General features: G+C 32.5%; 1 protein-coding gene and 1 long non-coding RNA gene across 2 annotated transcripts; both read right to left on the bottom strand.

The window, feature by feature from the left end:
* Positions 1 to 33172: 33172 nt before the first annotated feature.
* On the bottom strand, positions 33173 to 36092 carry LOC126781453 (uncharacterized). Its single transcript, XM_050506442.1, has 3 exons — positions 35933 to 36092; positions 35819 to 35863; positions 33173 to 35280 (listed from the first exon to the last, which is right to left on the bottom strand). Exons 1-3 carry the CDS (start codon positions 36012 to 36014, stop codon positions 34718 to 34720), a joined length of 690 nt encoding a protein of 229 aa, XP_050362399.1. The 5' UTR covers positions 36015 to 36092; the 3' UTR covers positions 33173 to 34717.
* Positions 36093 to 37645: 1553 nt separating this feature from the next.
* LOC126781462 (uncharacterized) lies at positions 37646 to 38850 on the bottom strand. Its single transcript, XR_007670630.1, has 2 exons — positions 38748 to 38850; positions 37646 to 38184 (listed from the first exon to the last, which is right to left on the bottom strand). It is a non-coding gene; the product is annotated as an uncharacterized LOC126781462 (long non-coding RNA).
* Between the last annotated feature and the right edge of the window lie 33239 nt (positions 38851 to 72089).

Genomic DNA, 72089 nt, shown 5'->3' with positions numbered 1-72089 from the left:
TTACTTTCAAAGCAATTTATATAGTTTTTAATTAGATTTTTTGTTTACTGATAACTCCATAGTAAGACTGTAAGAGATTTATCATACTTAAAAGATTTATTTTGAAACGTACCTATACGTATATGTCGTTTGTATGAGTACATATGTACAAGATCTATATAACAAAAACTATTATTCCTAAGTATTCTCAGAGCATAAGCCATTTTTTCAACATGTTAAAACAACAACAGTTAAAGTTGCATGTACATCTTACTTCTATGTAATATTCTGTTAAAGTCGGCCTTAAAAACGTTAATAATAAAAAATCATAGTAGTTAGTCTTAATAGCTATTCAAACTTTTTGGTAATCTTAAATTAAATCTTTTTTTAATAAAAGATTAAATATTATGTTATCATAAATACTAATCTATGCACGTCGTCGTTCGGAAAGCAAAATATGACGGAATATTTTGGCGAAACGCGCATAATCTGGCCATATATAATATTAAAAATAAAGAAATGTGCCGAGCGAATGCCCCGGTGGCAGCCCTTTGCAATCACAGAAAGAGAAGCCGCTTGCCCTTCCATTGAATCAAATTCATATATTTTGAGATTCAGTCGCCAATTTTATCTGTACAGTCAGCAGAAACATGTCTTGTCTAGATATCCGACTCTCTATTTCACCCAACACTGTATATATCTTAAATAATTCATTTTAATTAATGTTATGTATGTCGTATTAAAAAACGAAAAATTTATCATCTGCCCGTAAATTAAATTACATGTAAAAAGTTAAGATATTAACATAGTTAGCTAGCTTAATTGCACTCGTTTGTAATTTATTGTTTCTCGTTTGTAATATAATTTTTATACATAAACACTATGTAGTACGTATGTTTTCGTTAACAGATCTAAACCGACAATGCGTACAGAATATTAAATAGAATTTTAATTACTATACGTAATATAAATATTTATACATACTTTTAAGTGGCTCTTTTTGTGTCACATTATTTACAAAATCAAATAAATGTCTGAAAAAAAACGGTTTTAACGATGTAATTAAATTTAATTATACCTTTATTTGTATTAATATGCTTAATTATGTCGTTTTATCCTGTTGCTATTACAAAAGTTAAAAGCAACAGGTTAAAATGAATAAACTAGATCCACTAAAGAAATATGCAAAGGTTTGGTCATTCTTTTATAAAAACTATTTCTAACGTAGCCAGTAGCCGTATTTACAATTAGTAAAATATTATTCAATTAATTTATTCAAATTATTTTATTCAAATAATATCAGATTTCAATTAAATGCGATCGTAATATAGACTCTACCGACAAGAAACTTAGTAGTAACTCTTTTCTACAAATTAAAGTACATAGAGAAATATTTAAATAATTATGTATCCTGTATGAAAATCAAACAATACCAACTCCTCGCTTTTTAATAAGACTTATTTATTAATGTTTTTTAATATAAGGTTTAAATTTATTGACAAGCAAAGTTAAATAAAATAGTTTTTGTGTTCTCGTGTAACGGTAGTGTAAGCAGCGAACATTACAGCTCTCAGATATCAGACAACATTGTTTAATGTAAAACTGGAACTGATAAAAATATTAAGTATTCTGACGGTACCTACATTCCGAGAATTGTTTTATTGGATTATGCGGCGAGGACGCGAAGCAGCTATAACTATTCAGTGTCGTCTTTTGTGTTATGGAAAAACTTGTTCTTGAACCCATGTAGTGTGAAAGTGTTGTTTATTTTTGCAGTTTAATGTTACATATGTACACATATTATCGCCTGCGCAGCGCGACTGTCATCTCAACGCACGCCGCGCTTGCGCAGAGCTCTTGTTAGCGGACAATGCAACGCCCGCTTAATATTTGCTATGTTATTAACCTCCTGTTATTTTTTTGCTACTTTATCATTTTGTAATAATGACCAATGAGTTAACAGCGTTATTACAATTTCAATTTTAATATTGTTCAATTTCGAAATATATTTGAATCATCACGAATTGTTAGCTTGTTGGTATAACCAACAATGGTTAATTAAGGTAATAGTTTTTATAGATATGAAATAAATACATATAAAAGCTATAGTCCTTAGACGCGGCAAAACCCTACCAAGCTTACACTGCCCGTTGAGACTAATGTTTATTTGGACATATTTATGGCTATAGTTCCGCTTTTTGTGCAGATGGAAATATGTGTGGCGGATCGCACGTCTGCGTGAGATTTCGGACACCTCTCCGCTTACTAAATTTAATATCGTCGGCCTTTACGGCGAGGACGAAACAAAAAAAAACGAAGAAATCGCCATTGTGTCGGCGACGCGAACGGCAGTTCGCGCCTACCGCCACTCATGAAAATAATTTTGTTTTTATTTCAAAATGTATGTTTATGATAACACCTGTTTCGTTGATGCCTCCACGATCAGTGTCACTCGAAACTTGTCGCGCTTTTTGCCAATTTGAGGACTATAAAGACGCCCGCATCGCGAGCTAATTTAACCACTGTTCGCTGAATTACGCATTCAATCGCGCTCGCTCCGACAAAAGTATGCGTTTTCTATCTTTTTCTACAGAAATATAAAATCGAATGCTTGAAAACAGCAAAAAATAACACCAACGATTTATAATATATAATTTCAAGTCATCCATACCTTGTTTTTATATCATTCATTATAATTTTTATATTGACCGAAGTTCAGTGGACTAATCAGTGTTGTTCCCATGAGTAGTTCATGTGACTAATGTCAGTGCATATTACACACATATTGATTTCTTGAAATTTTGGATGTTTTTCTATGTCTTTTCGAAAATATTTTCAAGATTATTACTACAAAATTGATACTTTATTAGTACACTGATACTGGTGGTAGGGCTTTGTGCAAGCTCGTCTGGGTAGGTATCACCCACTCATCACATATCCTACCGCAAAACAGCAGTACTTGGTATTGTTGTGTTCCGGTTTGAAGGGTGAGTGAGCCAGTGTAATTACAGGCACAAGGGACATAAAATCTTAGGTCCTAAGTTTGGTGGTGCATTGGCTATGTAAGCGATGGTTGACATTTCTTACTATGCCAATGTCTAAGGGCGTTGGTGACCACTTACCATCAGGTGGCCCATATGCTCGTCCGCCTTCCTATTCTATAATAAAAAAACAAGTTCATCGTGAAAACGTTACTGTGAATGTAGCTCAATGGTTAAAGCCTACTATTTCCTTTATGGTTAGGGCTTTGTGCAAGTCCATCTAGGTAGTTTTCACGCACTCAACAATTATGCAACCTCTATACAGCAATATTTTCTAATTCTGTGTTCTGGTTTCAAAAATCAGTGAGTCAGTGTATTTCCAGCTACAAGGGATAATACAACTTAATTCTCATGGTTGGCGGCGCTTTGGCAGTGAATGCAAAGATTAATATTTCTTACACTATCAATATCTATTGGGATCCTTACTTACCATCGGTTGGAACATTTACCCGTTTGAGAATTACGTTAAATAAAAAAATTAAAAAAAAATTAATGTCAAAATAAAGAATACGTTAGGAAGGAGATTGTAGTTATATTAAATTTAATTTTACATCAATATTCAAGAAATTAATGCAAAATATATACGCATTATTTATATCGTAATGACATTTACGTTGCACGCGAGATTGCTCCAACTTACATTCAAACTGATATTACTATTAATTTATTGATTTAATATTTCCAATGACTGCGTAATATCAAGGTGAACATGAATATCGTGGTATTTCACATTTCATATTTACCTTCTAATAAATCAATCGTACGAATCTAAGTTTATGTCAACTATAATGATGTGGTCGTCAAAGGACGGCCGCCGCGACCACGGTCCAGCTTTTTGCATAATTACGTCGATGGAATGTCGTCCCTTCAATATGATAACAAAGAAAGATGACCGACTATATGATTGCAAAAATTTATGGCCGTCTGATCCCGAACATTTGGTTCGAAGCCGTTGAAAACAGTCGAAGATTAAAAAAATATTTTCGACTCAATTATTGCTATTAACTCTTATAAAAAAGTATTCGATACGAATATATGAAATAATGCTTGTATCGAATAGAATTTCAATACACCTGTAATTTAACAAAGGCAGAAATCACAATTTATCTCGTAAAACAGCGCAAACATTGTCTGCGAGTAAACAAATATGTCTATGGAGTCGTTCAAATTGATAAACCACATGAAATCGCAGATAGTGAAGCCCTCCTTAGCGTATCCACGAGTTATATATTATCGTAACACAATCCATAAGAAAGCGCTACAATAATCGTACGTTTCTCTTGACAATGTTCCTTTGAATATAGAGAGTTAAGGCGAACAGATACAATGTCGAAGATTTGTTTACTCAGCACTATGAGTCCAGTATTCCGTGATTACTTCGCCGCTTCGACCGCTTGAAAAATGAACTTTCCAGCTAAGACGAATAAGAAGAAATTCCCCTTCTCGTTAATGCGGTGCCATATCTATGCGTAGATAGCGCAATGACTCGCAGACGCTCTGGGAAGGCTAAATTAGTATGTACTCAAATGTCATCGCTCACTATAATACCGCAATCAAAATTGACGTGGGAAATATACTTGTTTGTTGCTGAAGCCGTGCAAGCTGTGCCTATAAATTTCACAATGAAATATAGAACTGGTAAGCTAAGCTTAGAGTTGCATAATTCAATCATATTATTCAGATACACCGCAATAAACGCAGCGATCTCATTTGGTCCGTTTGTAAGTACTAACGATGCAATAATCGAATCGATATTGATATTATATTATATCGTTATTAAAAAAGAAACGACTTCAATAATTGCCGAACATATTATAAAAAGAAAAGTGTGCGCGATAAGAGTAAACGTAAAAAAGATGTGAACATATAACCCGAGTAACTGCACGTCGCGGGCTGCGGGGAACGAACAAGATGCAGTGTCCGGGTTCGCATACAAACATACGGGATGTGAACGGTATGGCAAACACTGGCTTCCTGTTTTAATTCCCACTTTTTGCGAAGTGCGTGAGGTCGGATGTCTCACTGATACCTATTTATTGAAATAAACACACGCTTTTTACGCTTATAATTAAATATGGATATGATAAGTTCTTATATAGCGACAAGAGTTGAGAAGACCCAGTGGTTAAAGCACATGAATCTTACATGAAGATTGCGGGTTCAAACTCGAGATAAAATTATTATTAGCCAAATTTGTAGCCATCACTTGCTCGGTTAACAAGTAAAAAATCGCGAGGAAACCTCCTCAGACTGGATGAGAATCTGTCACAGTTGTATCTACCACCTCGTATAAGACCAGCATAATAGAATAAGCTGCAAAAACCTTTTTCTCAAAAGCAGAGGAAGCAGTAGCCAGCGGGATAGACTATATCTCAAAAGTAAAGTGTTAGTGCAGGCTGTTACTTTATAGAGTAACATTTCACTACTATTAGGATTTCTTTCTTATAGTAGTTCGTGTATTGCATTAGCTATAAATTAATTAAATAAATGATCATGACATGCGCTACTTTGTTTTTAATTCCGTTAACATGAGTAAAATGTCAGAGTCAATCGACAACCTGTTGAGGTGGGCTCGTTCGTCAGCTATAAAATGTAAATCCTGCTCTCGGAATAAAATGGAGTAACAAAAGTATCATTTTTAATAAGACAAAATGATGAACGTATAAATCTTCATTGCATCCTTAACGATTGTATCAGAAAGGCAAAAGGGAAATATATTTCGCGTCGCACTCTTGTCTAAGCAAATATACGCTTGAGTAGTATAATGTATTCGTTATTATGCGTCCACAACAGAATGTATAAAAGTCGAAGGGATCATGATTGTATTTTCTTATAAAGTGCCTGCACATTGCTTGCAAAATTGACATCCAAATCAGATTAATCCAATCAATGGAAATTTATGACGCACCCGAGAGCGGGCGCGCTCCGTGCCGTTGAGAGATCCGCTGCCTTCGCTAATCAGTTCCCATTCCGAACCTACAGACCACATCCTGCCTACCGCTCGTTGTTTTATTTTAGATTTCGAACAAACTTTTGGCAAAGTATAAATAAACATTGATATTAATAAGGCTTTAGAAAAATGATATACTGCGAGTATTACAAGCTTTGTGATACATCGTAGAAGCGTCGTGAATCGAGTACATTTATCGGTCGAAGTCGTTACTTATTGAACAATTCGTATTCAAAGAGCAAAACATTGTCACACTAGAGGTATGATTCACTGGAATTATTTCAAAATTTACCATCGAGTTTAAAAATCGCTCAAGTCAGGTTTTTGCGGCAATTACAGAGACGTGCCGCTCCGCAGCCTTCCGCTTAAACATTCTTTGATTTATATGTCTGCTTTCAACTCACGAGATGAGAGTAAAATATGAGACGACCCATCAAATATTCAGGCTTTTTAGGACACAGAAGCAACTCTTCGTGCTCATTATAATAAAAATACGTTCATGTTTAAGGCTCATCTACATAGCGAAGCGAAATCTCCAAGCGTCTTTCAATTATTATTCATAGCTTATTGTTTTGTGACTTTAAGTAAATTCGTATTTTATTTACATAAGGATTCTATATCAAAAATAATGAATACTAATTATTTGATGGGAATTTCCATTTAAAAAGATTAAGAACATTTTTAATTTTAATTATAAAGTATCATAGCTTAATAACTTCTTATTTTTATGGTCTAAAACTATGATATTTATAACAACATATTTAATTTATTTCCAGAATCAATTAACGTTAAATCAATGAAATTAACTTTACTTAAAGTGCATTTTTTATCGTAAGACGGAAGGTACAAAGACTAAAGTGTATTTTATTGTTTTCTCAACTCATTTAATGGAAATTTACTTTTAAATAAAATCCTCATTTACCATGATTGAACAATTACTTGAAATCCTATTTCAAGTAATTGTTCGATTATTTATTTAAATAAAACCAAGTTTAAAATCGTTTACTGTAATAAATTATGCACGAATTAAAATATACAAAACGAGTTTTAAGAAAATTATTAAACAATTAATTTGGTTAACATGAAACAAGTCATGTAATATTATAACGTATAACAGTTATAACTCGAATGTGGCCATATTTGTTATGGATTAAGGCCAATGGCCAGCGCTGATACGCGTCAATCCTCAGCCATTTACGCGACTGTCATTGCAGGCCGGGACGCGTAATTAAAATCAATATTTATGGTCTTATTAGAAGACATAAATAAGAAAAGTTGGACATTCCTCCGGCGATGTGTACTGACACTCCTTCACTGTCATGTGATCATAAACTTAAAATACTCACGGGACGTTTATTAACGGCCCGAGAGACCTTCTACATTGTAATGTATAACAAAATAAACTTGAATGTTTGATCTATATTTCATAGATTTCTTATGTAGATTATTTATTTAATTCTAATTACATAATTATTATACTTCTTAGACACAGTTTATAAATTAAAATAAACTTTACTCAAGTATACTAATAAAAGTTTAATTAAACAAAAGTTTTGAACTGACAAACCAGTTCTGACGAGCAAGATACTTATTTATTGTTTTATACAATGATTGTATATAACATCATTATTATTATAAAACATATAGTAATATATAATATTTAAAATAAGATTTTATATAAACAGCAGTCACTAATTATTCCACAACTGAACAAAGGGTTATAAACAGGGGGCGAAATTTCATCCAATGCAAGCAAGTAAGCTCACTATGTTTTCCTTCGCCACCAGAACGAGATGAATTATAAATACAAATAGTGCACGTGTAAACTTAGTTGTTTGCCTGGGTATGTGTGACCTTCGGTTAAAATACTCTAAACCATCGCGGCTCTGGAGTAAAGTTTGGTATATTTCGCATAAAATGAATGTAAACTGATAATACCTATGTATATATATATGTATATATATATATATTATATTATATGTATGTATATTATTGAATAATAATGATGTGCTATCTATTTAAGTTTTTTACATCACTTAAGCTTTAAGCTTATTAAGGAACAAAAATAAAAGTGTCAGTGGGACCTTATTATAGAGTCGAATACCTTGCCCCAGGAAGGATGCATTGACTTCGCAGAGTCGGAAACTCGATGTTATAACTTTATTTTTAAGTACATGTCGTGTTTTTGCAATATTTCTTTCTGTTTTTGTAAAAATAACAAATACTTTATACAAACATATTACTGCGTATTCTCACACTATTGCAGATATTCCTAATTTGTACAAAATACCCAAAAAATATTATAATGATCCAAAATTTTAAAATCCTGAACCGCATACTTAAATAATATTTTAAAGTGAATTAACATAATACCCCATATTTTTAATATTAAACATTAAGAACGTAAATAGACAATATATTTAAAATACAGATAAATTAAAGACGAATTAAATCTTACACATGGTTATTATAAACATAAACAAATAATATATTTTTTAAATAGCGTCTTTTGTTATTATGGTTTTTTCACATCTAAAGTAATAAAAGGTAAGGCATAATGTACGTTCACAGTACTAACCTATTTATTACTTTTTACAAGTTTAGTTGATAATATAATAATTGCGAAAGAACGCATATCGAAAAAACGACGATATTTGTCGTGAGATAAAAAATCGAATGGAATTAAATATCAAAAAGTTTTCATTCTAATGTGAACTCTAAGCTAAACTTATTTTAATTAGTTTAGCTTATATGCTTCTGTTTAATAATGTACAATTTGTTACCTGAGTTTCTAAATATTAATTATAACAGCAGATAACCAAACCGACACATATTATTGTGTAATGGTTGGCAAAATGGAAAACGTGAAAGGGCCACCGGAAAAAGTATGAATATCCTTCAATCAATAATTACTAATAAGGAGTATTTAATGTATTTGCGTGAGTCTTTTAAATATCAATTAAATTTATATCAGCAATATTTACGACAAGAGGACAGCATCGACGATAACTAGGACTTTTTAAACATATGACGGTTGTAAATTTCACATCGCTTACTCAATTAAGAAACTTCGATTGAATGACATAAAACTTGTGAGAGAATGCTATAAAGTACTTGTTAATTACAGGTCATGTGAAGGTTCAACATTTATTCTCTTATGACATTTATACGTTTAATTAATAAAAATAAAGCATCGGTTAAGTATATTCTCTTTAAGGCAATTATTTACCTATGATAAATTATTCTTTTTTAATACGTAGCTTGAGCCTAGATGCCATAGTGGCTAGAACACGTTAATATTAACCGAAGGTTATGGGTTCAGACCCTGGACAACAACGGAAAACACCGTTAGAAAACCCGCATGTTCTAGATGCGAACATTGTAGAAGTGTGATGGAATAAGCTCCAAACATTCACTCCAATAGATGAAGTTATGACCCAGCGGCGATACAATTACAAGTTACTTTAGTTTAAGTTTTTTTGTAAGGTTTTTTTTTTTTTTTATAGAATAGGAAGGCGGACGAGCATATGGGCCACCTGATGGTAAGTGGTCACCAACGCTCTTAGACATTGGCATTGTAAGAAATGTCAACCATCGCTTACATATCCAATGCGCCACCAACCTTGGGAACTAAGATTTTATGTCCCTTGTGCCTGTAATTACACTGGCTCACTCACCCTTCAAACCGGAACACAACAATATCAAGTATTGCTGTTTTGCGGTAGAATATCTGATGAGTGGGTGGTACCTACCCAGACGAGCTTGCACAAAGCCCTACCACCAGTAAAAGGTATTCCTAACATATGCTAAAGCATAGATGCAAAATGGCACTTCCTTAATAAAATCATAATATGGTATCTGGATACTGGGCGCAGAACACCGAGGACTGAAGTCCTACCGTACATAGAATGAACCCCGTGTCCAGCAGTGAGAAGATATAGATAATAAAGTAATATACTTATGTATTTAGCTTTAATTATTTCTTAATAGAAAATAATTAAGTAATTGTAAAAAAGTTGTGACGGGTATGTATTACAAGTATGAGTCTTTTAGTTATTCCATAGAATACATAGTCAAACACATCAAGTTATTTCATGTAAAGTATGTTAAGCAGCAATCATCAGACAGTTCGACATTAAGTTATGATGATTCTTAGTATCAATAAAAAGGATCGACCGATGCTCGTTATTAACTTTAATTATGACAGTTTACCATATATGAATGCTTTACTCGATTGCGACTGGCGACAGCGCAAAAACAGGCAAGTCCTGTAAAGGTTCTCCTATACAGAGCAACTTGATATTTGACAAAAAAAAAACATTTAAAAACATTAACTTAGATGCTTTTGTTAAGAACGCACCGTATACAATTAAATTCTTTTTCAAATAAAAAAAAAAAAAAAACAGAAATTTAAAATTTCAACTTCAAGCTCTATATATTATAAGATATTAAAAGAAAGAAAAAAGCTAAATGTGTACTGAAAAATAGTATTTCAAATTAAGCTAATTAATATATGGATTGTATCCTTTTTTTGATTCATTAATGTTTTGATTTTTTTTGTGCAACAAATATGTGTGTTCGGGTTTTATGTGAATTTGCTTTTTTATTTCAATCGTTTTTATTGATAAGCATACTTATTGTATTCATCGCACCATTATATGAGGTAAACTAGACAATTGTACCTTTGAATAATTTATGTAAATAAATTAATAGCGTAAGATATTTATAAAAAACGTAATATAGTTTGGCCTGTTCATTAAAAAAAATGATTGCTCAATTTGAAAGATATTTTACGTAACACATTTTTTTGTAATTTGCATAGATATTTTTATAGGCGTCCTCCGATTTCTGTAATTGGCTCTGGGATTCATCTCGCTGCACTTTCAGGCAACATATATCGTATCGATTCTTAAAGCCAAATGTTGGGCTAAGAGTACTTGGAGCAACGGACGGCCATGTTTAATTGTAGCTATTAGAACAGATGGCTTATTCATTTGTAGAGCAGTCGGTCGTTGTGCTCATGTCGTAAACTGGCGATTCGTTCCCGTACTGATGTTATTGTAGCATTTTGTCTATGCTCTGCAATTTTATTGAGCCGTTTCGTTGTCTATGTGACTTAGGATATTTATTTACGCTTATGTTTTTGATAAATACCAATAACAATCAATGTTTCTCTATTTTCTGCCTATTATATTATTTAAACAAATTCTAAATAAGATACATATAAACGCAAATGAAATAGGATATAAAAGAACGGTGGATATTTAAATAAGTATATAGGCTCTATGAGATAAAATATTTTGAAGCTATTCATACGTTATGTTGTAATTGTCAATGTCAGAATCATAAAAAATAAATTTTCGTTTTTTTCTATTAAATATTGTTTATAATTAGTTTAGTTTATTCAGATCTCTGACGCGGAACTAACTTTTAAGACTAAACATGACTTAAATAAATTGAATGTTATATTTAATTTAATGAAACTCAAAAAATACAATAAAATTTTTTCTCTATTTTCGACGTACTATCCAGAACACGTTTCTATCTGTTCCGGCGAACGCAGTTTTATCATTACGCGACCATTAGCATGTGGCTAACCGTACCTATTTGAATTCAATTTTGCTCACGTGAGTGGTAAAAATAAATAAAACAACGAAGCTATGATACGAGGCGGGTTGCGAGTTATAGGTCCCCGTGCGCCGCCGCGGCCACTCAATTTCTCTAATTAATTAACGATCCCATAGATAAGACTCGCTGACAACCTTATTTGTGGCGAACAAATCTTTGAAGCATAAATTTTAACGTACATGCTCCTAAGTTGTAAACACTATGCACGATTACCCGCGCACCAATAAATATGGCCCGATCGTCGCTTATATAGCTGATGCATTATATTGAACCATTTAGCGGAATAAATGCCTCGGCATTACTTATATAAATACTTATCACACAGTAAACTCAACTACAATCTATGATATATTTATTAGTGTCCGTGATTATATGAATAAATAAGAATGTTTACAAAAATTGAAAATTCATACGGCGTGTACCGGAGCGTTCTCGCACTAAATATTCGTGAAAGATTCACTCTATCCAGAGTCCCAACAATTTACATTTGTCACATAAATAAAAGAAGCTAGCGGCCTCATTAGGCACACCGCGACAGCACGCCGCGCCGCCGCCCTCCACCTCCGTTGCTACCGTGGCTCTTCCACCAATAACGTGTATTTGTCAGGAAATTTCCACATAATTGCTAAGGGCTCCAGCACTCGCCGATTATTTTATTCGGTCTCTTAGGGTTAAAAGGGTGAGCACGGCGTGAGATGCTTCCTAATACCTATTTAGTAATATGTTATACAAGATTTAAGGATTACTCGAGTTTGGAAGCCATTAATTTTTTTCTGCAGTGCGTTATCTTTAATGTGAAGCTTGGGTTAAGTTGAGGACGACGTTTTTAAAACGATATTAGTGTATAATTTATTAAAGGCTTCGCTATCACCAACAGCCAGCGAATGGGTCGGTGGCGTGTCGGTGCGGCCGCTATCGAACGTGTATAAGCATTTGGTCAATTTGTTGACCGCTGTCCCGCCTACTATCCTTTATTAACATTTTTGGTCTCCCTATTTTCCACTCTAGTAAAGTTATGAGGTTTTGAGCGGGTATGGTTTTATTGCAGTAATTAAGATATGGTCTTTGTCATGCTTTTAGAGTTAGGGTTGTGTTATGTAAATGAAGGAAAAATATCCTACACGTTACAAGTTTATATGATAACTAAGTTTTATGGCTCTAAGCAACGTGATATTGACTATTCTGGTATTAAAAAAGTAAAAATTATGCAATATCTAAACACGGTTCCATTAGTTTAGGTAAATTTCAAGCTAAGTCACTTGACAAAATATTAAAATCAAGAAATAATAATTATACTATAGAAACAACAAATTCAATTGATAAGAAATTTAATAATAGACAAGTTCAAATTAATCACTTTAAAAATACATTGCCTCATTCAAATGTAATTGGCATATAAATATATAGTAAGTTACAACACGAAATAACGTGTGATCCATATTTAAAAGCAAAGAATGAATTTGGGATGGTGGGAGTCTAAAAAACTCAGACACGAATACCATACCACCGCAATACATTACTCGTCCATAGCAACTGTTTCAAGAACAGCTATTTGACCGACCTCTTACCATTTAATGTATATAACAGGAATTCACTTGCCAAAATATTCAATAATTAATATTTATTACTATTAGATAGTTTTAACTTAATTGAACAAGCATTATCGATGATTATCACATATCATTTGCATAGTACATTACAATATAAGAATTGCAAAACAGCAATACATTCTAATATAAAGCACACAATGCCACGAATTCATATGATTTGTATAACAATTCAATGGAAGTACTTATTTTTGATACTCATGGTTCAGTTCCCATGGTTATTGTAGTCGTCGAATAAAAATAACGACGTGACAGCGCAATAGACATAGTGGACAGGTCATTGCTTAAATAAATCAAGAAGTAACAACTAATAAAATATTCTTCATACACGTTAACGGTCGTGCAATACAGACGCCGGCTACCGATTCTGTGAAGTCGTTTGGAAAGCAGGCTGTGATTTGCAAGGTCACGCGTATAACACGGATGTTCCCGATATTGAAATGTACAGACGTGCTTTATTCACCTACATATCAACATATGCCATTTGAAAAGATCGGAGCCAAGTTGTTGACACCTCATCAAACTCGACCTTATGCGTCGGTTCGAAGCCACCATTTCACTTGGAGAAAATCTCACGTCCGAACGTTGCCCAATGCTGTCGCAGTATGAGAAACAAACACTCATATTGAATACGAAACAGATGAACGGTACGACACATCGTATGGTAAATTCCGTATTGCGAATTATTAAATTATTTATGCCGCATATCGCGGTGTGCCGCCGATCGCTGAACCACAATATCGGGAATCCCTGTTCGCTACTAATGCAATAATTTGGCGTATTTTGCAATCGCGTATTGAATATTGAATAGTTGGTAAATAGTTTATGCTCTCATCGTGGATTTCAGAGTACGTGATCCGCCGTGCGCGGTGGGCTCGTTGTGAAATTGCGCGACTTACAGGTATATAACACGTTAACAAGTGGCCGTTTCGAATAAAATTTTATGTTCTAACTTATCTTAGATTAACATCAGATAACGTTGATAGCTTGATCCATATTTACGCATCATTCCAACTTATTTATAGCCAGTGACTTCCTTGAATCAAAGAAACAAGTCCAACTTTACGATTACAGAATTTTATATCTATATGATATCTATATAATGTGTAGAATTCATCGGAACCGTTTTCGAATCTTTTCTTTTTTAATGATATATGATTATATATGATATATGATTATATATGATATATGATATTATATATGATATATGATTTTGATATTGAAATTAAACAAAATATTTAATATAAAATAATTAATAACTTAAAATAAGTCTCTTTAATTATGAAAGAATATTTTATTGATTAAAGCTTAAATTACAAGCCTAATTTATTAATAATTATTGTATATTATTCAAGGGTTGTGCAGGAAAGAAATAAAAATGATAAAAAAGTATAAATACTTATTATTGAGAGGTTACCGAGAAGGTTATTGAAACAACTGAAATTATAACGAATTCATGTTGTACAGGGAAATGTTAATTCTCCCCCGAGAACTGTCAATCTTCTTTTGAATTCTTTTTAAACGTACATTACGCTTAAATTGAAATAATTCCATGTATTTACGATTCCGCAAAAGTGGATTCTTCATTTGTAACTGTCGTGATTTGTTTATTAATCACATTTATGTCGGCTAACAATTACAAGTATTACAACAAATAAAATTTTCCATGTGCGACACATGTTACATATGGACATCATCATATTAACTAAGAATAATAATGTTTTATGTTTGCCAACTTATCTTTAAGTCACCTTATTAGGAATACATTTACAAAACATATTACTTGGTTCGACGGGCCGGTTGGTGTGGTTGGTAGATAATTGCCTTTCACGCCGAAGGTTGTAGGTTCGATTCCCACCCAGGACAGACATTTGTGTGCATGAACATATCTGTTTGTCCTGAGTCTGGGTGTAATTATCTATATAAGAATGTATTTAAAAAAGAAAAATAGTGTATGTAGTATATCAGTTGTCTGGTTTCCATAGTACAAGCTCTGCTTAGTTTGGGATCAGATGGCCGTGTGTGAATAATGTCCCAGGATATTAATATTATTATGTACTTATGTAATATAAGTTACATAAGACAGTATAATATAAGCAGTCACACAACAAATCCTAATTAAAATTTTATTTTCTTTGCTATGCTGGAAGTTTGCTTGGAAGACAAAACAAGAAATGTTATAGGTTTATTACTTATAGGTTGCAGAATTAGTAACATAGTAATGAATAAATTATGAGTCGACTGGATGACGAAGGTTCTTTGGCTCACTTAATTATTATGATGATGATGATCATTATGTTTTCAGGCTACAATCATGATCATGCATTTTTTGTGTCAGTCAATCAGCCTAGGACTATGACACGTGCATCTCAGACGAAAATTCAGGTAAATTAATAAATAAATGAGCGCGATTTAAACCCGAATGTCATATATAAAAGTGGATAGTATAAATCGCGAAAGTTTGCAATAAAAATGTTCACGTCCCCAGTACGAGCAATAGTTTCTTCCACAGCAAACATTTAATACCTTATCTTCACGCAGTTACAAATACGAGGCGTACATATTCAACTTGTTCGTCCACGCTATTATTTTCTACCCTCCTATTAATTTTGTGACCGCATACATAAACAAATGAAGATTTGTTTTATCCGTCATACTATCCATGTTCTATAATGACAACGCGTGTGTTGCGTGTCTAGTCAATTGCAAGCGAAATAGAAATGATTTAATTTGGCCGCTGAGTGGCTCCGAGGGACGACTTACCTGTGGTTTACGTAGCATAAATAATTCAGCATCTCATCTACATTTTACTGTTATGTTTTAATGCATCGTTTAGTATTTTTGATTGCGTTAGATACAAATATAAAACTAACAAGACCATTATATAACGATTTTAATAAATACTCTGAAAACATTATTTTCTTCATATATTATCAAAGTCGGCTATGACTTAAGTTATTGATAGAACAAATTTTAAATACTACTTTTAAAACTATTACATATTTACATTTTGATATACCATTTTTTTTATAAATAAGCCAAAAACTTGACACAAGAAAGAAGTCTAAGGAAACTGTTTAATATACTCTGTGGCTTGGCACAGCGGCTCCGCAATCGTTCGTCATCGAAACGTCGCGTGACCAGCTAGTGTTGACTTTATGGAGTGCTCGCGAACAAATTTAAACACACCTCGTTATAACCGACAAGGGCCCGCTTTTATGAGTTATTGCACGAATAACTCAAAATAACGTATAAACACGCAAAAACCGATCACGGTTATCAGTATATTTCCTATAATTAAAAGTAACAGTTGAAATTGTTTAGGATAAACATACATATGAAATAAAATAAAAAACGAACATCGTAGGGTCTTGCAAAGTTAACCCCCAGGCGCTCGACGAGACCGGGGGATCGTAATTGAAAAATAAAAGGCCGTAATAATAGAATTTACATTACGTGCTTTTCAATGACAAATTTTGCTGTCTGTGTTTTTGTCAGGAGAGTTAAATTGACTAATATATGTACGTATAGCAATTACATATTGTACTTTAAAAATATTTTATTCCTTCATTTAGTTATAACATATTAAAATGACGAGAAATGGTTATTTCAAGATAGTTATATAAATTTTATAAAGTTTAATTTTTCTTGAAATCTGCAAAAAAAAAACAAGTAGTTCAGTAATAACCCGCTAAATGACCCACAGCTGGAGAAATTCTTGCTCTCCTGTTTAAGATAAAATTTGAAATTTAATTGCTGTATAATTGAATGCGACACATGTGTCCTTCATCCCCAAGCAAGAGATGATTTATAAACAAAGATTAAGCACATGAAATCTTAACAACTTGAAGCAAATTGGTTGCTCGGCTTAGAATCGGTGACCTTCGTTTTAGTTCCAGGTATTCTGACTAGGCCGTCTCGAGTCTTATGTATAATATTTATTACATTATTTTAATGGCGTTGATGAAGAAATAAAGAATCATACCAATCACGATAATCATAATGAAGCATCAGGTATTTTTCCACGTACTCGTTACAGTGACTAGTAAGTAACAGCCTATGAATGTCCCACGGCTGGGCTAAGGCCTCCTCTCTCTTTTTGAGGGAGAAGGTTTTGGAGCTTATTCCACCACGCTGCTCCAGTGCGGGTTGGTGGAATACATATTTGGCAGAATTTCAGTGAAATTAGACAGATGCAAGTTTCCTCACTATGTTTTCCTTCACCTTAAAGCACGAGATGAATTATAACCACAAATTAATCACATAAAAATTCAGTATTGCTTTCCCGGGTTTGAAACCACGATCATCAGTTAAGATTCACGCGTCCTTACCACTGGGCCATCTCGGCTATAACAGTGACTAACTTTTATCCAAATATGTTAACTTAATAAAGTGCTCAGTTGCAGATGTACAATTTCCTCTAAGGCAGTTACATATTAGGGAAGCTAAATAAAGCATAAACACATGCACCGGAATACCGAAGCGAAGCGAAGCACCGAAACATTTGTATGCAGATATTACGGTATACGGTAGAATTGTTTCGTGCTCCGTACCGACATTTCCGTACAATACATTGGTCGAGGCGTGGCTTAGCTAGTTAGCGAGATGTAAATATGCGCTGGCGCAGGACCAGGGGTCGCAGTATCTCTGCCGCATTGTAACATTACATACTCTACCGGATTTTGTACAATTTCACGGCATTGATCTACTATATTTCAATACTATCATTTAATTTTCATTATTAAGAAAAATGAATATAATTATTGTATGAGCCTTTATCTGTATTATTAATTATTATTACAAATAAGACCTTATATATTCGATGACAACATTAACTTGTATAAGCAATTACAAGTTGTAGACAATACTTAGCTCGTTTAAACATGGATTATAAATCTAACTAAAAGTCAACGTATCAATTAACAGTTCCATATGCCATTGAGTTATATACATGTTGGTTATATATTTGACTGCTGTAAATTTATCGAGTACAATAGCTCATAAACATATTGACATGTGGCTTTTAACCGACTGCAGCGTAGTCAAATGTTTTAAGACATTCGTCCTCTCTCTTTGTAAATAAACACCTATAACTCTCTCCCAATGATTATGTTTTAACAGTTTAATATATATTGGCGCCGAAGTTAAATGTGAAAAAATAGTATTAAAATAAAAATATTTATAAAATAGATAATAAATATCGAAAGTTACATGAAAAAATTGAGTGCAATGGCTTATCTTAAATAGTCTGTGACTCTGTCTATCTACGTAATGCTATTCGTTCAAAGCCGGTGCCGTACGTTAATATAAAAATAAGTTTTTTTTTCGTATTCCATGCGCTCACGCATATTTCATCCGATTGACTTAAAACTTACACAGATAATACTTTTGTGAAGGTTTCTCGTACAATATAATCAAAGTAAGGTGGAGCGAATTACGTTTACGATAACCGGAGGATTTGAGAAAAACCAAAGTTTCTATTAACACTTTAATTAATTACTAAATATTATATTAAACTTAATCCCAAGATACAAAACTGCTCGATGCTGGATGCAGATATTGAATTCTACCTTATATATAAACTTAATCCTATGAAACAATACTGATCGTTACTGGGTCACATATTGAATAATAAATATAATTATTCTATCCTAATATATAATTAGAAATATCGGATGATTGTTTACAAATAAATAAGCTTAATAGGGAATCAGCTAGAAGGTAATAAATCAATGGATCAGGCTTATTTTGTATATACTTTGACTGTGCTTATAGAGGCTTCATGTATTTTTTCTATTTCACTGACGAAGATATTTTTTTAACACTTTTATATTAGTTTACTAATCGTTGTAAAAAATGTTAAAAACATTTATAATCAATTTCGGTACCTATATTTTAGTCATAATAATGAATTTATAATTAATTACATTGATAATTAAACAAACTAAATAACTAATTTGTATTGTAATTTTAATTATTTTGAAAAACCGAAATCTACTTAATAACTGATCCAAACCTGTTGCATTTATTTATAAATAACATTAATAAATTTATTGACGTCAACAACAATTTCAACAAAAGAAATATCGAAAAATACTATTGTTAATAAAGAAAACATTATTGATCCCGCTCTGAGAAAAGCTCTGAGTTGGCCTGGTAAGGGTGAGAATGGTTAGAGCGAGATAATTAGTGAGTCATACAGTACGTTTAAACTGCATTTTTATAAATATTTAGGTATAGAGCTTACTCGTAACGTACACGGTTTCGAGATATATACGTATATATTTGTTTTTAATATCAAATATAATATTACAAATTGAAGAGTTACTGTAGACTCTTTCTTATTATATTCAAAATCATAATATATTTTTAATATTTAAATGATATAAAAACTGTTATATATATACATATATTTAGTGTAACTTATACGGTAAAGCCGAAGATGGTCCAGTGGTAAGAACGCTTGAATTTTAATCGATGATCGTGGGATCAAACCCGGGCAAGCACCACTGAATTTTCATATGCTTAATTTGTGACTATAATTCATCTCGTGCTTGACGGTGAAGGAAAACACCGCAAGGAAACCTGCATGTGTCTAATTTCACTGAAATTCTGCCACATGTATATTCCACCAACACGCATTGGAGCAGCGTGGTGAAATAAGCTCCAAACCTTCTCCTCAAAAAAGGAGAGGAGGCCTTGGCCCAGCAGTGGGATATTAACAGGCTGTTACTGTACTGTATACGATATTCCTATTAAAGCGACGTATTATTAATTGAATGGAAATTAATGATATCGCTCATAATAAATATAGTAACCTATTAATGTGATAGACACTTAATTGAAATAGGTACATATTTATGTATATTTGTATATCAATATAATCTTAGTACATATGTGATCGCAAAACGAGAGGTTTGATAAAGGTCATATTCACATATAATTATATTGTTTTGTCGAAACAATGCTATATAGCTATGGTAGGATCAGATAGGTGGCACTGTGGTCGAGATATTTATGTGTTAAGTGACTAATTATTTTGTTCATATAATTTTTGTTTTGTTTTGTAATGCATGATGCGTGTCGTTGCCTTTGCATTATCAAGGATAATATAAAAAATAATGATGTATATACAAAGTATATGCAAATACAAAGTGTTCAATCATTTTGCACAAGAAACAACCCATAAATGTCCCGCCGCTAAGCTTTGACCACCTCGAAAATCAAATTCAATTTAAAAATGTACACTAATATAGATCGAATAAAAGTAACCACTCAGTTCACAGTTAAAAAATACACTCGTGTATTTATAACATTGATATTGTTTAATCAAGAAAACATGTAGTAATTTATATGAGCCTACAATATATTATACAACGAAATGTCAATTGCGCGATCACTGACCCGCTTTACTTGAAGCTGCTTCTCGCGACATTTCAAAGTAATTAAATATTGCGAATAGCACCGATGTCATATTGAGATAAAATATATTGTTTTTCTGCGCTTTTACATTTCTTATGGCTGTAAAATGTTAACATACAAGTTCGCGGTTGTAACAATGTGCTGACAAATGAAGAAGAAACAGTTGACATTTTTTACCCAAATTTGTTTCACATCGTATAAAAACTAACATACTTACTAAACGAAATATTTCCTCTTTAGATAAGATTATTTCACAAAAAAATATTTTAAATTTTTTATATAAACATAGACATCGAACGAGGGAGAGTAAGAATATCCTATAAAAAGTTTATCGATGTTCGGATGCAATAAAATAGTTCCGCAAATTTAATATTATGGGCAATAATTGGTCATTAGCATATTTTCAGCTTGATAATGAAAACAGAGAAGCACGTAGATTACAAAGGTGGCGCGGGCGCATACCATTCTCGATGCGCAACGCCTCACCTAATTAAACGGAGACGTGACATAGCTTCGTTATAAATTTTTAATCTGTTGCTACTGCGCTAATAAAATAAGTTCAATTAAGCAGAAACAAAAGAGATTAACACAAACGATAGTTCGAAGTGGTACTTGATAAAATATTTTAACTAAATGAAGTTGAATTTATTTATAAAATTTGTAATATCTTAACCACTTCTGTGGATATATGGATATATTGTTATCTAAATTTAATATATTATTTGCTTAATGCGGATAAAATATATATTTTTTTATTTGCAATAAAATAAGCACAATTATCAAACAAATAATTTGTTCAATATGTGTAGCGCATAGCGAGTGTTTTCATTTTTGAATAAATACATTCAGGCTATAATTGTATGAGTCATAGGTAAGAAAATAAATTTGCGTTGTAGCCGCTCAACCTACTAACCCCGCGGTTCACGGTGAAGGGCGAAGCGGCTACCGATCAACCAGTAATATATAAATCGAAGCGTTATCATCTTCGCCGATCACCGTGGACTGCGGCGACGGTCGAGACGTCAAATAAATATCCATTTCCATAGTCAAATGTGAGGAGAAGCCTTGCTTCGGGACGTCAGCCGACATTGACAGCCCCCGCTGATCTATAACTCCTTATTATTATTTGAATGAGATCTATTGATTCGAGAGGTGTGGAACGCGCAATCCGATCGGACGAAGATCATTTTGTTCGCCTGGAACGACCGCTTTTGAACTAACTTGACGTTACAATGGCGGTCGGTGACGGCAATGATTTAAAATCTGTTAACAGGACGGTCCTCTTTTTAACGATTGGTATACAATTTCCATAAATGGTTTCCAGATGATCTTAGTGTTCGGAATGCATTACACATAATAAGGTGTAACAGGATCTCCGTCATATATAAAATAAATCTGGACGTGGTAAAGGCCCTCGATGTGGTCTGAACCTAACAATCGTGAGGGATTATACGTGATGAAACTGAAATCCCCGCCCTAATGAGGTTCCTGTTCATAGCTCCCCGTATTATCTCAAGTAATTATCTGTAACTCCCTACTATTGTGAATGGCGGATCATCAAGATGTCAATTAATGTCCAATTTAGATGTACAATAGTCTTGATACTTGCTGTTACGATTTATTTATTTTTAAAGCAAAATTAAATTAACTTTATAAAGAAGTATTTCTGAGTTAATTTAATAACTTGTTATAAAATGTCAATTTTTTTTATAAAAACTGAGAAGGTTAGGAGATATTAAATGAAAAATTTGTTTTGTACGTACTTTGTAACGATAAAAACAGAAACTGTGCCGAAAAGCTATTCCTATTCTTTAAGTTATTCATTCATGAACAATTTAGTTACCAGAAAAAATTACGATCAGGTGTTTTGTTGTTTACTTTTTAAGAAATACTGCGAATGTATTCACATTTCATCTTTCGACGAACTCTTATTATCAAAACAATAGTACATTAAAATTTGATAGTCACGTGATGCACCAAATCCACATACGCATTACTAAGCACTTTCCTATTTATATTAGTAGATTAGTAGTTGAATGCTTGCGTCATCTTGCCATCGCGAAGTGGGTCGCAGTAGCTCTCGAGGTGATTGGCGGCCGGTGTCAATCATCGGTGATAAAATAATGACTCCACTGCAGGAAGCGCAGTTATTCGCTACACCCGCTCCACCCGCCACCGCCGCCTGCGCATAGGGGCTTTTAATCAACACTTTATTGTTTAATGACCCCTCGTCCGACTCGTAAATTAAAAGGGTGACGGCTCAAACGCTATTGACGAATGCGTAATATGTGAACGGATTTAAGACTGAATATTTGATGATACATAATAGCATTGTAGCTCAATACTCGCTATTTGCATTCGCTTCCAACAAGGTTTTAATTGATTTCCTTTTCACATATTATAAGTAAACTTATAATGAAACCGAACCATCTAAAAAATCTCATTAATGGAATTTTAAAGAACTATTTAGTTACAATTAAAAGAAGAACATAAAATAAATGTATAAAATCAAATGTAAGAAGAAACGTGACTAAATTGTTTTAAAAGGTATTTAAATTAAATTGAAACCGAGCGCTTAAAATATATACTTCTATAAGTATTTAAAGTTATTACTTTATTTTATGGTACCTTTTAGGTACAGTATTCGGCCGTTTATATTTAATAGCAAATTACTAGAATCGAGCCGCGCCTTTTCGAGGTATTACAACAGAAAAAACTAAAGCCCACGCAAAAAATAACTTCATAAAACTCCAAAGAAATAAAACGATATCCCTTTATTAACACTGAAGTTCACATTGCATTTTATATCTAGAGAAATATTTATAAACGAAAAGCAAGCCATAAATATTACAATACTCACAATTTAACTATTTCACAGCATCTGTCGTCCAAATCGAATGTGCCAAGTCGTATTTATATAGGTAACTTTGGATGTATGAGCTTATAATATACCTATAATTACAGGCACAAGGGACATAAAATCTTAGTTCAAAGGTTGGTGGCGCATTGGCTATGTAAGCGATGGTTAACATTTCTTACAATGCCAATGTCTAAGGGCGTTTTTTTTTTTGCGTTTTTTGTTTTTTTTCGTTTTTTTTAGCGTATTCTAATCAGGACATTATACAAACTCTTTTGTCAGAAAATTAAGAAATATTTTTATGTGTACTGATGATAATTTAAGCTAATATTAAGTTAAGTATGTATTCATTATCAGTATTTGTAGGAGTAGGTTAAGACAAAATTGAAATTGAATTTATAGTATTAAAAATATATGATATATTTTTAGAATAAGGTATGGTACGCCTCTCTCGAATTAATAATGTTAATTTTTTTTTATAAAAAATGAATGAATATGAACTCATTGCATATTATTATATAGAGAATATATTATGAATCAATATTATTGTGTACATCTCGAAACTGAAGGTTCTATAGCATTTTAAAATCTCTATAAAATGAGGAACTAATATTTAAGCGCCGAGAATGACCATCAAATTGTAAAATCACATTGCTACACAATTGTTAATGTTCGCTAATGTTCACTATTTGTAATAATAATATTATTATTAAGGATTTATCACTATATCGCTCTTAAATTGCGTACAATTACGCAGTATGTCTACACAAATAATAATTACGTTATTAACATGTCCATCAAGACGGTCTAACTTTGGCGTATACAGCCAATGAGCTTATTAGTGTTGGAATATGAGTGTATCTATCAGAAAAGCCGAGATGGCCTAGTGGTTAGAACGCGTGAATCTTAACCGATGATCGTGGGTTCAAACCCGGGCAATCACCACTGAATTTTCATGTGCTTAATTTGTGATTAAAATTCATCTCGTGCTTGACGGTGAAGGAAAACATCGTGAGGAAACCTGCATGTGTCTAATTTCATTGAAATTATGTCACATGTGTATTCTACCAACCCGCATTGGAGCAGCGTGGTGGAATAAGCTCTACAACCTTCTCCTCAAAAAGGGAGAGGAGGCCTTAGACCAGCAGTGGGACATTAACAGGCTGTTACTGTTACTGTATTATCAAGATCGGTCTGCTATCTTTATATTATCATCAATAATAACTCATTTATCCTTGGTGTAAGTATATCGTGTGTTAGTTTTTGTCTACCTTACATGTTATTAAGTACATATCCCGGTGTATATGAAAAATAAATCATTAACTGGTAAATTAAAAGCTGGAATACAAACAAAGAGTTTCACTTTTTATAATTCATTTCGTGCTTATCAATCAATCAATCAATCAACAGCCAATCGTTGTCCACTGCTGAACATAGGCCTCTCCCAAGGTGCGCCAAAGCTCCCTGTCCTCCGCCTTCCGCATCCAGTTGGTGCCCGCCACCTTCTTAAGGTCGTCGGTCCACCTGGCTGGAGGGCGCCCTACGCTGCGCTTGCCGATTCGCGGTCTCCACTCTAGGACTCGTCTGCTCCAACGGCCATCGGTCCTACGACATACGTGACCAGCCCACTGCCACTTCAGCCTCCTAATTTTGCAAGCTATGTCGGTGACTCCGGTTCTTTTCCGGATAATCTCATTTCTGATCTTATCCTTCAAAGATACTCCGAGCATAGCTCGCTCTATAGCACGCTGAGCGACTTTGAATTTGTGGACTAGTCCCGCAGTTAGTGTCCACGTTTCGGCACCGTATGTCATGGCAGGTAAGACGCATTGGTTGAAGACTTTCGTCTTCAAACATTGCGGTATAGACGACTTGAGGACTTGACGAAGGTTGCCAAATGCTGCCCATCCCAAGCGAATTCTTCAATCGGCTTCCTTCTCGAAGTTGTTCCTACCGACTTGTATTATCTGTCCTAGGTAGGTATATTCACTAACAACTTCGAGAGGTTTCCCCTCGACGTATATCGGTCCCGGCACGACATGCCTATTGAACATGACCTTGGTCTTGTCCAAGTTCATACCGAGACCGACACACCGGGAAGACTCGCCTAGGCTACGCAGCATTTCGGTGAGTTGTTCCAGCGACTCTGCTATGATGACGATATCGTCGGCAAATCGAAGGTGTGAGATGTACTCGCCGTTTACATTGACTCCATACCTAGTCCAATCCAGCGTTTTGAAAACGTCTTCCAACGCGTTGGTGAACAGTTTCGGGGATATTACATCCCCCTGTCTCACCCCTCTGCGCAGTTGGATCGCCTTCGTCTTACAGTCCTGGATGTGGACAGTCATTGTAGCGGCGTTGTACAGACATCTCAGTACCTCGATATATCTCCAATCGATATGACATCTCTGCAATGAGTCGAGCACTGCCCAGGTTTCGATGGAGTCGAAGGCTTTCTCGTAGTCCACAAATGCCATACACAGCGGCTGATTGTACTCTTCGGTCTTCTGCACAATCTGCCGAACAGTATGGATGTGGTCCACGGTGCTGTAGCCTGATCGAAAGCCGGCTTGCTCTGGGGGCTGGAACTCGTCAAGTCGTCTGGCGAGACGGTTCGTGACGACTCTTGAGAACAGCTTATACACGTGACTCAGGAGGGAGATTGGTCTGTAGTTTTTCAAGAGGGTTTTATCACCTTTCTTGAAAAACAGTACCACCTCACTCCCGCTCCACGTTTCCGGGGTCTTGCCATGTTGGATGACGGAATTAAAGAGGCTTGCTAGCTCTTTCAGGACCGGAGTCCCGCCTGCATTAAGCAACTCTGTTGTGATTCCGTCATCTCCCGGAGCTTTGTTGTTTTTAAGCTGTTCTAGAGCCGCCCTAATCTCTCCTTGGTCAACGACCGGGAGCTCCTCGGAGTAATGGCGCATAAGAGGGGCGCGCTGGTCATCAATACTGATTCCCACGGGTTTATCCGATCTTGAAGAGAACAACTGCCCATAAAACCTCTTCGTGCTTATAATCGTGAGGAAACATGAATGAATCGGTTGAAATTCTGTCACATGTATATTCGTCAATATAATACGCCCAAAACCCTTTAATTGAGATTTTTCGTTTTAATTGGTATTGAATTTATCAAGAATAACATATGTAATATAAACAAAATTTCTTGCCCAATAGAACACTTGATAGCAAGTGTTATTAGTGAATATGATTGGAGATTAGTCTAAGTCAAGTGCGGATGGCGCAGGTAAGCCGTGTGCGTCGCGTGCGCCCCGCCTGTGTAAATGCCTTACACTTTGTTGTTTAAAAGCAATAGAGATGCCATGAGATGTTCATGCTATTACTTTGCAAATGAGATAATATGGAATTATCGCACTTTTTTTAAACGTTTACTTAAACATTACAACGAAAAATGCTTTGATGATTATTAAGATTTGCAAAAATTTATTTTGTGGCTTTAAAACTTAATTTATGCAGTTAGTGTTGCTAACAGAATAAAAAACTGGAACCAACTTAAAATTCAATTGCAAACATTTTATCCAATAATTCAGTTAAAAATCTAGTTATTGAAGTACATACCAAAAAGTTCACACTTTATTTTTAAACTAATCATACATATATGTGAAATAAAAAGATGAATTAAATTATATATTAATTAATAAAAACTTGTCTTTTTAAAAAGGATAACACTAAAAAACGTTAATTAAAAATTAATAAAGTTCAAAAACAAAATATAATAACGTCTACTCCATAGCTCCCCCATACAGTATTAAAGGCATTTGATCCCTGACTTTTAATGCTTCACCCCGGCATTAAAATTATGTGTATATTTGTATCACGCTAGCGATTGTAGGGCCTCAACAGCTACACAGTGAAACGAACACCGCCCGCCAAGGTCTTCACTTGTACTCATTACTTTATTATTTGTGTGTTCATCGCTTATTTACCTACTCCTTAAATTGTATTCTTAACAATGATTAATTAATTGATTATTTACATAGGTACATCTTATTTTTTGTTTCATTTCAATTGTTCGGTAAATATTTTTACAAAAACAACCCTTTAAAATAAATAAGAATACTCCACCACCCACTTCTGGGTAAATACCTCGTCTCCCATTGGCTTGAAAGTCATTCCTCCACGCTGCTCCAGTGAGGATTAGCGGATACACATGCAGAATATAAACAACAACTGTTCATAAAATTTAAATGTTGTTTGGCGGGATTTGAAGACACGATCGTTGTTTAAGATGAACATGTTCTTACTACTGGACTGGCACTCCCTCTTCTACAATAAAAAAGAACATAGTTCTATTTCAATTTCCATTTTGCATTTTAGACTTTTAAACCAATAATTTTAATTCATAATAAAAAAGCTAAGAGTAACCTAGTAGCCGTAACCGCTTAGTAAACTACCTCTCATTGTACCTACTGCTCGACTTACCGTTGAACAATCGCTTTCATATTAAAAAAAATGTTATAGAGAAAAATCAAGTAAAAATAATTATAAAACATTGAAATTCCAAAATAACCTTTATGCTTTAAGTACAGTAAATTAAAGGATTGCAAAATCTCATATTTATATTTGATAACAAAAATAACAATAAGCCTCTGGCGTTAATTACACGGAACCCGATATCATTCATTAGAAGATCCCTAAATTATTGCGCCAGCAAAATTCTTAATTATATATCTTAAATTTCTAAGTAAAGTGTAGCCCTAAGCGCCGACGAAACAACAAAATAATATGTTTGTAAACAACAAAATTTTACCGTTAACATTAATTATACTTTTTGATAATATTCTGCCAGAGCCATGATAAAGGCTTGATCGGTTAATTCGTTATTAGTGTCAAAACTATGCAAATTTTATATGATATGGAAATAAAATTAAAAAAAAGGTTCCAACCACCAATATCAGGTAATATTCTTAGGACTAGGTCGTAAGTAACCAAATTACACACTTCATAAAGCTCGAGTTAAACGTTTAGGTAATGCGTTAAAAGAGGAGCTCATCGCCCTTCCAATTAGACGGATAATGACGGTGTTCAGTTGGAGTTATTAATTTAATAAATGGGGGAGGTCGGGTGACGCGTCAGGTGCTTGGCGCGTGGCACGCGACGTGATGACACCACGCGCTGACATGTTACACTTTAAAATAACATCCAGCGATAGATTACCTTTGTAATCTTTATCCACTCCAACAAACATCGAGCAAGGAATGCTTGGCGAGACTCTATTGTACAAACTGACTATAAAAGTACTTTTATTTATAAAAAAAGTACATTTATAAAACTAATATATGGTTCTAACACTTCTTTCACTCAAAGAAAGCTTATTTTTCAAATGAACCGCATTTAGAACCGGTGAGGTACAAAGAATCACACACTTTAATTTATACGTCTGGCTTGCTTCAGTGAAATTAATGTGGATTTGTAAGAAACAACCAAGACTTCTTTCATAAAAATTTAATTCTCTAATTCATCCATCTATAGCTTGCTCTCCGAACGAGTAATTACAGTAAAAGGTCTTAAGCATGAATGTTATGACGGCGTTTATGAAACGTATTTCAGAGTAGGTATAACGATTCATTCACGCTTCCTTTTTCGGCATCTGAATGCCCGCCACACAATAAATTTTAGGTCGAAAAGATCTTTTATGAATTTTCAGACGGCCCGCCACCTTTGGAAAAACTTAATGTTCTTTTTCACACACAATTAAGATTAATTAATAGCCATAAGTATCATCATCAAAAATTCCGTTATGTTAAACGATATCAAGTTAAACACACGAGAATCTGTGGATCGAAATAATATGTTACTCTTTTTGTATGCTCGAAACATTTTCGGTGTACAAAATTAATTTGGGAATTCAATCGAAAGTCTGATAGGTTGCTTACACACGACGAGCCTTAACATTTGACATAATGATAATTCGAAGGGAAGAAGTCGAATTTAATAGCAAGTTAAATGATACGTGCCCTGATTGGAAAATGTATGCTTATTCAGGTCGACGAGACCTCACCCTCCCGGCCTCCACACGGCTGATTTGAAATGAATGGTAATAATGCCCGAGAATCCCGCTCGCATCGTTTTGTATGATTATTCCAGATTAATTATTTGTCGGAATTTTGTTGGCTAATTTTTCGGAACAGGATTTTTCCGCTTTGACTGACGTTTTAATTCCAACTCGTCATGGGGTGATCGGAATATCTTTTGTATATATGTTATACCTTCATCTATGCTTTATTACTTGACGGTGTCATGCGTTTCATAAGTATTTCATCTTTAAAAGACTCCAAACTTGTTTCCAAATAAAAAAAATATGTCTCCTTTCAAAATTTGCATTAATGTAACCTTTGCGTTTGTTCAATACCAATATGGGACTACCTTGACGCTATACTGAATACAACATAGAATGCATCATAAACAAAAAGTTATACCAATATATTATATAGACGAATTAGGAATCGTCTCCTTTTACGAACTCGGTATTAAAAAACTTTGTAACTAGTACTTTTTAAATTTAAAAACAAAACCGTTTTTTGGTACTGATACAACAATTGTCATCAAAATCTACAAAATTTATACAAACAACATTCATATAAAAATATCGGTCCCCTATACTTTCAGGTCGGACATTTAAAAAGGCACATGATCGATTTACCAAAGCACATTCCCATATCAGAACGCTTATAAAAAGCCCGTAGTTTTGCTACAGAATCACGTCACAGAGTCCCGAGGGCCGACTGATGCGAATATCAAATCGCTGCCACCCTCGCGCTGAATAATACTCATCCATTAGACGAGAGGGAAAAACGACACCTATGTCCATCATGTACATACAGATATTGTCAATACCTATGAAACCGCTTTTTACCGGATTCGAAAAATAAATTTTGTAACTTTATTATTTTAAAAAAATAACTCCACGAGCAATACAGATAAGTATTACGTATCGTATAAGGCTGTAAGGGTATATAATTATTTCATATACTTATTAACATTAAATATTACATTGTAAGCAAGAATACTATGTGGTTTATTAATGTATTTCAATTAGAAATATACTATACGTCAGTTAGTGCACTACTCTCTTCATTAACGGATCATACGATTTATATTATTTTGACAGCAGAAAGTAATATCTAATATCAGAGTTGAGAGATTAGTTTAGCTTGGCAAGTAAACGATGTTTATAGCCAAACTGGACTATCCCAAGGGGCCTGAGCTGGCATTCTGACGACTGAACTAAGTAGAAAGATAGAACAGAATTAAGCGGGCCAATTATCCCGTATTGGATTTATTGGTAATCTCTGCACGAATGGGCGCGAGGGTGCGAATCGAACAAACTTTTGATGATGCCTCCGTCGGTATTATGAACAAAGTTGTTGCAATTTTTATGTAGGTGGATTTATTGTTTGCCATCCTCTTGTTTCGCCCTCGATTGTGTTTAGATAGATAAAAGGAAGCCTAGCGTTTCATTACGAACGAATCAATCTTTCATCAAATATGCTTTGGATTAGACGTTGCCTTAAACAATCGATCATAACAATGAGTCCGATTCCGTATTCATTTCAGTATTTTTGTTAAATGCCGCTTTGTTAATCTAAAAACTAATTGATAAGGGTTCAGGCTCATTTACATTGTAATTACAAACATATGTTGCCTATTGAATTGTATTTTTCAAGAAATTTTCAGAAGCTGCCTGGAGCTCTCATGCTTCGGAAAGCACGTGCTGTTGGTTCGTGAGGTATTGACGTCTGATTGAATTATGAATGTATCAGAATAGACTGTATTTGACGCATAAGTTTGTACACTATAATATCGCGGACGTAGTTAGGTAATCTCCATTGAAGAATGGCCGCTGTAACCTATATCGATCAAAAGGTCATCAATTTACTTACTAATTTAATGTATATCCTATTATTTTATCAAGAACAGAGTTGACATAATAATATTTACGGTTTAAATATAATTTAAATAATAGATATTCTAGCAGTTAAATTTTTTGTCAAGATTAACATTATAAGAATATTTTGCATCATTTATATTTACAGAAAAATACAATCAATTGGGTCCTGCCCTGGATTTCAATCTAAAACCTCAGGATTTATACGAAAATATAGTCACTAGACCAACGATATAGTTAAAAATATAAAGTATCTTATATCACTAGATTAAACGGAATATGTGTTCGCAAGATCAAAGGGATACATTTTTCCCTACAACTATAAATATTTTAGAAAAACGAGGGGTCAATCTTTAATAAATATCGACAATCGAAATTTTATTGCGTCCAGCCCCGTCCCGGCTGACCTACTATCTTTGTATCTCTACTGCCATAAGGGAGGGTCATCGCGAGATTTATAACTCTAGCCCCTGGTGACAAAGAGCCAAAAGTATGAAAAGCGACGTACGACTCAATCCCAAATATTCCTTTTTATATTCTTTAGTACGAACCGTTTCGTCTCTGTTATTTGTTACAATTGCGTTGATCGTCCCTTAAAACTATTCTATGGGCATACCGTGAATGTAAAAATATGAACCAACAATACAAATATAAATAAAGACAGTTATATTCCTCATTACAAAATAATTAAAATTATAATTAATAAAAAGAAAAGTTTAAGCTCTTATGAAGTTAATCAAATAGATTATAATTGTCATTGGGTCCATTTTTTGTTTTCCTTACTTTGTATTGTCACACTTACAATATATACAAATAATTATATATGATATTACAGTAGACAGGAAATGGTAATGGTGAGGTTACAATCACCCATAAATATTAGCACTTTAAGAAATTTAACTCATTCCACTTTCACTTCATATATATCGTGAATTCTAAGACATTATATATCCTTTGTTCCTGTGATTATCTATAACTATACTACCAAGTTAAGTAGGTAAGTTAGGGTTGTGCAAATCCCTCTGGGTATGTACCACCCACACAACTGCTAAATAGAAATAAACGATGTATTGCACTTAATGACTCTTACACTAACCTACTATTGTATTCCGGTAATTATTGTAATTACAGGTATAAGGGACATAATTTCCCAGTTCTCAAGGTTGATGGTGCATTGGCGATGTAATATTTGTCTCAAAGCCTATGTCTATCAATGCGGCGGTGATGACCACTTACCGTCAGGTAGCCAAACTGTCAATCCACCCACATGTTATAAATATTAAAAAAAATATAAACAAAATTACACTGGCTCACTCACCCTTTAAATTGTAACATAACACCACATGGTATTGATGTTTAACAATAGAATAATTGATAAGTATGACATATCTAAGCGACCAAATAATGTAAGTTAAAAACTAATGAATTCATTGTAAAACACTATTATCAATGTCAAATTGAAACAAACCCATTTTTTTCTTCCAGATCCATTCGAATACTCAAATATTGCTCACCCACGTCGTAAAAATATCCATAATAAAAAAAATAGTTTTGCCTAAAACGTCAAACGTGACAAAAGAAATTGATGTATGATATAAAAGCATATTTATGTTCTCGATATATTGCTAAAAAAATCCTCAGTGATACGTCATAGCCGTCAATCTTACATAACGTCTCATGGGTATTCGAAAAAAGTTTTTCTACAGATGGCTTAAATTGAACAAATAAACGAAAAAAGTAGACGAAAATTATATTAAAATAAATATGCATTGGTAGTTAGTAACCGTTTATTTCATTTTATTATGATATCACATCACACTTAATCAATCTTAAATACAAGGTAGTGTCATTTTTCTAATCATATTCGGTCGTACTTATAAGCGTAGTTGAGCGGGTGCTTAGTTCAACAATACTGTGTTTTCTTTCTTCAAATGTCAAATCAATAATGACAAAAAGAGCGAATTCAGTGTTTAACTAAACAGCCACTAAGCAATGTTTATAAATAAGGGCAATTATTGTTATGTTGAAAAATAGATTAAAGTTCACAACGAAGTTTGTGGGTTTGATTCCCACCCAGAACAACCCAAGCTCTGCTTACTATGGGTTCAGGTGGCCGTGTGTGAATAATGTCCCAGGTTATTACTATATTATAAACATTAATTTAGCACATATTCATAATAATTATTAATGACTGAAATTTAATTATTTTACGTTTTGTATTTATTATACATAAAAGTAATAATACATTATAATTAAAATCAAGTCACAAATATTCAAAAAACAGAAATTATCGGATATAACATTTATTTTCATAAAAATAAAATCTCAGTTACGTCGTCAATTCGACATTGATAATGAGATCAATGACATTAACAAGTCAACTATTAGTCTTTACAGTAGTAACGGTCAATAAATGTCCCTTTATTGCACAAAAGTTTATAGGTTGATTATTTTTGGGCAAGTTAATCTTCTTTGCTATATCTTAACGCATGTGTCTAATTTCACTGAAATTCAAACATATCTAATACGTTTAATACAATTTAGTTTTTTTTAATTGCTCTGAAATCTTTAGTTAATTCACAATATTGTCATACTGTATTTGATATAGCTATAATAGAATAATTAGTATGTACTGTTAGAGCTACAGGACCTGTTAGAGTTCAAAATATAGTGTAAAATATCAATGAACGCAATTTAATTTGTAATACAAATACAGCGTCTGGGTGTGGATCCCAGGTAATCAATAACGAGTAATAGAGTTTTTCTGTCAAGAAGTTCTCTGTAGCCAATATCACAAAGTCGATAACTCGAAAAGCACAAAAAGCCATTGTTACTGTGCACCTAATCTATCTTCAGTCTATGCTTCTCATTGGAAATTGAAAGTGTACTTGTGCTTGCACACGATTGTGCCTTATAGTAGCTACTGTGCAGTATTATTAGTAGAACTGTTGTAGAACTTAACATCAATTAAGACTTATCGTGATATATAGAAACATTATTTCAGAAAGCAATATCAATATCTTATGAGATAAAAGTTATTTCCCTAATTCCGTCGTTAAGTAGAATATATTGATAATTATATCAGAAAATACTCGTAACCTTTCCGATCACGAACTTACTTGGCCTATTATTTTTGCAGACAAAAATCGTATACAAGAAGTATATGTATTTAATATTATTTATTAAGAAACTACAAGAATTGTAATTTGCAATTACTTTTGTCTTCATTTTTTATTTATTTTAGTATATATACTATGTAACGCAAATAATAAATAGCAAGGTCTAAAAGTTAGAACAATGAAAGTATTTTTCCAGAAATTACGATGTTGTTTCACTTGCACCACCTGCATCGGTGGGGCTTAAAGTTACTCCTGTTGAACTTTCACCACCTGAATTCGAATCAGACGTAGAATTTGAAATTTCACTATCAGTTGAGTTAATACTGTCAGTTGTGCTGCCCTTATCGATTGAATCATCAATCGTTTGATTTGTATCACTACTAACGGTACTTGTTTCGTTTAAAACATTCGTATCATCATATATATTTGTTGTATTGCTAATATCTTCTACATTTTTTGTAACATCTTCCTCTTGTTCACTCTCAGGTATACCTGTTACCTTTAATGTCTTAATGCTAACTGCCCAAGCTGGCTTCGTTGTAGACGGGGGTCCTAATTTCCAATAAGTTTGGTCAAAGAACGATTTCGGTGTATATTTTGCCTTTTCTTTCTTATGGTAGCAAGTACAGAAACAATATTTATCTGAATATGCTATGTCGTACCGCAAATCTACGCATTTTTGGACACAAATATAGGCCTTTTCAAAATCTTTACATTCAGATGTTCTATGAAAACCATATCTCAGAGCTGGTTTAAAGGAACCTAAAAAGTTTAACAAAAAAGTATACATGGCGTTATAAATAAACACAATTTACATATAAACTTTATAAATAATGCTATAATTTAATATGTACATACATATTTGTATAAATAATGGATTGAATTTGGTTATTATAAGATATTTTTTTATTAAATAATGCTAAAATATTATCATATTTCTGTGAATTTTGTAAGTTTTATTTTTTTTTATTTTCAACCAATGCGAAAACAACTATGTAAATCCTCGTATATAACAAACTAAATCAAGAAAAACTTTAACTGATATTTTTTTTATGAATAATAGTTGTTTTCGAAATTCGTTGACTGGTCGAAAACTAGTATTCATCAAAATTTGTCCATACTATATTTTCTACTCTTTTAAAAATTTATTGATAACCCCAAAGTTTATCAAAGACAAACAGCCGAAAAGGTACTGAACTGTCTGCTCGTAGTTTCTACATTTTTTTTTCTATAAATATATGACAATGCAAGTCAAAATATTTATTTATATTAGCACACTCAGTAGTTTCATTCTACTTACTATTTGATACAACGTTAGAGCTTTGTAGTTCTGATGGTGAAAATACTGAAAAATAAAATAGGTAAGTATTATTAATAAATACTTTTATTATACTAGAATTTTTAATTTACTTGCCTATTTCTTGTGGCAGGTCCGATGAAGACTTTAATAAAAGAAAATTAAATGAAATACAAAAAACAATTACAGTGACATCCATTACTAAGACTTTCTAAATGCCTCGGTATTTAATTTTAATCGTGATTAGAAATATTAATTTACAATTTGCACAGCAAAACCTATAAAGGTGATTTAATTGTTATAACGGTTGTATAGTAGTTGCAAAACCAATAAATTGTTATTTTAATTAATATTATACTCTATGTTTTCGTGAAATTGCAGTTTTTTTTTGCAATGGTTAAAACATTTAGATACAATTAATTTAGAATAGATATTTATTTAAGCACTGGCTTTACAAGAAAAAAAATATAAACATTTTTAGTTTTTGATTAAAAATTTAAGTTAATTTCATATCTTTAATCAATTTCAAATAATAATAAGTTATAAAATTTCGGTTTTTGTGTATAAAACTCGATGTTTTTGATGATTATGAACATATTTTGATATTTGATTGTGTGATTACTGTTATATAAAAAAACCACCAAACTTTTGTTTATTTCACTTGTCGCGTTTAATATTATTATTAAATCTCTTCGCCAATTGTTAGATAATATATTAAAAGTAAAAAAAGTACCAATAAAGTGGAGAACTACTCGATATATAAATTGTTTTTAAGGATTTAAATATTTACAAAAAATACGTAAGATCTTTGGAGATTGTGTGTAATATATATTGTCCCCATAAACTTTTCTTAAATGCAATTAAAAACATTATTTTTAAGTTCCGTTGTTTTAATTTTTTTATAACAAAATTTATTGACACGGTGATTGTGTGACATTGTTATCAAGCCCCAAATTATTTTAAAATAAAAAAATCGTTTTAATAAGTTACGCGAATTGCAAATGAACTTCTCAATAATCTTTATATGTAGAATATTTCCTTTTTATAAACCTTTATTTCAATACAATGCTATATGATATATTGAATAAAACCAAAATATTTTACACAAATAGAGATATGTTTTAATTCTTGTACATATGCCTCTACCTTCTATGGGAGTACCTTGACGATCACGATGGTTATCAAGGTGGTAAATGCTGATGGTTTTTATAGATATGTCTACACAAAAAAATCTTTCGTTGACTGTTACGACACCCACAGATTGGAATGAAGTTGCACTATTCTCTTCAACCGTAAACCATACGGCCAATCCTTCTCAAATATAATATAATAACTACACATACAATCTTAAATAGTTTCAAAAGCTTTTACTTACACAAAAGCAAAGTGAACTAATAATATTTTAATAAAATCACATTAAAAGGATAATGGTGAGTTTCAATCGATTTAGCGTGAAAATTGCTAGAAATATTAACAACTAGCTGTTTCCCGTTACTCTGTCCGTGTTATTTTTTTACCCATGTATTTAATAGATACCTATGTCCTTATCCAGGTTGCAAACTATGACGATGTTTTGTGTGTAAATATGATTAAAATATATTCAATGGTTTTTTCGTTATGACGTAACAAACATACACAAAATTTCTAATATTAGTACAAACTTTCAAAGAGAGGAAATATTACCATTTTTTTATATACTATTATTATTATATTAATACGTTTTCTATTATATTAATTCTGAAATAAACTTCAATTTAAAAGAAAATGATTATATTATCTCGTAAAATATTCAAAGTTTTATTTTTATTTTGATTATGAAATGATAAAAAATTGTATCGTACAAATCTTTTATTATTTTATAATTGATGTTCATTATAATGAAGTAGGATTAGTATTGGTTTCTGGGTTACTCGTGTTGTTACTTTCGCTACCCGTATTATTGGTATTACTATCCAACGTGCCATCGGTTACACCTTTGTTTGTATCAATTACATTTGTAGTCTCCTCTGAAGCACTCTTAGTTATACTACTATCTGTAGCTACTTTCACTGTTGTTGGTAATGTGGGACATTCGGGTTGTGTAGACTTTGGAGTTCCAGATGTAGTGGGTTGGGGCGACAAGGTTCCGACCACGTCGTAAAGGCGCGGACTGTGCAACTTCGGTAACTTAAATGTAGTGCTATTTGTCCTCCATTTAAAAAATGGCAAAATAGTACTCGTTTTCATTTCATGACATTTGCACTTACAATGAATATCTAAACGATATATTTGATAGCCGATGCTTTTACATGCGGCCATACATCTGATTACTCTGTAAGGACAACCGCATTGGCTGTAACTTAAACCGTAATGTTTTCTAAAGTCTGAAACTGAACAAATATAAACGTACTTATATTACTAGTATTCACCCAGAGGTCGAAATTCGACCTGATAATTAACGAAACATTATGGAAAATATATATATAATAAAGACATGCAGATTTATGGCTCGTACATTTTTTTCTGCCTTTATTTCCATTTTTTATTGCGTCATTTGGTTCATACCAAAAATAAATTAACAAACATAGGAAAAAAGGTGCTGAACTGTTCTGTCATTGGCTATTTATTTTTCCACCACACCGCATTAAAGCAGCGTGGTGGAAAAAGCTCCCAACCTTCTCCTCAAAAAGGGAAAAGAGGTCTTTAGCCCAGCAGTTGGACATGCACAGGCTGTTACGGTATATAGAAATTTAATTTTAAACTTAAATGGAATTATACTTATGTACAAGGCGGTATTAATTTAATTTAAATAAATGTTAATTAGTTCATTACTAATATATAACGCAACATTTATTTAACTTGTAATGCATACATAATGGGCATAATTTAGCTTATTTTGACTTTAATAATTTTATTTCTATGCAATAAATCATAAAAAAAAATATGTACAAACCATTATGTGAGTTAATCGTAGCAAATAAAAAACCTAACAAGAAATAATTCATGCTAACATAAACTTTAAACAGGAAATTTAATGAGATGTCTTTAAAAAAACACACTTACAACATTAATTAAAAGTTTTATTGATCCATCATAATAAAAAAAAAAACATTAATTAAAATGATTATTAATAAAAATAACAAACGAACAAACTTAAAAAGTAAATAGTTGAATATGAAATAGACATTTCGAAAAATTTCTTTTTTGCGAAATGACAATTGTTTAATATTTAAAATTCAGTTAGTTGATTATTAAAAAAATAGTTCGCCGCGGCTGTCTGATCTGAAGCTATCAAAGTTCTAATTAATAAATCAGGAATGTGATAATGGCGGTGCACATTTGAGTCCGTCTAAAATTCTGAGAACCGTGGATGGTTCTATGGCCACCCAAATGATGATTTCATTATGTGTATGATTTTGATTGATGTATCAAAAGAAGTTTGGTGGCAGCCGAATTCTTTTCATAACGGACATATTTGCTTTGTTTATTACCTGGAACTAATTGATCTGCGGCGCCATAGTTTTTGAGCGCTTTCAAATCCGATTGAAGAATCCAAGACATAATATTTGACAATCCGCAAAAGAAAGTATAGACAAACTCATAATTAAGCAAAAATTCCATCGATTAAACAATTCCAATTTTCAATAATATCTTAAAAAATATTTATTTCATACAAAAACATGACATTTGTACCATACAAATAACAGTGGTTACCTATTTATTATTGTTTTTAGATTAAATTTTGATTGTTTATGCTTAAGAACATTAATAAAACAGAGAAAGACGGAATGACCAAGAGTAAGGTGACAGGTCCCCACGGTTTACGCCAACTACGACACAAATTGCGATATTAAGCACAGGGCGTGATGAAAAAACTCCAACTGAATATAAATAAGGCGGGAGCGCTATAATCAATATAAACGATGCTAAAGAAGATTAGAAAAATCCTTCGCGAAAACAAATTTCACAAGATTGAAAGTATAGAGCAACAGATGTTTTACGTCACGTACCTTTTTTTGTTTTTTAAATACTTTAATCATTGCATGCAGTATGCGGTTTATGACATAATTTATTTTCGACAACACATGTTCACCGAGCAAAAATTTAAAAATGGAACAAATAGATAATTTTAAAAGAAAATAAATTGATAAAATAGATACGAATGTAAATTCGTAATGTTAATCACTGGCGTATCCACAGCGTTCCTTACGCTCGGACGTTAAAGTTATACGGCTCTAAAAAATCGAATATAAAATGCAAAGGCGAAATTCAATTTGATTCCGATACATAAATTCTACTTAGACTATTTGTCTCATCGGATCAAGCGAAAATAAGCCATGTTAATTTAATTTGTTCGTTACAAACAAAATCACTAACCGCTTTTTAATTGTCTCCTTTCGATTTTCTTTTACATTCAGAGTTTTCAATGTTGTCTATGTACTTCGTAATAAAATCTAATCATAGTTGCCGGCTGCCTCAATACAGTACAAACAATGCTTCTGATTGATAGCTTTCGAAATGACTTAAAACAACAGATATAACGGATTTTAATGTATGTTATGTTTACATAAAGATTCTTTGTGTGCGGTGTTTTATGGTTTTCTGTTCAACCGATTTGTATACGAATGAAAATAGATTATAGCCAGTTTTTCTTGTTATTAGTGGTCATAAATCATTGGACATCCGTGGTTCTCGATCCTTAAATAAGATCTGAGGAAACAATAGGATCTTTAAAAGACGCCATTGATCTCTATATTTTTTAAAACAATAATAGTTATACTGTAATACAAGAAAAGATAAAGAAAGCAAAGTCATCAGTCAATTAACATTACGTACATGTCGCACTGTAATGTGGAGGCTAACTCTCGGAGATACGGAGAAGGTTGGCTGATTATTTCATTACTGCTCCAATTAAATAAAATTTCGTGAAATTTTAAGTTGTCACAGGTTTCAAATGTAGATTCTAACGACAAGAATCGGCAGGAAAGTCAGTAGTTACTCTTTTCCATCAAATAATTATTACGTTTTATTTTTTACATTGAACCGGTCACACAACCATTTACAATAATTAAAGAATTTAAGCACACTTCCAGTATTATTTATTATATTTGCATTAAAAAAAATTGCAATCATTTTTCTTAATAGTCGATATATATATTTATATTTAGTCATTTTCCACAGACTAAGCGTCCGCGTCCTATTTTAAATTGATTGCTTTTTTTACTTTGTTTAAAAAGTAAAAATAAATTTAAGCAACAATTAAATAAGCATGCCCATGTAGACGATTGGAGACTTTTATTTTTATTTGCATATGTTTTACTCAAATAACTTTATGGGCTATTTATCGATTTTAGTGATATTCATTTAAAACACACCAGATAATAAATATTATGGTTACAAATTAAAAAAAGCATAAATAAGGTTAAATAAAACGTTATATAAACGTTAAAATATGCATGTTTGCATATACTATGCATTCAAATAATATTATTAACGGCGCGCATATCAATTTACTATTCCTGTAATTCTAAATGTCGTTAAAAACATAATTAAAACATATAAGAGCAACAGTGTGATTAAGAATCGAACTCGAAACGCTCTACGTAAATGTATTAATATTTTCCAATAAAATAATTGACGATATATTGCTCCCAGTTAAACTTAAATACTAGACTTTTTCTGTTGGACCTTTAAAACAAAACAAAAATCATTATAAATGCGCAAGCTCGTAATTTGTATGCTCGTAGCCTGTGAATGTCCCACTGCTGGGCTAAAGGCCTCCTCTCCCTATTTGAGGAGAAGGTATGAAGCTTATTCCACCACGCTGCTCCAATGCGGGTTGGTGGAATACACATGTGGCAGAATTTCTTATATGTTTACCTAAAAATAATATACGCCATTTAACAATACATAAATAATGTTATATCTTCGAAGAGGCTGTATTTATTATATTCACAAGTATAGGTTAAATATGAAACATTCATCACCGTGACAGGTCGGCTGCCTATATTTACTGCCTCCTCCTCCCACCTAAACCTACCAATCCAAGTTAATGCTCCGAATTCAAATCTTCCGTATCGCATTAATCCAGCCGAGGGTCGTGCCGTAATAAATTCCGTATTATACGCACGACACGCGTATTAAAATAAACATATAAACATGTTACACCCCCGCGATGTACACCCGAAGGTGCAATGAAATCAAATCAATGGTTCCGTAATATTGTAAGACCTCAATATTATATTAAGCTACCGCTTATTTAGAGCTATATATAGGTCATATCGAACCAATGGTTCAAGCAAGTGCAACTCAATCGAAATTGGAGTTCATTGCAAGCATAACTGAATTTTCATGTGCTTAATTTCTGTTTATAATTCGTAAGGAAATTTACTTGTGTCGAATGAAAATAAGCTACACAAAAATGTGTACCCTCTAATCCGCATTGGAACAGCGTAGTAGAATAAGCTCCAAAACTTTTTCTCAAAAGAAGGCCTTGTCCAACATATTTAGAGGTTGTTACTTTACGAAACGCTCATTTAACTCTCAGATTATATCCAATGGTCTTTATGCTTATTTAAAGTTGTATATATACCCATTGTAGTAATAAGTGATACTTATAGCCTTTCAATTGTTAATGTCATCAATATGGTTCATAATATAATCAAATGTAGTTATTTATTTAATTATGTTTATCCAGTAGAAACCACTTTCTCGTTACGGTGTACAATAATTCTCCGAGATGGCGTTTTATTATAACAATAGAGTCCCGGCGGGACCCAGCTTCACTTCGGGGCGCAAGTGTATAATTTACATGACACATTGTCACCGAATGCACTCGCGAACACACGCTACATCAATTATATTGCTCTACGAATAATGACTCGAACACTCTTAAGTGATAAGAAATTATGTGCTTAATATGACGTCATAAGTATACTTTTTATGACGTCTCTTTGGATTTTTGGATTATATATATATATATATATATATATATATATATACATATATATTTATTATTTAAGACATTATATACAAGGTCCATTTATCGTTTATTAAATGATTACCGCGTTTTTTTTCGTTAAACTCATAGTTATATATATTTTAGTTTTTAATGTACATAAACAATTCTTATCAGGTAATTAGGGTTATAAGACAATAAGAAATATATATATAAAACATAAATATTGAAAAATAACATTAATTTTGAGAGCCCAGGGATGGCCCTGTTGATATAATCATAGATCTTAACCGAATATTGCGTGTTGAATTCCGTGCAAGCACTGTTTTCATGTGCTTAATTTGTACTTATAATTTATGTCATGCTCATTAGGGAATACATGATGTGTAAAATGAGATGTGTGAAATTTTGCCACATGTGCATCAATTAATTACTGGTGGTGGAGCTTTGTGCAAGCTCGTCTGGGTAGGTGCCACTGACTCATAAGATATTCTACCGCAAAACAGCAGTACTTGGTATTATTGTGTTCCGCTTTGAAGGGTGAGTAAGCCAGTGTAATTACAGGCACAAGGGACATAACATCTTAGTTCCCAAGGTTGGTGGCGCATTGGCTATGTAAGCGATGGTTGACATTTCTTACAATGCCAATGTCTATGGGCGTTGGAACCACTTACCATCAGGTGGCCCATATACTCGTCCGCCTTCCTACTATATATATAAAAAAATAACTCATAGTGGATAAGCTTTGTAAACTAAACCTTCTTAGAATCTCTTTGCCCAGCTGTGGGCAACAGTATATTTAGCAATTACTACATATTTTACAATACAATGTGTCCATAATACTTCTTACTCGTCGATAACTTACAATTCAATACAGTTAAGCGCTGTAATTATTAAATGTTTGATTTAATCGATTACACTAAGAACCGTTTAACTTCTTCCCAATCCCGACTCGCGCTTATAATTTATGATAACAGAGTCGTCCCTTAACGAATAATCATTTTGTAGATAGGTATCTATCAAATTACGCGCCTCCCCCAGAGCTCATTGTTGTCTAACACGGAAAATATTCATTTGAATATTTACTTAACATGGATAATATTTTAATCTTCCCCTTTGAATTATACATTTTCCAACGGAGACAATTTCACGCCTATTTCATCACAAAGACGTAACTTCGCTTTTTAAAGCAATCAATTATAATTCCTAAGCGACTTGAAAACGTGTAATTAGAGTTGCAATTTGCGTGAACATATGAGCAATATCAATTTAACAAGATATTCCTTTTGTTAATATTCGCACACGCTTTATCAAATTCTCTAGCGGGGGTGACAATAAGCCGCTGTAAGTACTCTCCCTGACATATGGATAAAAGCTTTCATTTCACTCTTAGCTCTTTTGAGTGCGATATAGAATGGGATAATGGATATGAGTAAATTAAATAAGAAAATTGAAAACATTAATAAAATCCCAAGTTACCGAAACCAAAACAATTATTATTTTTATTGTTTTCTATCGCTCTTTGTTCGAGGCAATCTACAAAACGGAAATGATTACGAATTTAATCATTATTAGTGAGTATTCCAACACGTATTATATATAACCGAACCTAACCTTTGCACACCCCCAAAGCGCTTTATATAATCTCATGTTAAGCATGGTGAACATCCAAAGGTTGTCTAGAAGAGATTGCTCACTTAACGATAGGTTCTATTTCACTATACTGTCTGTAGTATTTCATGTTTATGTGCGCAATAAAGTATATTTTTATTGGTATGCAATGTATTGCAAAAATAAATCACGAACTGCATCGTTGTTATTATAATATATTCTGTTGAATTTCAACCACTCAGTTGCTCAATATGGCTTAATTTACCAAACAGAAACATCAAATTTAAAAAGAAAAGAATAACTTGTTAATGTCTAACTGCTGGGCTAAAGCCTCCTTTTGAAGAGGTTTAAGCTTATTCCACCACACTGCGATGAAATGCGGGTTGGTGAAAGATTTTCATCTGACACATACAAATATCATAGCGATATTTTTCTTCACCACCAAGCACAATATCAAATATAAAGACAGATTAAACAAATGAAAATCAATTCATCTATCTCTCTTATCGCAGAAACAGATTTATTCCAACACCACGTGCTACTTTTAGTTTAAGCATCAAATCCAACTTTTTGTTACGGTAGGTCACATAATTTAATTTGCAGAGATGCTTGCACGACACCCAAAGGGTGCGAATTCGAATCCCACGTGGGTGTAAGTTGATATATTTATTCAAATAAAATTTAAGTAATTTGTGAACCCATAAGTATGAATTAATTTTAAATTTATATCATTTATTATGAGTTCTTCTTTCCCAAATTCAATTTACTATAATCAATCTTAACATGTTTTAAAAACTGTCAGAATATAGCAATCTTATATCAGATGATGATATATAAGATATAAATTCATTCTTCTTATTATATTTATAATAGTTTTATTTGCGTGTATATTAATATACCTATATAAAACTATGTATCTGTGGCAATTTTTATATGAATCCTAAAAACAGATTAAAGCAAAAATGCATAGTTAAAGTGCGACAACTAACTATACAAAAAATCTAATTATTAACACATATTTTAACTGCGAGTCATTCAGTAAATTAACTTAACCGTCATGGACTTCGTGCCGAAACGCCTTTGTTGTGTCAAATTATATCATAATTCTATTGTGAAAACTGTTAACTGTCTCCACGACGCCCTCCGGATAAAAAATAACTTGAACGGGGTCCTGCCCTCCTCTGTTTAATAACATAATAGCACAATTCCCTCGCCGCATGATTCAATTTGGATTTCCTCCAGCCTCCCCCGTGCAAGCTAAAAAATGACAACTTCATTATATTCTTCGCACTCCCGGGGGCGACTTGTTTGTCGCAAGGATTATAATGATTAATTCCCTAAAATATTAATACCCATCGCACCCGTGTGCACACTTGCCAGCTATTCAGGCTTAACGGATTTTTTAACTCTCTTTTGTTGACAAAGATTTGTTATTGAAAAAAAATATCATAATATTCAGATTTAGACAAAAAACTAAAATGATAATAATGAAGACCAAAACCAAATAAATCTAGTGCAATTAAAAATAAACGTTATTAATAAGACTTATTTATTTTATTTTATTATTATTTATGACTTTTATAATAAATTAAGTATATAAAAGATTTCATGAAAAATGTTCTACAACTAAAATTTTGTAAAGTTAGTATCGCTTGAGCATTTTCTTCCGGGCCTTTGTCTGCGCAGAATAAAAACTTCATTTCTCTCCCCGAGGAATTTAATTTGGAGTAATGGAAGTGTTATATTGACTTAACAGGCCAGAAGCTCCCCTAGCACAGTTACAGTTATTAAAATGGAGAAATTTATTATTAGCATTTCGCTGTTATACTATTTACATTTGAATTTATTTGTTCTGTGATTCCATTAGTCACAATCTGGTGCATTCATACAATGAAGGCCATAAAGTAGTGAAGTTTGAAGACAAGGTTAGAACGAAGGACGTATAATTAATCACTGCATTGTGATCTTGAGTAAAGATCCGAGCAAAATTAATTATAAAAATGACTGTTTTAAATTATAATAATGAACAATTGAAAAAACATTTTCCTCTTCTGTTTGTTAGAAGTTTTTTTCTTGTTTTGGACTGCCTTGTTAGTCTAGTGGCTTGATATAAGGCCGCAGACCCGGAGGTCCTGGGTTCAATTCCCAGGTCGGGCCAATAAAAAGTTATTGGGTTTTTATGTCAGAAAATTCTCAGTAGCAGCCCGGAGTCTGGAAGTTGAAAGTGTGTAAACTCCAGTGCCTCGGAAAGCATGTAAAGCCGTTAGTCCTGCGCCTGAACTCTTTCCGGTCGTGATCCATTAGTAATATTATTTATTTATTATGCATTCCGTGAATTCCAATTTTTTATCTTAAACATTATGTATAACGTTACAATAATTAATTAATTCATTGCTATATTTGAAATTTAATAATTATAATAAATTAATTCGAATTTGATCTAACTTATTGGACAAATAAACGTGGACTTAATTTAAAAATTCGTATAACAAGAAATGTGACACGCACTTGCAGCAGGACCCTTAGCGTATCATTTATAGTCCTTTTGTCGCCGAAATTATATTTACAGAAGTGAGCAGACAATTTCACGCTCTCTTCCCCGCACCCCACGCCCTGGACTCTAATCAACGAGACGTAATGATAGGATGGACATACCAATATTATATCCATATTATTGTCTTATGAAACAATTCAAAAATATTCATATTTTTATTTTATTACTATATTAATCAATACACAAGTGTCATTTTATACATATCCTATATTTTCACGTTTAATGAAGATAAAGGTGTAATAAAAAAATTAATATTTTTATCGAATTGATATCTTAATGTATATGCGGGTGGGTGTATGTTACCATTACCTGTATGACATAATGAAGACATTTGGAAAAAAATTAAAAGATAGACTAAACAAAATTACGCGAGCAGAAATTATTTCAAATATGGAACCGGCTTTAATTACACCGAGAAAGCATCTCATTACGCTAACTTCCACAAGTAACAACATTTTAATTTGAGCAGCTTGTAAAAGTTCCACGTGAGCTACTTAGCTCAGAAGGAGAAGAGGCTTCCTTCTGAGGCGAACGTTTTGAGCTTATTCTAAAACGTTGCTTCATTGCGTGTTAGTGGGTTTGCAATCCGACATTTGCATTTTTTCATGACCTATAATGATACCGCAGAGCACGAGAAACACAAATTAAGCATATGAAAATTCAGAGATGTTACCCAAGATTGAACCCCCAATTTTCGGTTAAGGTGCACTCGTTCTAACTATTGGGCCATCTCCGTTCTTATATTTATAACAATTTTATATCTTAAATATATTTTTTTATTAATCGAGAATCGTAATCCATATTCTTATAACGGTTCAACGTAGATCAATAAAAGGGTGAGCGTACAGATGAGCGTGAAAGATTGTCCACATGTTCGATCACACCCCATACGATCGCGGCCCGTCTTAGCGGCTATCTGCCCGATGCATCAAATTAATAATCTCCACTGTCCTTTCCGCTACATTATCTAATATGTCACCAGTTTTCACGCCTCGACTTACTGTTGTAGTTTATAGAAAATGTTATTGATGACTTTGATCTAGGCGAAAGAAAACTTTATAAGTTGATTTAAATATAAGTTTAATGCAGAAATTATTTTTTAATAAAAAAAAATCTAATTATGCTCTCTACAGATGCCTGAAAAAAATACTTTTGTTCTGTTGCTTAAACATATTCTTAATCAAAATATATATTTTTTTTAATTTCAATAATGTCCAAAAGCGATACTCAATACTTGCCATGTATAAGTGTATATATTGTCTATATTAGATAGCACTGGCCATTATTTTACATAACACTTAATACATATTAACTATGTACGTAAGTATGATTTGATAAAAATCAAATAACAAAAATTATTATATTTAAAAATCTAACAATTAAGTTAAGCAAATTAGACTTTTAGACAGTGGAGATATAATAATAAATAATAATAAAAAAGATATTTAGACATTGTTTCACAACTCCAACATTGTGTATTACTAAAGATATCAGCACTTCTTGTGAAGTTACGCTCCGTTTCTTCACAACGCATTACATTTACTCACGACAACTTTTCAAACAACAACTGAAAGCACTGATACAACACTTTAAATACTCAGAAAAAGCCAGATAGTTATATAAATCAAACCTGCGATCTTGCGCATTAATTAATCTACTATTTGTTTAAAACTTGAAGCTAAAACCTAATGAAACATTTCCAACATTTAGTAATAAATAATCACGACAAGAATAAAAAATCCAGATCGTTGTAATAGGTTTTTATCAAGATTTAGTCACACCATTTAACAAGATATAGTATTGCTGAATCATGTTAATATTATTTACAGTCACAATATTGATAAGATTTATCGATGCGATACGAGGCACCCAGCGCCGCGTGTCCTTTTCCTGAAATTGACAAGCAAATAAATTGCAAGATCAAAGCTCGGTACTCAGAAAAACATCGTATCGAAAGGGGCGGGCCGTACGTCATGTATCCATGATCGGAAACGGAAGCAGCGATGGAGGAAGCGATGCAGAGCAGCAGACGAGCCCACTTCCTGCGTATTGCCTTCACTTAGCTCAGCAGGGTAGACAAAAATTATCTTCATACTTCCGTAAATAGACGATTTATTAGCTTGAGTTATTTGTAAAAGTCACTAATGTTATTTTTGCAATTAAAATATATCGAAATATTAACAAACATAATATATAATTTAACTTAAAATCATTAATTAATTAACACTACTATTTTTCTTTGAAACCAAAATAAATAAATAGTATAATAGCTTCTGTGTATCTTGTATATAAATAACTTTCACAAAAATCACTTTTGCAGAATTATCTGCAAAAGTGATTTTTGTGAAAGTTATTTTTGTGCAAATATAGTAACATGCCTTAAAAGCCTTCGAGTTAATCAACGAAAAAAAGGACTCTCTTTCTTTTAAGAAGAAGGCTTGGAGCTTATTCCGCCAACTGCTCTGCGTGATGGCGTATATATTCCTGTAACAATTAAGTAAAATACTCATTTTTTACCTAATTTTTAAATAAGCAAACGTAAATATATATATTTTGAAACTGAATTTTAACCAGTGTTCGTCGACTAAGTTCATTCGTATTACATCAACTAGGCCATCTTGGCTTATTTATAAGTTTATATGTATTTACATTACAAATTATTTGACAACGATTTGGTTTAATTGTAATATTTTTCAGCGTATCATGATTATATCAAAACATGCAACAGCTGTGAAAATTGTGATTAAAAAATTATATATTACTCAAACTAATCCCATTTTAATAAAGTTGGCACCGCAAATAGTAACCTATATTATAAGTTGATAACTATCTTAACGAGAAATTGAGTGAACAAAAACTGAGTTAAAAAGTTAAAACCACAGAAACCGGTACGATAATAAGTGAGGGCTATCAGGAAACACAACTCATTTATGTAGTTAATAGTGTTGCTATTGCGTGTTTGGAAAATTAATTTGTTTGGAGTTGGTTAATGTTAGGGTTCTCTGATGCACCTATCTTTTTAAAGTTTTTAATAATATTTTTTCGAATAAACATTGATGTTCTGTATCTTTTAAATAAAAGGTACAAACTGTATATTGATGTATTTTACGAGATATTATACCATACTGTAGAAACAAATTTTGTCATGGATATATCAAAATAATTAAAACATTATTTATGTGGTTTGTTTGAATCAATAAGTTATATAGGGTTCAAAAGACCTTCGCTTTATTAAACGCTTTTAAAAAAAGTTGATTTTAAGGTCGCTAAAGTCGATCCTTTACTTCATCTAACCGTTCAAAGTCATACCATTTTAATCACACATCACAGAGACAGCAAATGTCACATACGATTTTGGATTTAGACAAAATTGTCGCGTTGCATTGTTTTTACTTTTTGCCGAGACGGCAAACTACAAAAGGCTATAGTGGATGTTATAGTAGATTAACGAAAATATATTCAAAATAATTTTAAAGAAATAATATCCTTAAAAACCCTAATTTAAATATAATTTTATAATACTATTTTTATTTTTATATTACTTTATATTACTGATATTATTTCATTGTTGTTTTTCCTGTGACTAGTTACCTTAAAGGACCTTAATCCCTTTCTTTAGATTAGATTATCACGCTGGTAAATATACATATATAGCAAATACATAAAATAAGTGCTAATACTGAGAAAAAAGAACAAAGTAGCCATTTATTTGGAATAATACGAACACATTAATTACTTTTAAAATATACAAATTCAAAGTAATTGGATAATATAAAAAAGAAAAGTAGAACATTCTAATATCAATATCTAGTAGGGTTTTGTGCAAGTCTGGGTAGAGGTACCACCCACTCATTATAACATCAATGATGGTAGCATATTGGCAATATAAGTGATGGTTAATATTTCTTGCAATACCAATGTTTATGGGCGGTGGTGACTATTTACCGCCAGGTCCCACTTGCCAGTCTCTACCTATACAATAAAAAAAATATAAAGAAAATAAAAAATAAAAATGTGTTTGGCACTTCATGAAGGTTTCTGTCATAGTAGTTTCTGTCATAGCACAATCAGTGGTGCGCGAGTTGTATCGGATAATTGTTAAAAAAATTAAAAAGGGCTTGCCACACATGATGAGCTAGTAAATAATATTAAAATGAGAACAAAGACAAACAAAAGCATTGTTAAAAAAAATATGAGATATAAATAAATAGGTAAATTAACGAATTAACTAATTTTATAAATACTTACATTTATTGCCATCACAACAAAAGCTTAAACGTTACAAAATTAAAAAATGACAACTATATGTATTTTTTATCTGTTCTATTTTACTTCTTTCTACGGGACCCACAAAATTAGCAAGTATTCCAAATGATCGGTTATTCCGGGGTGCATGGGCCCGGACGCGGCTGAGTGCGGACTCGTGTTGTATAAACGACTTCTATAATGAGTTCGGCTAACTACCAACGACATAGGCAGCTAATTTCCAAACTCGCTATGCTTAAATTTCGATACCAAAGCTGTTAGATGGAAAATGATTTCGTAAAGTTTTAAATGTCACTTTTAATAACTATTTATAAACAAAAAAATAAAACTTCGAATAGAGTGATAGCGGTATTGTAATTTCGTATTTATACGAATGGAATACGTATGGTCACATAATTTTTTATTATAAAGAATAGTCAAGAAATAGTGTTTAGAAATATGATAATCACAAATATATTTCATGTTTATTTCCACAAATACCATTTTCGTATCCATCGCCATTAACTTCATTAATTATTACACAAATGAAGTTGAAATCAACGCCGTAACTTTCAAATGTAGATTTAAATTCGCCAAATTTCTGACTCAAGAGCATTCTTTGCATAATACCCACAAATTCAGGGGATTCAATCGCTCCAATGAATCCCGCTACTTCTGGGTAGTTTTCCACTTTAGTTTTCAATAGATTTTTCATTTCTTGCAGGGGTAATTTTCCAACAATGGCCGCAATGAATCCAGAAACTCCTGCGTCATTACCTGCCTGCCTCAAAACTCTCTGGCGCTTATTGAACTCAGGTAAATTAAAAATTTTATTTACGTAATCTATTACGGCTTTTATATCATAACCCTTAGTTGCCAAAAATATGTAAGCCTGTAAGGTAAAACATTGAGTTAATAAGAGGATTAATAATAAGAGGAGAAACAAAAACATTTTTTGGTAGAAATTTCTTTTCCTGTTTATCATTTTGTTTGTTATTTAAATATTTCGTATGCTGATAATCAATAACATCATTTAGATTTTGTACCCTTTGTAGAAAAATATTGTCTATCTGTGATATTAAGTTTTTTCTGAAATATTATAATATTAACAATAAATATATTTATTACTAGCTACCCGTCCCGGCTTTCCACGGGTTAAATAAGAGTATAAATGTTTATATTAAAGGACAAACATACAAAATCTTGACGAAACGTACAATGATAAGCTTACCAAATTTAATCCACAATCAAATCAATGGCTTAGGAATATATAGAGGACAATATATTATTATATATAGAAATACATTTTTATATAAATTTTAACATAAAAATTATAACGATATTTTCGCACCTCCTTAAATTCCTCCAAGCTTTCGAATTCCCAGACCATATCCTTAAATTTTGGGCTTAAAAGGAATCCAATAAATCTCATCACTTCTGCGTCATCAATAAATCGTACAACAGTGCTTAACACTGAATCTGTATCTACCAAGTTTATGAAGTCCATAACATGAGTCTGCCACACTGGCGGTTCATTTTCAAACCTCAGAAGCTGTCTATCCTGTAAAATTATTTGACCACTTGGGAATCTTATAATCGATCCTTCACAACATAAAACCGCCATAAATATTACGGCTAAAGTAATCGTAATTTTCAACATTGTGATGATTCAATGATTCCCTTCGATTTAACATAGTGAATCAATTTTACTCGCTTATTATATACATTGCTATTTCGAAATATTTATCTTTATGTGGTATTTTCGTAACCAATAAGTGTTTATTTTATAAATAATATTTAACCTACAATGATTATCAAAGTCAATACTGATAAAGACACGATGTATCTAAAGCTGTGAGTTAATTATTTTAAAATAATATATTATTTTTAAATTATTTATTTTTCGAAATTTATACATAACCAGTGTATGGTACATAGCCCTTCTCACTAAACAGATAATCTAACGAAAAAAGAATTACCCAAATCGAACAAATAGATTCTAATATTAGCTCACTCAAAAAAACTCTAAAGCTATCTTATAAATAAACTGAAAGTCTATTAATATCAAATATACCAACGAAGAAGGGTTTTATAATATCCAATTTGTTGTATTTAATATAATGTAAATTTATCTAGATAATATTCAGTTTTTCAGAAACTTTATATTAAGAATCTATATTTAAATTTACTTAAAACGCGACATGTTAAGACAGTTACACTGAATGTTGTCAAAATGAAGATCTAAGCTACAAGTAAATAAAAATAATCACTTAATAATTTCTACATCGTAAGTTAGTTACGCTATTGCTTGGAAAATTCCAATATACTTGTATAAAATTAGTATATATTTTAAATTCTAAGACGATTTGACGCCTGAAGCCATAATAACAATGATTGTTCTCGGTGCTTAGGCTGAAATTGGAGGGAATGCACAATTGTGCAATGTACGCAATGAGCAGAACTGATGGACGTGTGACGGTCGGACGTTGTCCGTCGAAACGTCGAACACATCGCCTACAGGCTGTATTTATTAGCATTGTTCCATCGCCTTACTTAGACAATATTTTAATCGATGCACGAACGATAAATAACATAATAACAACAGTCAAATTAAACAACTTGCACTCAATATAACTAAACTAAAACAGCAGTACTTGGTGTTGTTGTGTTTCGGTTTGAAGGATGAGTGAGCCAGTGTAATTACAGGCACAAGGGACATAACATCTTAGTTTCCAAGGTTGGTGGCGCATTGGTGATGTAAGCGATGGTTAACATTTCTTACAATGCCAATGTCTATGGGCGTTGGTGACCACTTACCATCAGGTGGCCAATATGCTCGTCCGCCTTCCTATTCTATAAAAAAAAATCCAAAAATTGCATAATGTTATGGTGTTGAGTAATTTTATAGCCCGAGGAACAAATTCAATTTAAATTTCAAAGTAATGTGACCATTCACCTATTAAAATTATCTATGTATACTTTGTATCAAAAAACATTCTAATAATAAAAGATAAAAAATATTTATGACCAGTTGTCTCCAGTTACTAGATTTATTTGTAAATGAAGTAGAAGTAGAAATAATTCAACGATAACGGACCGCTATTTTTTAAGATCTCAGGTTCAATTATAACTCCTTGCGGTACCGTACAAGCTTACCGCTTAATCTAACTCACAAAAAACTTCACTTTATTTATAAATTATAAAAAATCGACGGAAGACTCGATGTCTGACAGCCAATGTATAAATTAGGCGAGTGAATTGCTTCTAATATTTTGCGATTAACATTTTTTTTCCTGTATAAGCAAACAGCTTAACATACAATATTAATCAATATTTTTTTATAAAATTGAATATATTATACATTTTAAAATACCAGATTATTTTTATATTCATATAAAAAATCATTTAAATACTGCCTAATATAAATATACTTTCCATCTATCTTTTAAATAAACTAACAGCGATCCTGGTAAATACTCATTACAGTCCAATGCGTCACTTAAATCTAAATCGCTACAATTAGTAATATTGTATATGTGTACTATGTATACAGTTAGCACGATATAAAAGTATAAAGGCGAAACAAAATTAACTCACAAGTTATCTAGATTAGTTTAATAGTTTCTTAGAAATTATCGGTACGTACCAACCGCAAGCAACGGCGATATAAAGTTCAAATTGGCTTTTTATTTTCAATGTAATGGAATTTAAATCGCTGCAAAGGATAGTTTCCTTTAAACAATTCCTAGCTCGTTTGCTTCGAACTCTTTCCTTAGTCACGACGGTTAATTATATTTATATATTATTCGTGGCTGACCGCGATCGTTAGATACAAGTGTTCCAGGCTGATTATCTAACATAAACACTAATGTTTTCCAGCCTCATAATTTTTGATCAATTTGGAGAGTTAGAGAGTAATTATATGTTTTATAAATTCGAAGTATTACATTATATAATAGGAATAAGAAAGACCTTTTGTTAATTCTATTAATAATTACTTATATATTTAAAAATATCAGACGTTATTTAACGTATAAATTTACTTAATGGAATTTATTTATTATGAATCGTAGCACGCATACCTAAAACGACAGTTCTATAAAAAGGAATAAATTGTCATTTATATTCAATAATATGCTGTTTTTCAATAATGTTTTTAAACGAATACATAAAACATATTTTATTCAACTAAGTTTATAAAATTAATATTCAGTATATAACTAAAATGTATTAGCATATAACTTTTCCATAATGAAGTACCAACCGGGCACGTTCTATAAAAGGTCCTTAGAATGTTGATATTATTAAACATGGTATCACGCTGGTTGTTCTCACAGATTGTGTATGGAAATGACAAGTCTATTAATAAGTAATATATGTTTTAACGGATAAGATCCTGTTAAAAGTTTTTGCGTTTCGATAGATGGGAAGCCAGCACCAAGATCCCGCGATAACCAATGTGCCCACGATTACACATGCTAAACATGTACTAAGTTATTTCCTTTTAATGCGGGTAACTTATTTAGCATGGCAAAATTTTTTTTATTAACGCTAAAAAGTTTAACGATTTCAAGAAATCTTTGACGTTAAGTAAAGGTACGGTGGCGTTTTAAGATTATAAGCGGTTTCGAAGTGGACTTTGGAGAATGCAATATCATAAAATTCGGTGATGGTGGTGGTGCGGTGGCAAGGTGGCAAGCAGGAGGCAACGCGATGCACGCGCCTCGCAATTCAATGAGCTTGAAATGGGCGAAACATTCAAATTGCACCGCCCGCGCCTGCCCCTATCAAATGTTGTTTTATAGCTAATTCCCAAATTCGGTTATGGCCTATAAACGATCCGCTGGAATAATTTAAATGCGAACCAGCCAGCATAATGTTCGTACTTTACTTGAAATAAGGTATTTGTATGTGAAATGCGTTTTGAAATAGGATTATCCGTCGACTTTTATTTCTTACGAGGATTCCATAAAGATCAATAATAATTTGTTACCCGCATAAATGTTTCTTACAAATTATAATATAAACGTATCAACTGTATTATTTCAAAATCCAATTTAGAACGAAAAAAATAACCATAAAATTGCTCACGCCTTAACTTGTATTTTTTTGTCATAAAATTAAAAATGTGTAGCAACTTCATCAAGCGACACGCTAAATACATTAGCCCGGCTAGTGTCCGACGCTTTTTACAATTTAAACAGTTCAAATATAATAAACGGCTGGCTTTAAAGGTTTTCTCTTGTTACGAAGCTAATTTCCAGACAGACATTTCCTTTCATTCAATATGAGCGATTGTTTATTGGCGGGCTTCGCTTTGCGAGACAATTGAACAAAATTACTTACTTTAACGGGACTACGTGCCGGTACAATACGAATTACCTGAGTTTTCTTTTACACACATTAAACACTAGTTTAAGAGCCTCCTGATAAAATCATATACATTACTAGCAAATAATATAAACATTGGTAGCTTTTTATCGAATTAATAATTTATTTTTATAATTGGAAAATAATTAATCATTATTGAGACTATATAATTTAATATATCTTTAAATATATCTATTAATTTAAATTATCTCTAAGTCTACTTTCTGAAAACTTAAATTTAAATTAATAATAATACTGAATTCGAACTCAATCAAAACTATTAAATATAATTCGCATCTGAGCGATATGCTATCAGTCATTACATCGTATCAATCACTCGAAACGCGATACCACAACAAACAACAATCGCGGGCCCGAATGATGTTTCCATAACTAAATTATCAGATAACGGAAAGCTATTTCGCAACCGAAATTCTATTTGCCGGATTATTGTAGGTGCACATTATCCGCTTATATCTATCGATCGACGTAACGGTGTCCTGATGGTTGAAATTTAATCACGACAAACCGAATGCCACCCGTTTATGAAGTCGAATGACTAAACATCTTTTTAATACGATTCACACGTTATAGTTAGTTAAGTTTTTGTATCGACACATTTCACGGTGCGATGTATTGAAGTCTTATTATATGAAATGTGATGCCACACGGGCTGGGAGGCCCGATGTTACCACATACCAGCCACTGATGGGATCTATTATTGTTGATCCACGGATGAATATTCAATCATCGTTCTACTTCGGCGTGGATTCCGTATATTTATAAAAAGTGTAACATTTGTTTCGCTACTTAATTCGTATAGTGTTATAACTGGGTTTATTCATTGAGTACGTAAATAATATCAATCCAATTCACAAAGCAAACGAGTTCCTATCGCTAAAAACAATACTACTTAACGACGGAAGGAAACAAAACGAAAAACAATGTGAGAGCACCTTAATTATAAGGCACCTTTGAATAATCTACGAGAACGGAAAAAATAAAAAAAAAAATCCCGGTAGAATAGTCCGTTCCTACCTTCATGAGATCGAGAGAGTGCAAAGTGCATACAAAATCGTGATGTGGCCTTTTAATCGGTTTCACGTTCGTTCCCGCGCTAGTTTTTGTATTCGAATTTCTCCCGGTTCGCCAATCTGCGTTCGCTGGACGACCGGCTGTCCTAGCGACTTTGTCGAATGAAAATATGCTATAAGACGCTTACTTAGAAGCTATTTTAAGAGATTAAGCCGAGGTATGGAGTGGTATAGCTCGCAGCCAATACTGAAGTAATAAGATAAAGAGGCGGACGCATTTTGTTTTGCAGCAAGCTCACTCCAATTTACGCGGCGCAGGGGCCATTAGCATAAGTCCGGAGGTAGCAGAGCGTGATGTGCGCGCGATTCGCCGGCGCCCGGTACTCGGCGTGACGCTCGCCGCGCCCGCGCACCTGCCAGTGTAATTGCATCCGCGCGACACATTTGTTTACTATTGTAAGCCGTGAAGATGCCATCGTACACCGACACTCCGACTGACTCTCTCAAATTAGCGCGCCGAACACTTAGACTATGTCCCTTTTTACGACGTCCTCGTGTAATCGACCGGCAAACTTCTACGCTGAATTAGTTCCTTGATACTAGTGATATTGTATGTTAGAATAATTTGAAACGTAAATTATATTGATAACATTTTTTGCCGGAAATACATTTTCGGTACAAAAGTAATGTATAATTAATAAAATCAAACATATTTTTAATAAAATGCAAAAAATATATAATTATTAAAAAAGCAAAATCATTGCATTTAGTACTGAACAAGTTTTTATTAAAACATAAAGATAAGTAGGAGCGCCATACCCATATGACCACAAAAAACTAGGGCTGTCACTTTACAGTACAAATAGTCAATCTTTAAGATAAAAATCTATCAACGGTTCGTATATAAGCACCTCAGTTCCAAGGAGAGTCGGTAAAAGATGCTTCACATGGTGTGCCATAAACAAAAATAATTAATAATTTCAAAGATTTTTGTAATTTGCGAATGTTAACCACCATATTACCATACCATATTAAACATTTTTGTATATTTTAATATTTTTTTTTTTAACAAAAACAAAATAATATATCCGATTGTAAAATAAATAATACATTCAGTTTCATTAATCTTTTAAAAACAGAAGCCCTAACAGCCCTACCAAAACAAGACACTATCAAACAGCTTTATGTGGCATACAAAACAGAAATTTTATTGGCTGTCATTGGTCTAGCATGTATCACTATAAAGTTAGTATGACAGCCCTAATCCCTCTGAGTAGCGGCGCACGCGCGGGCTTGCAAGCTGGCATTAGAATGTAGCATCCCGATCGATTTTCCTACTTTAGATAAGGTAATGACAGTAAAAACAGCCGCTAAGGAAAAACGAACAGCATAAAAATATTGTATCCTTAGTGCCTATGTGCCACAGCCATTTCTGAAAATCATACGGAGCGAATAGCAAAATCAAGTCGGTGCACATATTTTGCCATACAGAGTCGCCACTAACGAATGCAGAGAGGATTTTAATGTCACTAATGTGATTCTCGCAATACATACATTAATGTATCGTGATCGTTTTTGCATAAGTACGGTATTTTAATAGCAACGCCAATTTGATTTTCGATATGGCTTATTCCATGAATGCTTGTCTTTAAATTTTTCATATGAAAATCAAAACTGCTTATTAAATAAGCGAATTATTGCATTATACTTAAAATATATTTTTACTTGTTATTTATACACCAAACATATCTTCCATTTATAATTATCTACTATAAGCTTTTCCGCGCTTTTTCCTGCATTAATCATTACGGATTGGACCTGTGGGTAAACATTTATTTCAAATCAGTCTGGTAGTTTCTGAGGTTAACGCGTAAACAAACAAACAAGTTCTACAGCTTTATAGTATTACACCAAGTTAATTGTTAATATATATAGTGATTTTTTTAATATATTACCTTTAAGTACCTAGTAACGAGGTTTTTTAATATATTACCTCGTTTTTTTATTTTTAACTTTCTTATATTGTCACTCGATTCTAAATTATGTATGTACAGTAACTGCCTGTGAATGTCCCACTGCTGGGCTAAGGCCTCCTCTGCCTTTTTGAGAAGAAATGTATATACATATATTCAAAATTTCAAATAGAGATACATTAGGAACTTAGTTAAAATTTAAGAATACATAATACCTACCTTCACTGACATTTCTCAAAGGAGTTAATAAAACTACTTCATATAACTAATTTTGGTCAATTATAAATGTTTCAATATTGTAATTCAATGTATATGTAAGTCCTCGTTCATTATCTTTAAAATTAACATTATTCTTATCGTTAAGCTAAAATAAATATAAAAGAAAATCAGTTTTAATTAAATAAAGCCATTTAAGCACACGTAATCAAGTACAAAATGGATAACTGGAATGCAATACAATCCAGTAGACGCGCGATGCTAGCGAGAATTATAAAATTGCATTGCATTATGTTATGTTCGTCCTCGAGTTCATGTGACATGAATATTTTTAATCTATGCCTACTATGAATCATAAGATGTATAAGTTTCCTGTCGTCTCCGTTATGTGCCCGTACTCGGTGAGGTAAGAGCGACAAGAAAAAAGATAAAAACTTGTATGCGAATGTAGAACCAAAGCGGGATGCGATCATTAGACTCTCGCCATAATCGCTACATCCTGAATAGGTAGGTGGTGAAGCGTGCTCGCTCCGGGTTCCATCCTCGGTTCATAGGAACCCCGTTCATTCATCTTAAACAGCGGTTATATATTTACAAGTCATTCAATAAATTTAAAAAATATATTTTTTTTTTACGGAATCTAAACATCGTAATTGCATTAGTATTAGAAATAAAATTAACGAACGCGAAAAGTGAATTTTCTTTGTCCATTTATAGTAACAACATCTAATTAAAATATTCCAATTAAATGTATTTTTTAATTACACATTATGTTACATAAATCATGTTAAAACCATACATGACGGTTTTCAAATTAAAATTCCTTTTAAGGTTTTCGTTTATAGCCATAGGAAATGTTATGCAAATGTTACCGGCCTTAATGAACACATATAAAAAAACCAATCAACTTTACAATAAAGTCACGACGTGTAATATTTAACAGGTAAACATGTGTTAGTCGGTTAAAAGGTAAATAATAATTAGGTAAGACATAAAAGTGGCGTGAGAACTTGCGGGGTGGGCTGCGGTGGCCGGCATACAAATTGAAATTGTCAGGTCGCTCGATCGGGACTCGCTGGTCTCACGGAAGCATTTACCCTGAGACAATAGCCTACAAGACATGCATCTATTACCCTTTTTAAAGTTAGAACTGACTGCCCTTTAAATAGCGGCCCGTCGTAAATGATATGGTCTGATTGCGATGCTTTCTCTATAATTTGAATCCGTTTTGTTTGCGTTAAATAGCAGTTACGTAAATCTCTACTGCATAGGTATCATTAGGTAACCCTTGTTTGTAAAGGTTAAGGGCTTAGTTAACTTCTAATTAATATTCTCGCCCATCATTTAATATTTATAATTAGTTTTAACTATATCAGTAAAGTGCCTGTAAATGTCCCACTCCTGGGGATTCTTTATTGGTTGTTGGATAAACATGTGGCATATTTTTATCCAAAAACTGCAGATTACCGCACGATATTTTCCTTCACAGCCACCCATTAAAACAAATTAAGCATTTGAAAATTTAGTGGTGCTTGCCCGAGTTTGAACTCGCAATCGTCGGTTAAGATTTGTTCTATCCATTTAGACATCTGGGCTATCTATATTAGTGTATTTGTCTGTTTGATACTTCTGAATTAACATTTGCGGATCTGGATTTGTATTGATAAGGTTTTAATTAAATCAGGAAGAAAATTAAAAAAATCACCAAAACATTTAATTTTTGCCGAACAACCCTTCATTCATTATAACAAATCTTGGTTTACAATTATAACCCTATCAGTTTATTACTCTGTGTGTACACAATTAAAATATCATTTGATATGCTGTCAAAAATAAGTGCAGTAGATGCAGTGCGAGGGTGTCCCGGCGCTAACAGATGACGTAGAGCGAAGTGTACTCGCGCACCCTTGCCGCTAAGCCCTATGCAAAATAAAACACACGATTGACATCTCTTTAAAATTTATTAAAAATTCACTCGGCTTACACTTTAAACGGAGGGTTAAACGCCCAAGTGAAAGGATTACCTTACATCCGAAATGTCGCTGGCTTTATCCTTGTTATTTATAAGTGCTTAGGCAATGGATGCTTAATGCATTTTCAATTATTTTATTCAACCGATTCGTCTTCGCACTGTTTGTTTATCACATAAAATATATTTCAACCGGTACTATGCAATATATTTTTGTTTTGTGTATGACAAACACATCTTTTGCAATTGCCATTGTTTTTAATCTTTATAGATCGAGGAAAAGTAAAAAGTCCTATCAAAATCAATATAATTATATACATACAATACAACATTAATAAGTTTTTAAATGATAATAGTTATAATAAGCGAATTCTACATAAGTCACTCGCCTAGTCAGTCCAACATATAAGATGGCGAGTTATCTGTTTATGATGATTAGGCGGTTGCCGGGCAACGGGGGTGGTCAGCGGGGCAGTTCCTCATACAGGCGCACGCCACCCCTTCCGACCCTGGTAATTATTCTCGTTGACCACGTTAAGTTTAATGTTGCTTTATCGTGTTATATGATTTTACACTGTTTGTGACTTTAAATATGTCTGCGTCGGACAACATCAATATTACTAACATATTTTTAAAAACCAACCTAAGGATGTTTTTATTGGAGAGTTTACGTTTGTATACAAAAAAAAAACTAAATTAAAAAAATAAAATAAGTGCTTCAGTTATATTTGTTTCTTAAATTCTTATAAGTATAATATTTCTAATAATTTACAATAATATATTAATTACATTGATTCTATAGAAACATTCCCGATCATAATCCTGCAATGGTTTTTTCTCATTAAGATTTTCCTGTTTTTACCTCATTCTAGGCTTTAAACGAACGAATTCAGTGAGCAGATCTTAATCAGATGCCACAGTTAGGGGCCTCATCCGATTCTATTTGGAAGCTAAATAGCAAAGGTTTATTTTGTGGTAAGGAGCTTTTTTAAAATGTTCGCAAAATCTGTGAACAATTTCAGGAAACGAAAACAAATGCATTAGAAATGTTTTCTTTTGAAAATAAAATATTAAATTCTGAAAAGGATGATGCCAGGATTTGTCGATGAACTCTGGTCCCACCTCCAATCATCGTTATATATCGTTGGATAGGTATTTTTAAGCTGAACAAAAGTTACTATAGCACTAAGTTCCACATCTTAGTCCATTGAGAGTTATGCTTTAATAAACATGGTATTTTAAGTAATAGGCCAATAATGGTTTTTAATAATCGTTTGGTACCTAGGGTTCGCTAGGCATGAGGGATTTGTAGCCTTTAAAAATGTGTGATTTTTTATAAACAAAGACGTTACAAAATAAGTAAAAACAACGTAAAATATCTTATTTTTATAATATTTTACCTATTTTAATATGAGAACTTGATTTTCAAAATTATCTTTTTCTCAGAAAACGTTCTACTACGCTGTTTCACTACGATTTAGTAAATATATGTGGCAGCATTTCACGCGATACTTGCAGGTTTCCCTGTGACGTTTTACTTGATCGCCATGAGATTAATACTAAACACAAATTTGACAGAATTTAACACAAAAGTCAGTGACGCTTGCTCAGATTTGAACCACATAATATTTTGTACTTAAATATCACATTCAGACCATCTTAGCTAAAAAAAATTAAACTTTGCTTAAATTTTAATTTTAATTTGTTCTACAATAAATCTTATTTCATAAAAATACAATTGCAATGTAAACTAGAATGAATTAAAAAATGAACTAAAATATTAGTTATGATAGACAATATATACGTTATATAAAATGTAGTATCACAAATAAATAAATCTATCCAAAATATATTTTTTCTCTTATCTATCCGTTCAGCTAGCATTAAATAATATATATATATATATATACATATTTCAATTCACACATTTTTTTATTATTTCCTATTGATGTGAAAATGATATCAGAAATAGTAATTATCCACCAATGCAACAGCCTTAATAACTAACTTTAATAATAACTACCGCTTGCATTAAAAAAATCGTTCAATAATCTTTCAAAAAGTCAAAACAAATTCTTGATACGAACTCTAATAAAATTTATTAGTAAGAAGGCATTCTAATATGAGATCATTATAATGTCCACAATACAATAAACTATCGAACTATCAAGAGTGCATTCAACTCTAACGCGGTACTATTATTAAACGGAATTCGATTTAAAACCGAACCCTCCTCGTCGTTTGTGAAATTGACATTTATTCTTCGTGTTTCATTGTTGTGCGTTCGGATTCGATCTATTGTTAATTAGCTTAAACGGCCCATGCGCTATCCCATGCCAAAACACCGCTGTTCATTATTATATCCATATTTCATTGATTAATTCAACAAATAACCAAAATAAAATCAGATCTTTATAATGTAAACAGAATACTTTAAAATAATTGATATAAAAAGTAGCGCTGATAACGTGACGGAAGTCGGAACTATATAAACACACATTCTTCTAAACTAATACGTGTCGCGCCATCTGTTATCGAATAGTAGAACTTCATACATTCCTTACACAACAAGAAATTATAATGTTTTGTAATATATTATATTCAATAGACAATTTAACGAATTATTTATCTAATATTTATTTTACCATGTAATAAACAGCAGTCGACCTTAATATACTAATAAAATGAAATGACTTTTATAACTTTTCTTGTATTATCTAACTTATTTTCATATGTAAAAATAATAAAATATTCTCTCAAATTTGCGTGTCTATAGTTATAATCGAATGTTTCACATGTGATCGTATCACGCAAAGGTATATGTCAGTGGGAACGTTATTACGTACGAAAATTATTTGCCCCCATCGGGCGGGAGTGCCCCGATTAAAGCCGTAAATACTTTGAGATTAATTATCTCGTAAACAGTCGCAGTGGCGCCGCTCCGCGACGGAAATCGCTCACCTACGCCGTGAGCGCGATACAAATTCAACTTTTCCAATTAAATTTCGTGAGGCATTAATAATTATTTGGGTACATCAATTTGTTTCGTCGCCGGTTGCCGCCTTATAAGGATTTAGCGTACAAGGTATAACATATCGGGACAATTCTGAAGATAAGTATTTCTTTATAAATCAACGTCTAATAATTTTATATTTCATAATATGTATGCAACATATTATGAAATATAAAATTTAACATATTAAGCAAATACATTGTATGATTTATGGACAATTATATATGAAATTTAAATTAAGTAAATATTTTTTTATATTAAAATATAATACTGCATTGTTCATTCATTTAATAATTACTTTGTTCATTATAATATACAAATTAAATGTACTTATTATAGAAGTTAAGTCATAAGATTTGTCATAGTAACCCTTGCGTCGCTTGCGTTCAAAAGATTCCAAACTTTAGAGTTAATTTAATTAAACTTGAAATGAAATATTAACACTTTAACGTATAAAATTTAATATCGTTAAGTTATAACGTGATTATTCAACTCCTCGGCAATTTTCAAAAACATCTGGGAAATTGGATTGAAGCGACGGCAGCGCCACCTTTGAGCGCTTCCGCTTTGTCGGAGCGAGGCGCTCGCCACTTCGCACTGTGAAATTAATTTTCTTCGTCTTTATGTAATTTAATTATAAACATTTCAATATGGCGCCCCGGGAATTTGTGCCCGGGAGAGAAGTTAAATAGAAACGTTTGATACTTATCTTCTAATACACTTCAGAGATAATTGCGCGATTTAACTTAAATTAAATATTTCGAATGCAATATTCTCTTAATGTATAAATGTTAATCGAACATTTAATCTATTTTTAGAGATGGATTTATTTGTGATTTGTTTAATTAAAACGTTTTACGAATATTTAATAAATACATTCCCTCTCTTCAGTCATTCACAAAATAGTCGATATAAAATGTAACCTAACCTAATAACAATTATTTTTTATCAAAATAACAAAATGTCATCCATCTACGAAATTAAAACTATTATTTGTGTGAAGTGTACATTTAACAGATGCAACAGAGAGTAGCGTTTGCAATTTTGCTCTAAAACGTTCACGCTCCGACGACGAGAGGCGACATCAAACATACGCGCTGCTCACAAACCTTTAGCCAGCTTATCTCCCATTCACTATCTGAATCTTCCCAAAACTGTCTACAATCCGCCCCATTGTTCGATGTTTATTAAATTTCATTTTACGTTTATACAACAACACTTTTGTCGGCTACTTTTTGTAGTGATTTGGGACATTTTACGGGTGGATTACTCTCTGACGTCTACTCTTCAAAAGCACGATGCCTTTTTGTGCGGGTCCGGCATTATGGTACGCATTGCGAGTATTATGTCATAACAGACGAGCACTCGATGCATTCGTTTGCGTTTTGTCGCGCTATTTTATACCAAATTGAATTCTGTGTTGACAATGTCGTAAACATCCTGCCTTTTTATAAACGTAGTATTTTTAATAGCGTTCGAAGCATTATCTAAAATGTGGAGTGTTCGAATTGAATAAGCCGGATCAGTGGGTATTATACCTATGTATGGGCTAATATGTACGAAGTTATACATTCCGCTAGTGTATTATTATTTATATTTACAGGCTGATTAAAAATCACAATAAACTAACAATATAAAATAAAATTAATCACAATATAAATAATAGTTTTAAAGAAAAACAAAAAAATGTTGCTAAACTTTAAAACAAATAATACATTATATAATATAATACAGAAGTGAATACGAACTCTGTCTACATCATCTATCAACGGAGTCACAGTTTTATTATTGTTCTAACGTATGCCTTTATTTTCTTTGATAGAGTCAACTCGAAAAACCAGTAAAGTACTAACGGCGCATCTAATCAAATTCATAAGCACCGCTTTCCTCACCATATTTGAATTCAATTTATAGTGAATTATGTATGATGTTATTGGAAAACTTTATGCGTATAAGATAAGAGAATACTCTGATATGCATAGCAGGGGCCCTATTATGAGAATCAATTTATGAACACGCATAGCGGAGCGAAAGCTGATGCGTTATAAATATTAATATGTCAAAATTGTTTAGTAAAATTTTAACGTAGCTATTTCAATCACATTCAATGAAGCTCATATTATTCACGTGTTTGAAATATTTAAAATTCATAGTCGCAATACATCGATTATAAGGCAGGAGCCACTTGCAAGGTCAGTGCCATAATTTAAAACTGTCATAGTATTATTTTATTTAATCAAAATCAGATTAAATTAAACTATTCAGTAAGGTATTACTAAAAGCAATAAGCTTACAACTCCACTTCTACGAAAACAATCCTGTATCTCGGTGTCTTCACTAATGGCGCAAGTTCGACAGTCGAAGTTAGTTGAAGTGTTCTACAGCTGCAATAAAGATAAATCCAGCAATAATATGTTCGGTTGGGCCTTACGTGGAGGATTGCTTGGGCACGAAATTGAATTTGCATGGAGTCTTAAGTCGACACCGATTGAGACGCGTTGCGCATTCAGCTGTCTCGCTCGGTGGACAATTACGAGTTCCACAACAGTTAGACGACGATTACGCGGTTGAGCCTGTTGAGCCATCCCGAACTTACAGCCCGGTCCTCCCGATACATTGAATATCTAATTTTACAAATCTTCGACTCGGTTACTCTATTACATTGTGTGATACTGCTGTTTTAGATACGTGATTGTCAGTTTAATCTCCACAAAACAAATAAAACGCTATCTTCGTTATCGATAATGTAAAATCGAACTGTGGGTGTAGATATGAGAGATATCAACATTTATTATATTTTAAGTTGTTTACTTTGTGCAATAAAATGTCTTAAATAAAAAAAAACACTCATAGTCAAATTGTTAATATTAATCAGCATAATATACAGGACCATGTAAGTGTTTGAAGTACGTAATTCGTTGGGTATCTAATGCTTACCTTCCTTATTTGATTAGTGCTTACATATTAATTATATAAAGCGGAGACTTGGTTAATATGTGGGACGCGAGCAGCAATCTTCCTCAGAGCGCCGGTAATCCACGCCGGAGGGCCAGCATGGAAGGACGCTCCTTATCCCTTGATCCCGTTGTTTACCAGACATTAAACAGATAACAACTCCGCGCCCTGATACTCTCTCCAGATTAAGCCTCGGCTCTCGTAATCCGAACTTCGATTAATTTCATCCAATACTTACTCACGGGTTACTTGCTTTACTAAATACTACATTGCTAACTTCTTGCTCTAACTTCGCCCGACTTACTATCATAATCTATCTAAAGTGTAATAACTCTTAACTTATATCTTTGCCTGTATTTAACGTCACCTGTTAGTGTGTGTGTGACACAACTAGGGAGATATCAGACATAACAAAAATATCGTTAAGACTTTAGTTCCTAACCCCGGGTCGTTGCTGAGATTTTATTGACAGAAAAAAAGTAGGTATCCTTTATGATTCGACACCGAAACCATTAGACCTCGAAAGACCGTATAGCTAGCCACCAGACCTATCCTGGAGATATCTATTTACATATTGCCTTTATTACAAGATGACGTAATATTTCAAGTAATTATTGTATTATTTACTAATCATAATATAATTATTTCACCACGAAATAGTATTAAATTCAGTAGTCTTGAAAACAATACCATTAAACAAGAAACTTTATATTATATAATTAATAAGAGTTATTATAAGATAAAATAATATCTCAATATTTTTAAAATAAATTTTAAATTTATTATTGTAATTTCATAATTAGTGTATTTCCTCCGATTAGACTTAAAATTTAATGAAGCAATATTATCTTTACGATACTTGAATCTAAAATAAACATAAATATTTTTGCCGTTATAATAATATATTCATATACATGACATAAAATATATTAAAATATAATGATCGCGACGGACTCACAACCAGATTACGTAATCTGTAGCGTTGAAACATGCAGGTAGCTAATTTAAAATAGCACTATAATTCACTTGGTTGTGTTATGCTGCATTAAGCCGACATGGATTAAGCCAAGTGGTTAAAAGAAAACAAAAGATCAGATACAGATCGAAAACTTACTAATTTTAAATTATTTAAAATATATAAAGACTTTAAAATCTTCTTCTTCGTCGAGACACTCTTGTCAGAGCGGTCGTGGTCGCCATCTTCATGGCGACTTTAAAATAGAGTAAGTGAAATACGAAAGACGCAAGCCATCTTCCGAATTCGGAATATTATTATTGATATAAAAAATAAATAAATAAAAACTGTAATTTTTGCTTATTTGCATAATTGGTGAATAAATAAAGAGTATCATATGATTATAGTATATTATTTTATATCTCCCGTAACGGAAGGTTCTACAGCACTTTGTAATTTTATAATTAATTCTATCTAATTAGCACCTACTTTTTATATTGTCTTCAATTACCTTTTTCTTCAAGTAATTCGCCTATTTTTAGAACGTTTACTGAAATCTAAATAACGCAATAACAGGCTCATCACTATTCGTATAGGTAAAATCATAAAAAGGAAGTAAAAAGTTTTGGTTTAATGGTTAGTAAATTTATATTGAAAAATTTTTTTTTCTTGTCATCGGTTCGTAATTATAATACATAGATTGTAACATGGCTTGTCTTTACTAAACATTAATAATATAATAATGTACTCAAATACTAACTCCTACGCAGGATATATTATAATAAAATGTATATTCACTCTCACTGATTGATTGTATATGCATTCCTACCGGGTTTTTCTGAGGCAGGCGAGTGAAATACTACCAAACTCTTAGTTCCGGGCTACAATTAACAATTTATCCGAATAATAATGTCTTTGATCCATGACTTCGAACCCAGGACCTCAAGATCTACAGTCTCATAGGCTAGCCACTAAACAAATGAAGCAGCTAAAATTAATTAACGATGTGACGCATCTGTCGCCGACATGAAGTTACATTTCGGTTACAACTTACTGATGGGATGGCTGAACAAACACGAGGCAAAGCAAATAACGTTGCAAATGATACACCCTCGCAGCCCAGTCATACACATGCTCCAACGAAGAATATGAAATTTTATTACAAATCTAATAAGATACAATATACAAAATAATCAAAAAGTTAAGTCATTTTTACATTAGACACGTATATTTACCAATTTATTTAATTATAATAATCACGTTTAGATATTTATGTCTATGTAAATATAACATTTTAAATAAATTAAAAATATTATTTTAAAATTCAAATTTTAAAACTTGAACAACCAAAAACTTCGCATATAATATTTTTATTTAAAAAAAAACCATTAGCCTTGTAATAAAATATATCTTATTGCTTTGCCATTCAAGAGTATGTATTCCAGTCCCAAGTGGATTCATTGCTATTCGCTTTGAATATATACTGGCCTACCTAATTAGGTACTCTGAGAGACCAACAAGAGACATTCCAATATTTGTAGAGCGTCTTAAATCACATTTACTGGTAACAAACGGCCAGGTATGTTTGTTAACTGATAAAATTTAGTTTGGTTTGATCAAATTCAAGTCATGTGTTCGTCGTTCGAACAACGGTAACCACATATGTAACCTTATGTGAATCTTTGTGAAATAATGTTTTAGTTTTGTCTTATAAGGCTAAGAGATGAAGTGTATTTATATTTTTATATCCTATTAGAAATTAAAACCTTTTTGGTTACAAGAGTTGTAGATTTTTTTTTAATAAATATTCTTCAATCAAGTCCACTTTAGTTGTAGAACAGCCACCATTTTTTAATAAGACACAACATTTAACATACAAAAATAACAGCCTCCAGTCAAAGGCCTTCCCTCTTTTTTTAGAGTTTATTCTACCAAGCTTGGTGGAATAAAATCAATGAAAATGTAGGCTTAGAGGATCATATGAGGCGCACTTTCATCCAATATAAGCAAGTTTTTTCACGATGTTTTCCTTCACATAATATTAACGTATATTAAGCACATAACATTCAATGGTGCTTACTTGGATTTGAATTCGCAATCTTTAATTATAGTTCATGTGTCCTAACCATCTCGGACTGAGAACATTTAATACACAAAAATATAAAAAGTAATATAAAATTCTTTAATGTATGCTATATCTCCATTAAAAACATTAAGAAACCTTTAAGGAATTCAAACGACATTATTAATATATAACTTGAAAACCTCAACCATCTTAATGATAAACCGAGAGGCGAAGTCTCAATCTGCAAACACAAATATAAAGCTAATTAAAAAGTTTCAAACTGAATTATGAGAGGGGCCTCGATGGACTTGGTACCAAGGTTGGAGCGAAGATTTAATCAAAGCGGGTGTTATCGCCAGCCCTGCAGGAATGTTACCCCGTGTAACACAACATGACAAAGTTTCGTGGTACCAAAGCAAATGTTTGTTTGAAACAGTTGCGGCAAACATCGCTCTCACACTCCGAGAATTCCAAATTTAGATTACATATTCATAACAGGCGCTGAGGAGCTGTTCATTTCGTAAATCCCGACGGGTACCGTTAGTAATAGCTACCAGGATGTAGATCTGTCGCGCTTGTATAGTCGAATCGAGAACGCGCATAAACAAATTTTGGTTACGGCACAATTATTAAGAGATGTGCTAAATATAGTTAACGTTTTAAGGTTTTAGTTTCTACCACATTTATTTCATATCATGATTTAAAAACATAACAATTGTAACTGGTTTATTCATAGATCTTAAGAAAAAAATAAACTCTATTTATTTAAATCTTTCCTTCCGTAGTAACTAATAGTAGTATTTTTAATATGTGGTTAATGAACTACCAATGTTTATGGCATTTGCATAAAACACTGTAGAAATTGGTGCTGTAAGAAATATTAACCAATCTTTACATCGCCAATGTGCCACAACGTTGGGAACTAAGAAGTTATGTACTTTGTGCCTGTAATTCCATTTGCCCTTCAAACCGGAACACAACAATACTGAATAGTACTGTTTAACGGTAGGCTGGAACAAAGGCCTACGAATAAAATATAAAAGAAATACTTTAATTTCCATTCTGTTATTTAAATGCAAAAAAATTAACAACCTATAATGTCAACTATTTATAATTATCCATGTTCAGTTTGTTTATTGAAATTCTTCGTCTTTTAGCACGATGTGTCCATCGACATGACAGAGTATTGAAGTGTCAAAATTTCTACTGACCTGGGCCTATATAAAAAGTTTACGTATTCTTAGATTACGCGTGGCCATTGAGCTGTCAGCGGGCAAAGAGTAAAACTTATAAGAAATTTAATGATACATTAATTGATTAAGCTACTGTAAACGATTATATAAATAGATATTTAGGTAGTTATTTATAAATAAACGC

Source organism: Nymphalis io, chromosome 3, assembly GCF_905147045.1.
Source record: "Nymphalis io chromosome 3, ilAglIoxx1.1, whole genome shotgun sequence".
NCBI classification, from domain to species: Eukaryota; Metazoa; Arthropoda; class Insecta; order Lepidoptera; family Nymphalidae; genus Nymphalis; species Nymphalis io.
This window is presented reverse-complemented; position numbering and strand designations above follow the sequence as displayed.

Excerpts from the sequence above, each read along its gene's own strand:
- LOC126781453 (XM_050506442.1), bottom strand. The coding sequence starts at position 36,014 with ATGGATGTCACTGTAATTGTTTTTTGTATTTCATTTAATTTTCTTTTA. Across the intron at positions 35,864-35,932 it reads GGACCTGCCACAAGAAATAG|TATTTTCACCATCAGAACTA; the intron begins GCAAGTAAATTA and ends TTTATTTTTCAG. Across the intron at positions 35,281-35,818 it reads CTCTAACGTTGTATCAAATA|GTTCCTTTAAACCAGCTCTG; the intron begins GTAAGTAGAATG and ends TAAACTTTTTAG.